The 72,089-nt window shown below is 42.3% G+C and overlaps 3 protein-coding genes across 10 annotated transcripts; 2 read left to right on the top strand and 1 right to left on the bottom strand.

Annotated features, from left to right (window-relative positions):
- The first annotated feature begins 29,458 nt into the window (after window positions 1-29,458).
- crygmxl2 (crystallin, gamma MX, like 2) lies at window positions 29,459-32,577 on the top strand. Its single transcript, XM_064321221.1, has 3 exons — window positions 29,459-29,568; window positions 31,403-31,645; window positions 32,261-32,577. Exons 1-3 carry the CDS (start codon window positions 29,560-29,562, stop codon window positions 32,534-32,536), a joined length of 528 nt encoding a protein of 175 aa, XP_064177291.1. The 5' UTR covers window positions 29,459-29,559; the 3' UTR covers window positions 32,537-32,577.
- Window positions 32,578-33,838: 1,261 nt separating this feature from the next.
- crygmx (crystallin, gamma MX) lies at window positions 33,839-36,897 on the top strand. The gene is made up of 3 exons (XM_064321220.1): window positions 33,839-33,968; window positions 35,771-36,013; window positions 36,596-36,897. Exons 1-3 carry the CDS (start codon window positions 33,903-33,905, stop codon window positions 36,869-36,871), a joined length of 585 nt encoding a protein of 194 aa, XP_064177290.1. The 5' UTR covers window positions 33,839-33,902; the 3' UTR covers window positions 36,872-36,897.
- A 2,363-nt stretch (window positions 36,898-39,260) lies between these two features.
- aldh18a1 (aldehyde dehydrogenase 18 family, member A1) lies at window positions 39,261-58,484 on the bottom strand. 8 transcript variants are annotated; one of them, XM_064321214.1, is made up of 18 exons: window positions 58,466-58,484; window positions 56,476-56,606; window positions 53,811-54,031; window positions 53,465-53,614; window positions 52,558-52,662; window positions 51,884-52,042; window positions 50,760-50,850; window positions 49,384-49,508; window positions 48,998-49,142; window positions 48,678-48,751; window positions 47,703-47,802; window positions 46,958-47,178; window positions 45,874-46,011; window positions 45,172-45,367; window positions 44,170-44,291; window positions 43,540-43,726; window positions 42,586-42,681; window positions 39,261-40,619 (listed from the first exon to the last, which is right to left on the bottom strand). In XM_064321214.1, the coding sequence occupies exons 2-18, from the start codon at window positions 56,579-56,581 to the stop codon at window positions 40,423-40,425; spliced, it is 2,433 nt and encodes an 810-aa protein (XP_064177284.1). In that variant the 5' UTR covers window positions 56,582-56,606; window positions 58,466-58,484; the 3' UTR covers window positions 39,261-40,422. The 8 variants fall into 8 exon arrangements, with proteins under 8 accessions (XP_064177284.1, XP_064177285.1, XP_064177287.1 ...); XM_064321215.1 differs by lacking the exon at window positions 58,466-58,484 and adding an exon at window positions 58,020-58,265 and having other exon boundaries at window positions 51,890-52,042; XM_064321217.1 differs by lacking the exon at window positions 58,466-58,484 and adding an exon at window positions 58,055-58,260 and having other exon boundaries at window positions 53,811-53,962.
- Between the last annotated feature and the right edge of the window lie 13,605 nt (window positions 58,485-72,089).

A 72,089-nucleotide genomic window follows, 5' to 3' on the forward strand; every position in this document is an offset into this window, starting at 1 on the left:
TCAAGTCGATGCGCCCCTGCGCCTACCCTAGATTTTAATTAGGCTTTCCCCGAACGCACCGCAACAAATGCAGTACATTTGTCCTTGCCTAATCCAAGGTACTAATTTTGAGGTTATTATGCAAATCAATACTGTTTACAAACATGAAAGGCGGCTGTGTGCATTTGATCTGCGGCGAAGATGGCATTGGTTATCAATAGCTAAAGCCTAGCCTGGCAGGTGGTGCATCAATAGCAATCCGATCAATATGCACAAGCTGAGGATGACTGTCACTTTAAGGGGGATAGTTTCTGTGACGTTCTTTTACCTGAAGTCGCCATTTGGAGAGAAATCATGTAAATTCAAAGTAAGATTGTAACATGAGATTCTGTGTGGCAGAATACTGTGGAGAACCCCAACACCCATGTAGGGTAAAGCTGCAGGGGACTCGACCAAGTCAGCTCTGGAACAAGGTGCTAGCCTTGCTGAAATGCAACATTTGTAAATGCAACATATACTGTATATAGTATGTGTGTATGTGTGTGTGTGTGTGTGTGTGCATGCGTGTGTGTGTGTGTGTGTGTGTGTGTGTGTGTGTGTGTGTGTGTGTGTGTGTGCATGCGTGTGTGTGTGTGTGTGTGTGTGTGTGTGTGGTGTGTGTGTGTGTGTGTGCATGCGTGCGTGTGTATGTCTGTGTGTCTATGTGTTTTTTTCCCCCCAATAACACACTTGCACTCTAGCTGTCTCTATCTACTGAAAACCCTCCTCCATCATGTGGTTGACCTTTGACCTACTGATATTCGCTCCCAGCCAAACGTTAGCATGTGCGGTCCCTTGTGAAGCAGTACTGCAGGTTAAAGTTAAAGTTTACCCAGAGGGTAACATTAAGATGCTGGGGTGCAATTTTTTGAATGTAACACCATTTATTGGCCAATAAAAATGTGGTAACTGTATTCCAATAGGTCATGTGTGTTTCTCAATGTTTATAAATGGAATTATGCGGGGGCTTGTAAAATATGTTATGTAGATGATATTGAGAAACCCAATATGCAGATGAAACTTTTCATGGCATGAACTTGAACCTGAAACTTAGAAATATGTTTTGTTGTCATTTAAAGGCAAAATTACTATTTTCACACATTCTCCTGATGCTTGATCAATGTCATGTATGTCAGAAACATTTGCATAGTTATCTGCTTGTCTATCAATTATTAATTAGCAGAATTTATCAGCTCATGATTTTATAATAAATTGTATAGTATAGTAAATCAGTTTATTATAAATTTGAGACAGAGTCAATTGAACAGAGAGAATTCTACTCTCAAATAACATTCAGCTGTATGCACATTCATTCTGTATATACGGTACATACATTACATATATAGAAATTTTAAGTAGAGCTTATGTTACTACATAGTAATGAAATGTTTTATGCTTTGTGATAATTAATGTTTATTAAACAAGCATCAATATACAGTATATATAGATATGGGCACAGGCAGCATTGTGAAAAATGTTGCTTTGTTTCTGATGTTGTAACCAGGAGGGTGTAGGGTTGTCTCCCTGCAAGCATCTTCAGCTGTATAAATAGATAAAATTAAAAATATCAGCTGTGAAGCCTATACCTTAGATGAGGCTGTATGACAAGCAGACAGATTGTGTGGCGATAAATGGGGATGATTTAAGGGTAAATGGGCCCACCAGGTGTGTGACGGATGCATTTGTCACGCAAGACGAGATGCGCTCTGCTGATGTCTTCCAAATGTAGATCGTGGGGCGTCTTGAGGACCTTTGTTTCTCCACACTAACTGCTGACATCAGGACCATTTCTCAATCCCTTTTCCATTTAACCAGGAGGCACAGCTGGGAGCTCTTCACTCTTGTACAGTAACAGCCCGGAGATGCACGGGAGGTCACCGTGCAAAGGATTATGTAGCCAGTCACCTGTAAGAGGGATGATAAGGAAGCTAGTTAGAGGCTGAGACCTGGATACCGGAGCCAGTCTTGGATGACAGAGCACGGTACGTATGTCAATAAGTACAGATATCATAGTTCCACACTACGCCACCTACCGCACAGTGTCCCCATCATGACATTGGGTCATTGGTTTAGACTCAGTCCAGCAGGTAGACTACACCATACTGGTCTTCGATCAGAGAACTCGCTTGGCCCATCTTTAGGGATTAGGCTATATCTTGGCAAGAACCACTTGCAAATAGTGAACCACAGTCCTCTTAACATACTCTTAACAGGGAATAAAACTGAAATTACAGTAACAATTGGCTCCACAGTGGCTTGGTACAGTGCCTCTGTAATATCCAGTGAATTAAAATAGTAAAAACCGCAGAGAAAACCCAAAACACTCCAAATGTATTTACAGATGTAATTACACCGGTAAAAGGCCACACTAATGTAAATTTTCAGCGCTTAATAAATTGTCTCATGAGCACACAAGAATTAATGCCTCAGGACTGATTATAATGCACTCAATTAAAAACAACAACATAAAAAGCTATTTCTCAGGCACCTTATGCCGTCCCCAACAAATCCCGGAATCCCTGTGTGGGAACTGTTCCCCGTTTAAGAGTGAAAACTTTTAAGAAACACGACAACACCGGAACACCGTTCCTGGAATAAATGCCTCCTGGAATCCAGGCGGGCTGCAGTGCGCTCACAGAGCGGAGTGACACTAATTTTTTTCTCTTCTCCTTAGTTTCCCAATGTACCTCATGCCTTTCAGGCAACCTTGGACCAACTGCAGCAAAGACAACACACTTGCTCTGGAGATGCACTCGAGAACAAAACACAGAGATGAAGGACGTCTCAGGAAGGGTGTAAGCATAAATATATATTCTTTTAATTCGGTTGGAAGCGCACTTTGTGATTATGAAGTTGGACGACACAAGGATGTACCGCAGGACACCGTCGTTTTAGGATCGCGTTCAAAGCGATTAAGCAGATATGGATGTTTGCTAAGTTATTGCCACTAATTGGTACAAACTTAATGAATGCGTCTTGTAACGTTTTTTCTCTGGATGTTCCGGAGACAGATGCTTTGCGGAGTGCGGCAGATTTCGGTGGCGGCGCGCTTCCTTCATTCCGGAGCACATCAAGGAGGCTGGAACAGTTGGCAGGTCACAAAATTATGCATAGGGGAAACCCAACTGCAAAACAAAAACGCGAAAACTGCATAAACACGCGGGTCCATAATGCGAGCGTCCCTCTGTGTGTGCGCCCGTGTGTGCGCCCGTGTGCGCGCCCGTGTGTGCGTCCGCTCTGCTGTTTGCGAGTTTCCCTTTTGTTTTGACTTTCTTGCCTCGCCAGCTTCGCAGTTTGCAATTAGCGAGCAAGCCTCAGGGACCTAATTAACCAGTTCAATTAATTAATAAATTTTAAAATCCCATACAAGTCACCCTGACATTTGTCAGCCGTCAGGAGGTGTGTGGGGGCCGGTACGTTAAGTGATGATTAGCTCGTTTGCGGTCCCCCCCCCCTCCCACCCCACTCTCCCCGAGGTGTCTGTCTCTGTGGTAGGGACAGGAGAAGTGCCTTATTTATAGAGCTATAAGTCTCAAACCTGCGTGTGTGGGTGCACGCGTGTGTGTAAGTGTGTGTGTGTGCTTTTGTGCATGAGCGTGCTCATGTTCATGTGCTTGTATATACTTGTAACTGTGTGTTGGAGTGTGTGTTTTACTGCATATATGTGGGTGTATGTGTGCATGCTTGTGCATGTATGTAAGCACATGTGAGTGTATGTTTGTGTGTGTGTGTGTGTGTGTGTGAGAGAGAGAGAGAGAGAGAGAGAGAGCATGTGTGTGTGTCGTGTGTGGAGGTGAGTGACCTTTCATGGAATGGGGGATCAATACATGGAAGCTGCTGTCCCTTCAACACTTCCATCTTCTGAAGGGTTAAGGAAAGGGGCTGGGGGTGAGTGCTTGGGTAGAGGGTGTAGGTGGGTGTAGGTGGGTGGGGAAGACAGAGGCACTAACAGCCTCAGGTCATTCACTCAGAGTTAAGACTTCTTTTTTGAGAGGGTGGGGGAGCTTACAGCGGGGGGTCTTCTGGCTATTTTGGAAGTGGGGCATTCTCTGTGCTCTATATATGCCCTTAGGAAAGTCTTTGGTCGCTCTTCAGATTAAGTGAAGAACCAATAACTTTGTGTTTTTTTTTTCCTTTTCTAAGCCGTATGCCGGCTTAGAAAAAAATGCATCTATCAGGTCATTAATTATAAAGTTATTCATCTTCTCATTTTGTGAGATATGCATTCCCCTGAGGACCATCTGACACACGTCGACTTCAGTGTCACGCTTTTTCTTCTTTTGTTTTTTGAAGGGCTCTGCGCATGTGAGAGGGAACAGGATCTCTTCCTGATGGGGGACAGAACTCCCCGTCCTCCTTTCAGAAACTCCTTACACGTTGCTGTAAATATTTGGACCCACAGGTGGAGGACAATTGCTGTCAAATGTCAATAAGCACTTGAGCTGAGACCCAGGGAAAGGCATTAATCCTGAAGGTAGAACATCTCACAAGGTATGCGATGTTAGAATGAGTATCTACATTTGGAACCGTAAGAATCTTTAAGACAAAATCTGCATTGATATCTATAACATTGAGTTAATGAGCGTTATAAATGATGCTGGTCTCATTAATGGCCTTCATAAAACACAGAAAGGGTGTTGAGAGAATATTCTGCAGTGTTATTAGAACTGCCAATGAAACACCAAGGAGTATTCATTCAGCACAGGTGAACACAGAAGGGAACAGTGTTTTTGCGTAGGCTTACTGCGGCCTTAAGTGGAAGATTTTGGATTATTTCGATTTACTCATTCCTTACTCACTCGTTATGAAACTATGAGCGCTCAAAGATACCTGAAGCACAACAATCCTGTCAAGGGAAAAACACAATGGGATCTGTGAGAGGAAAGTGTGTATGAGAGGTGGAAAGGGTCTGCAAGAGCATCAAAGGAATTTGCAGAAGCAACAAACACATCAAATGAAATCAGAGCCACTCTATGGCAGATTATGCCCACAAATGTTATTGCACAATTGAAGTCCCAGGACAACAGGGTGAAAATATCAAGTGTTCAGCCATAGAGCAAAGCAGGGTTATACATCACCTCGTTTTCACAGGCCCTTACAATGGGAACCGTCTATTGCCTTATTCAATGGGTCAGCTCACAGAAATAGAGGAGGAGGTATTGAAGTGACTTCAGAATAACTGCTGGTGAATTTTTCTCCTGCCCGCAGTGGAAAGTTTATGCACATCTTCTTCATGTGCAGACTGACCTCCTTCAGGCCAGGGAAGCAGTCTATGATTATATCAGTGATAATGCCAAGGTCTGCTGGGCATAGATCCAGTGCACAAAGCATTGTTTCCCATAGTATCTGGCCTAGGAAAATACTATTTTCTGATGAAGATAAAAATGTGTGTATGACTGTGGCCAGCACACATTTTGTTTGCTTTATTGTGAATTTCATAGTCATGATTAAATGACTAAATATGCATCCTTTTTGATTGAAGATATGGTGACTTTTCAGTCTCCTTATGTCTAAGATAATTGTATTTTTGCCTTAACCCCTTTGAAGGCAATACATTCTTTTTTTGCAGGTATTTGCAGTTTGTAAAATTATTACATTTTGCAGTATCGTTTGCTTTCCCAAAAATCATTTAAACTGTATAATCGAATTATTTTAAGCAACTGTAAAGAACTGCAGTCTTATAACTATATATGCTTACTGTACCTTTTCTGTGGTATATTGTATCAGTTGTAACATGATAGAGAAAATTACATTATTTATATAATATGATTTATTTCTATAGTTTGTGAATTCCCATCAAGTGTTTTTTGTTTTAGTTCACACTTTTGCCAGAAAGTTGTCTTTGCCAGACCACTGATCTGGCAAACACTGAAGCCAATGATTTAATTTTAGAGTCCAAAGGTTTAATCTGTGAGCTCATTCATTTTATGCTCAGTTTTTCCTGAACTGAAAATGCTATTTAAAAATGAACATGGTCAAAAGCTATCGGTTTTAACACGCTGGTAGACGAGTATCTACTTCAGGTACTCGTGCAGGTACTTCAGGGCCATCTGAGAAGCTGCAGTGTTTGGCACGTCCTGTGCTAGTCTAGGTGTAGTGAATGCCGGTGGGGCCCGTTATTTTGCCTTAACTTCAAGGGGGTTATAATGGCCTGGTTCTGCAGCTGCTGAGGAAATGACTCCACCCACTGTACAGTTGTCCTATCCCCCCTGTGCGCCCGCTCTCTCCCCACAGTGCAGAGGCCTGCTTTTCTAGAACTTTCTACAGCCAAACACAGTGCTTCTCAGCCTTCCCTGGTCCCCGTGACGACGGGGAGCCCTGCAGCTGTAACTGGTAACTGTCGCCCTGCTATCTCTCCTACTTCACAGCACAGCCGTCCTGTGCATCTTCGCCTTCTTTTCCTTCTAACTTGTATTTGTCTTCAGATATTTTTGTTTTTTTATGTTGTATATTTAACTAAATGGAGCCATTTATATTACATGACCTGAGAGAGAGAGAGAGCGAGAGAGAGAGAATCACAACAACGGAGAAAAGATAACATATTTTAACAATACTTTCCACTGCAAAGGTATTCGCTTTGACAGTATTTATGATACTGCATTTCCTGTCTATAAAGCATTTTAAATAAGAATTTATTTTGTGCTGAAAGAGGGGAAGAGATATATAGAGAGGGGATATGGTATGAATGTTACATAACATGAACATAATTCATAGTTCATATTTCACATGCCTTGGCAAAACAAACCTGGTCTTCCCTGACAGAAAAGAATCACTGAACCGAACTGAGAGAGAAAGAGAGAGAGAGAGAGAGAGAGAGAGAGAGAGAGAGAGAGAGAGAGAGAGAACAAAAGAAAGAAATAAATATAGTTTAGTATCAGGACTGTGAGTGTTTGGTGAGTGCCATCCCTGTCTTCCCCAAGAGAGTGATGCAAAGCATAACTGCCGCATCTTTTCATCTAAAAGGGGTTATTCTGTAACTATTTGTGTGTGTGTGTGTGTGTGCTACACTGTTGAGGAACATTCTGGGTGCTTGCTTTTGTAAAACTCCCATTGGAAAGGCGGTCTCTGTACTTCTTACAGGAGAGCTGGGAGCGAGAGTTCACAGCGGGGGCGTAAATGTGTCAAGATGAACGCTCCCCCGACCACACGCCCCAGGCCTCCGCAACACTCACAAACACAAACAGTCGATACTCACTGTAACTCGCGCACAAAAAAAAAAAAAAAAGACAAAACGCAAAAAAAATAAAAAACTAAAGTAAAGGGGAACGTTCTATTTTCAAGCGTTACACAACTGTAACCGAGATCAGAGGCGAGCCTCGCCGCGGTGCTGCATGAGACTGTTTATCACCCGCACCGCGACGCCTTTTCCCCGTGAATCATTCATCGCGGAAGAAGTGTGAAAAGGATGGATCAAGGAAATCAACACTTGATGGAAAAATAAGGTTGAAGCCAGGCAAAGCCACAAGGAAAAGAGCCCATATGGTCCTATCAATTTAGAGGGAAAAAAAGGCATTTCAGATTATGCTATATATAAATACGATGTGGCACAGTGGAGTGTATGGCCACATATGGCCGTGAGTTTTCTTTTTTACAATACAGATTGAACTGCCTTTCATGATGATAAGACGCGATGCCATTGTAAAACACTCCCTGCGAATTCAGCGCTTATTGTTCCAAATGTGAAGGCTTGCTACTTTTGCTTTCTGTGCTTTGATCTGATTTTTGATTTTATTACAGCTATGAAGGATAAGAAGTGAGACTCCCAAAGAAGCCTTTTAAAATGATTTCAGAACAATACTTGATGCTTGTCTGTCTAAAATTACTGACCTGTACATAATAATAATAATAATAATAATAATAATAATAATAATAATAATAATAATAACAACAATAATAATAGTAATAATAATAATAAAAATAGTAATAATAATAATTGAATTATTATAAAATACTATGATTAGTAATAGTAGTAGTAGTAGTAGTAGTATTAACAACAGTAATAGTAGAATTATTATTCTTTTTTGTAGTATTATTCTATTATTCTATTTATTATTCTATTTTTGCTATTACTATTATTAGCTATGAGAAGAACAAAAACAACAAGAAAAATAATTCTAAATTAATACATTACTGCTAGCAAAAATTATTTAATTTTAAATCTGATAAAAGTTAACACAGTGGCTATGTAAATTTATTTTACCAAATAATTAAAAATGATTATTTTTCATTTTTTGTTTCAGCTTATAAAATATTATGCATTATTAGGCATGTAATTCTTTGCCTTTCAGTCTGTATCTGCATTTATTTACATGACCTCACATGATCATATGATTAAGAGTAATATAAAGAAGGCCCACATAGCAAAGCTGAACACCTTACTGTGGCAAATGACCTGTACTTTAACCTTGCAGAATCATAGACATGCTGTATCATGCAACCTTACATGAGGTGAACACATTTTAAATTACAATTAAGATGACTACCCAGGCTAATAGAATCTTCATTATCTGACTACATTATTTGTTTTGGAATCTGCATTAATGAAAAACCATTTGTACCGCTTGTAAATCCATTGCATACATATTACACACATTAAACTGTATAGTTTCTTGGTTTTTTTAAATAAGATCAGGCATCTTTTGGAAATATTTTCTCAGCTTCCCGGCAGTCCTAATTGCAGAGATATTTGCCAAAGGGCATTCTGTTCTAGATGCAAACCTAAGCAACCAGCTCCTCGTATGATCTGTAAATTTTGACATTTATCAATAACCATTTTGTGAATACAACATTTACTACTGTTTACAGAAATAAATTGCCCATTTTTACACATTATGTAAGGTTTACAAACCGAACCAGTGATTATATTTAATAAATAATAACAAGTATGCCAATCAGCCAATTAAATTATTACTGTCTAATGCTTTGCTGTTATGTTTACATCCATGTACATATGTACAATTCCATGAGTGATTTATTGCAAATTAATCCAGAACCCAGACAATTGTTGGCCTCCAGAAGTCAGAGCTCTCCCAATAGTATTATCATTATTCTCTGTGGGCTGGTGGAGAGTATGCAAATATCTCAATCATACATTTCATCCAAAGCCATAATAATTTTATCCTCTCATACCTATCCTTTCATGTATCCTTGAATATCTTAGCAATAGTATTATTATTATTATTATTATTATTATTATTATTATTATTATTAATATTATATTATAATATTAATGATAACTGAATAGACCATTCTAAATTCAAGATAACATAAAGGACAGAAAATTTAATTTTCACCATGAAATGACAGAACATTTTAAAAATGAGGACTTTTCTGCACATTGAGAAAAATATTATTCTGTGCTGTCATCAGAGATCAATATTCATGACAGGATGAAAAACATTTTTTTTTTTATTCCACAGTTACAGACTAACACCTCATTAACAACAGTTACAATCCAAAAGCAGTTACGCTGCTTGAAGTTACAGATTAACTCGCCATTAGTAAATGTTACAGACAAACAATTCATCACCTTACAGATTAACCACCTCAACAATTACAGACTGGCAACTTATTGCCAAAAGCTACAAATCAAAACTGAATAACTCATAGCACCTCGTTACTCAAAGTTACAGACTAACACCTCACTAAGTTTGTAAGATCCTGGCTATGCAGTAATAGTCAAGCACAGCTAAATAAGTATCATCATTATTAGCATTATTATCACTGAGATTTCCGTTACATGTAGGTCAGAGATGCATTACATTTTATTTGGGAGATGCTTTTCCAAAAGCAACGTTCAATCAGTGCATACCGAAGTTCACTGGAACAACCACAACGTGAGGCATGATTACAGGGGATATTATAAAGAGCTACAACATCAAAATGCCAATACAAGTGCAAGATACATTCTTCTCTATCTTCCAAACCTTCAGGATGCATTTTCTGACAGTTTTTCTCCCCATCTTTGCCAGTGGTGAACTAACGAGTCCCTGTTTCATCGGTGAGTCAAGAGCCAAACTTCCTCAGAGATCAGGTAGTACTACATAGGTTGTGATTCAGCTCATGACTCAAAAGCCACAAGCTTTTGCAAGTCAGATGGGGCGGTAGCTGGACTTAAAGATGACGGAAACAACCAGTAAACAGTGATGCAGCTCCCCAGGGTTTCCGCCAGTGATTCTGGGCACCATGAGAATATCTGACATTGGGGCCCACCATCATTTAAAGACATTAAACACAAATCTACTTTATTTTTGTGCACCTACCCACCATCCCCACCTTTGGACCCCCAGAATTATTACCACTTTACAATGCCGATGCAGCTTCCGCCACACAAGCATAGTGATGTTACGTGTCCACCACTGAGGAACAAAGACAGATCCAGAGCTGAAGTTGGTTTCTATCCCATTCAACAACAATAAGTTAAAAGAACACTGTTTCAATTTTTCAGCTTCTGCAAAGTTCTGACTGAGGAATTCATATAAATGACAACCACATTTCTTGTGGCGATCAAAATATCTACTGCCTGTTGTATTGTGTGTGCGCGCATGCGTGCGTGCATGCGTGCTGGGGCATCACAGTAGGGGGCAACAGTATAACTGACGACCCAGAGCCCAGGCAGGGAGAGGGAGTACAAGGGGGGTGCATGAACTAAAAAGTAAAAAGGGGAAGGGGGCCCACAGAGACCGCATTTTTTGCACAGGGCCTAGAATTTCATGCCACACCCATGCGTCCGTGTGTGTGTGTTGTATGTGTGTGTGTGTATGTGCACGCACGTGCTCGTGAAAAAGACTGTTTAGCATTTGATTCTTTTTATGAAACTCTACAAAACTGTATTTATGCATCATCAATTTAAATTCATGTAAAATAATCCCAGTCCCAGAGGCCTGGTCAGGAAAGGCCCAATCATCCTGAGCTGCATGATATAGCTACAGCTTTAAGCCTCACTCACCACCTACTGCCTGGGAGATGTAGTCCTGCCACTGATGCACCAGTAACCATAGGCCACCACCTTGCATGCACCTCACCACTGATTGGTGCTTGGTGTGTTGTAGTACTGTGTGGTCTTTTAACTTTAAAATAGTTACTGGTTTGTGAGTGCTGTGGAAGACTGCAAAAACTTCAAACGCACAGCTCTAGGCAAACAGGTGCATGAAGACTCAAAGGCACGATATGAGATTGAAAAATGGAGGGAAAAAACGTTTTTAAAAAAGACCCATTTCATTTTCATATTAAAATGTGATTTTGGAGGTAAAATGTAAAACTTTTCCTTTTGGTTTTTTTTTTCTCTCCTTCAACCTCAAACAAAAGTATCAACATGATTTATTTATAATTTGTATATTTTTTCATCAATTCTATCTTTGTTTGCAGTAATATTAGTAGAGTGAAAATTAATTTAATTTTAAATGAATCCCCCCCCCCCCAGTTAATCAGTACCACGTATACACAGCTTAAAATGTCTGACATCACAGGAGCAATAAGTGTCAGTGGTGACTGACGCTGTGTAATGTGTTCATTCATTTCCTTCCATCCAAAGATAAAAGAGATGTGTTTATTCATTTTATGTTCTGCACTGAAATGGGACAGAGATACATGTGAAACGAATAAGTGTAGAAATGAGACATCAGTTCTGACACGCGGGTCCGTCCCTGTACGGCGTGGGCAGCCATGAGGGAACAGGGAACAGCTGAGGCCGTGGGCATCGTCGGGGCGTCAGCCCTGAATTTGGGGATCCCTGACATGCCAAAAGCGGGGCACTCGACGTCGCAAGTGAGCCAGCGCCGCGCCAGCGTCCTCCTGGCACGTTTCGACAGGCCAGTTTAGCGATATAAAAGGGGGAAAGAAAGGAGGAGGGGATCGTCTGCGGTATCAGGCGCTGCCTTTGATGGCCGTCGGCAGCCTGACAGGGCCGCTCGAGAAGCGGGAGCGAGGCAGCAGATTGGTCTGAACAAACTGTCAAATGTCAAAGTGTTATCAAACACGGGCGTGTTCTCTTTAAAAAGCCACTGGCAGTATAAAGGAGAATAACCTTTTCCGAGAAGTGAAGCGGAGCTTCGCTTGCGTCCCCCCGCATTACGCTGACTTCGCCTCCGAGTCCCGGCTTCTAAATCATCTCCGAGTTACCGCAAGACTTCCCCCCGACGAAACCTTCTGTCCGCGGGTTAACGCGGAGCACATGTACGACAGACTCTTACCCAGACGCGCGTCCCACAGCACCTGCTCACTCACTCCACAACGTCTGTGAACTTTGAACGCTTACCTGCAGTGCACTTTTTTTTTACAACGCATGCTGGAAATTTGCTGTGGAGACATGGCACAGAACAACCACAGATCACAGGTGTCAAACTCTAGTCCTGGAGAGCCACAGTGTCTTATGGTTTTCTGGGTGTGCTTGGCACCGGTAGTTTAATGAAATCACTGATTGGCTAATTGAACCACTGGTTTCCACTCATTGAATGGAAACTACCAAAAACCACAGACACTGTAGCCCCCTGGCATAGATGGATGGATATTTCGCCTCATAAAAAATATTCTTATTATATATATATATATAATTCATTTTTCATATTTTCATCTGATATGACTTTCTAACAATTGTCTCAGCCATGTTTATGTTCAATCACCTTACAGAAGGACAAATAAAGTTTTTGCACAACACGCACAAGTCAGCTGAAACTATTTCCTGACATACAACTTTTATGCTGTATGACAGGAAACAGTTAAAAAAGAGAATCTTACAATTGATTTTTTTAGACAGACACTGTTTTTGAGATTGAATCACACACAGCCCTCTTCACTTTTTAAGGACCCCCATTCCCAAACTGGCTCAAGACTTCATTGTCATACTTAAATGGCAATGTACATCTGACGAACTTGATACCATGCATCTGTGAGTCCAAGCAGGTTTATGAGTGATTCTCACATTCTTCTGATTTCTGGTTTAGTAAACATTCTCAGTTTTTGATTTGAGAGAGAGAGAGTGAGAGAGAGATGGGGGGTGAAATCCCACGTTTTTTATCTTCTTCATTGATTAACAGATTGACAGACTTTCTCCAGGACCTCGATGGAAAAACCCATACGGGCTGGGGGAGGGGGGGTTCATTATGACAAGTGACAAGTAGTCAGGTAGTGCCTGATATGACAGATTGTCAGGTAACATCTCCCTCGTCTAGACTATGGGAAAGTAGCCATTTTATTGGGACTCCCTTTTCACAACTTTGAAGTAATTATATATTCACACTTTAACAATAGGGATTGTATACTCCTTTAAAGTCATGAAGACACACGCACACACATACACACACAAGAAAACAGCCTCCATTATGATGACAAGAAAATTGGTTAAATTTCAGTTATAATGAACTCATCTGTCATATAAAAGCGTTTCATGGTTCTGTAATCGCTTTCTGATTCTGTGTGGTTTTGTGCAGCGTGGAGCGGAATGTGTGAAGCGGTTCTCAGTCATTTCCTTCTGCAGGTTCCAGAAGAGCGGCGGTGCTGGGCTTAACCACGCTGTGTCTCCCTCTCTGTCCCGATCGGAGCCTCGTCTCCTGGCGAGCGTTCTGCCGGTTTCCCAAATTCATCTGACTCCCCAGAAAACCACTGAAAAACTGTGTTGGGAGACGGCGGCTCAGGCCTCTGTCATGACATCACCTTTGTGGAAAGACACAGTACACTTGATTGGTTGAATGACATCGCAAGCATGCAAAATATATGAGATTTACGTGATTTGAGGTTCTTCCTGAACTTGGCTTTAGGCTTTAAGTTATTTATTTATTTATTTATTTATTTACCGTCAAAACACGTCAAATCATGTCGCAGACAAATCCAGGGGTCTTGGGAGAGGGGTGCGCGCACCAGCTGTGCACAGGGCTCTGACTGCGCCGCAGCATTATGCCGAGCTGACAGGCTTCCGGAAAAGACGCACCGCTGTGCACCGGTGAAGTCACAAAAATAACGACACTTAGTTCAAATCTGGATGCACCCGGAACAAGCGATAATTATATCAAAGCCAATAACTCCGAACAGTAGGATACTTGGTGCTTTCAGAAATAAACTTAGTGAAAATGTCTGCTACTCATCATTGTCACAGAAAAACCGAGCCAAGGAAGGAGCAGCTTACAGAGGCTGTAACCTCTCTGAATTCGGTGGTGGGCAAGTGCAGATAAGCCAAATATATTTAATATTTGCACATAATCAGTTATGTTTTTGTAATGCATTTATAATGGACGTGGAGCCTGTGGAAAAGTTGGCATAATAAAGGCATTTACTGAAGAAAATGTTGTTTTTCTTCTTGCTTGACAAAGGTATGACTTAATTGTATTTTTATTCAATAATTTTGGGAAACGGTTTTATTTTATTTATGTGGTTTTTTCTGGTTGTTCCTTTGTTGCTTCTTCTTGCTGTCTGCGACAAACGCGAGCTCCCGCCAGCCTCCGTGCTCAGGGACGGCCCTGTCAATCAATCGCGACGGCAAACTGACAACTTGTACGTTAAAAATTAAAATAGGATTCAAAGCTAACGGGTGACAGCCAAAGCTTTGAGTTCGACTGTAACTTTCAGCGACAGTAGGCTAGGCATATTTACCATGGGCAGCAGGGGAGGAAAACACAAAAACACAAATGGGAATAAAACAAAACAAAAACAAAAAAAACTTTAAAAAAATAATAAGAAAAATATTCCTTTATCATAGCCAATGTAGGCTATTTTTTCGCCTTCTTTTTAAAGTTAAGTTTCTTAAATTATTTGGCCTCGTATATAGGCCTACCTGCAGGTTATCTTCCAAGATTTCAGTGCCAGTATAATTTGCACTCTTCTGGCGTCCTGTCCCCAGAACTGCACAACCTTACTAATACGGTGGGGCCAATGGGGACTTAGCACTGTATTTGTCTGGTAAATGTCAATAGACTTCAGCTGACCTACTTAACTGAATCAGGGTTCTTCCGATTTATTCGCTTAAACCCCGATGCTCACACCTCTGAACCCACACTGAGTTGTCTGAAGAGACAACTCCCCTATTAAAACATGAACACGTCTGAATTTACACTGACATCAAATATTTAGTCAGAACAGATTACATTCAGTTATAATATTCATTAAAAGATAACACCTCCACATTGACAGGGGTAACGCAAATTGCTCGTGCGTACATAGGAGTTCAGAATTAGGCTAGGCCTTGTGACATTGATGGGAAAATACATAGGCTAATTTCTATCCGTGTTTTTATATCTTTTATTCCCTCAAAACTCACTATTTTGGCATAGCCTACCATTTAAAACATTATTTAGAATCAAAGAAAACACACGACTGGGCATACCGAAGAAGCGGCGTCGGCCCTCCATTGTTTAGTCGTCCGCCGTTTGTGAATGCGCTTTTCCTGCATCCAGCATGAAAGCGGCGCTGTGCCTGCTGTGGCTGGCGCGATAGGTCTGCTCCCACACAGCAGCGTGCGCGTTGATGGTTTAAAACGGCCTGGCTGGTGCTGCTGCGCCCCGCGTGCTGCCTGCTGAGGTAGATAGGATTTAGGGCAAAAGGGATAACAGATCAAGTAAATACATATCTGTCTTCCCTCGGTTTGGCAGCAGACACCTTCAAGGCCCGATTTACAAACCCTTAAAGAAAGGCGGGAGGGAGGGAGAGGTCGGGGGTGGCGAAAATTCGGAAGCATAGGAAACGCACAGAAGAATGACTAGGGTTCTGCCGCCCTCTAGTGTCCAGAAATTATATGTGCCGCAACCAACAATTGCAGCACGTGGATAAACAAATAATTCATAGTATAAAGGTAAAGTCTAATACCTTATTATAATGTGTCATGCATTCGCGATGTCACAAGATGCTGTATATCATCTTAGGGCCAGTAGAACAGAACAGATGTGTAGGTATCATATTTATGTTTCTAAATGTTGGTGCTAGATATGTTTGTTAGTTTTTTTGGTTCAGTTCGTAAGAATTGGTAGGGCTGCTGTCTTCTCGCTGATGTGGATTTACAATTACAATACATTGCTTTTAAACAATGCTTTTGTTTTCGCTACCAATACAATGCAAGAAAAGGTCTTCAACATATTATTTCATTAATGTGAGTCCCTCAAATAAATTGCACAGATGTCACAATTAAGGTATGCAATAACGGATTCACATTTTAAATTTTGTTTATTTGTTTGGTTAAAAAGCAATTAACTGAACAATCAAGACATCTTATTCATTTAAAGCTGAATGACAACCTGTATGTCAAATTTCTCTGATTAAAAGCTGAACAGAATAGCCAGGGTCTTAACTTCTATTAAAGAACGCCTTAATGTCTATTAGAACGCAAGAACATTTAGCAATTACTTACTCGCAAGGTGACTAAGATTAACTGTCAAGAGCCATTACATTTTCTGAGTGTTCTATTAGCAGCTCATTCAGAACTAAATGAGTATGAAGAACAGAGTACATATAAATATTAAGAGACAGAACTGTGTGCATTTTATTTTACGTTTTTATTCAGCCAGTTAATACTCTTGTAAAAGGTGGCATACATCGACCTTATTTGTATAATACAGTATTCATTTAAACAGCTGAAGTAGCTAAAGGGCATTGAAATTAAGTATAATTTAAAAAGTTTTACTTAAATTGTGTCATCTATAATTATTTTTTTATTATGGCACTGGGGATATCTGTTGCTGCTATTCCACAATGTAATATACAAAATGCAAGAAGTCCTTTTGTAAGTCTTAAATACATATTCAAATTAACTTTGCCCTCTTCCTTCTCACCTCAGAAGCAATCAATACACCCACAGAAATCTTTTCTTAACTTTCTGGGGTTCAGATCCATCTTGTTCACAGGAATGTAAAAGCATAATGAAAAATAGTTTGGCCTTAACTTCCCAAAATACATTAACATCAGTTTGTATTTTATACGTACCCAATATATATGTTATATATGAATAGATCTTTTCATTATTTCATATTTTAGTTTGACATAAAAGTGATGTTTTGAAAGTTAAAAACAGATTTAGATGTGTAGAAATAACATTATAAAACAATTGTATTCAGTACTCATATCTATTGTTTTTGTTTAAAAGGCAACACCTTACATGTTTACATTGATGGAAAAACCCATGGTCTTTACCCAGTAGTCTTATTTAGTAGATATACTCCAATTGCATAATCAGGAAGGAACAAATCAGGTGACACAATCAATATTGATGTTTGCTGTTGACAGAGCAACTGTTAAATACTCTCAGTATTTGACTATAGCGTCAGTCTGAGCTTCATTAATTAAGGGCTAAACCTGCATGGTTAATTTGTTCAGAGGGGCACAGATTAACTCAGATAATCAGACAAGCCCTTTTTCATTTCTCTGTTGAGCAGATTGATATCTGGTGCTGTCTAAAATTCTCTCAATGGCTCAATCAGGAAAAATTCTTCACCCTAAGAGACACACAAAATATAATGTTTATAGTCTCATATTCTCAAAATGAAGGGTTGAAGACGGAGAAGAAGACTTCTTTGATTGTAGACACAGGACCACAGCAAGGCTAAAAATCATAGTGGACAGTCATCATAAAGGATAGTGGACAGTCCAACTGCCATGGCCATGGCCCCGGATCGAACCTCAAAGTAAACTACGGCGGAGGGAGGGTGAGGTGGGGGGGGGAGCATCTTGTGAATGGATCTAGACTCAGCTGTCCAACAGATTGCACCACACGTCTCGTCGAGATAAACTTTATGTTCTTGTGGATAACAGATACTTTACTAGATTTGCACCTTATCGGACCTGTGTTCTGTACTTGAGCCGTTGACATTCGGAATGCACTTATTGTATATCGCTTTAGATAAAAGTGTCTGCCAAATAAAATGTAATATAATGTAAAGTTATTTGGGGACTAAACGTTGCTTGTGCGTTTGGGTGCCATGATGTGAACAATGAGCGAGCATTCAGGCGGACAAAATCAATATTGTACATTGCATCACAGTACCACAGGCCGCCTTCTTGATTGTCGTTTTTAGGAATATATATAGTTCATCAAGTCCATCACATGAATATCACCTTTTGCCTTGCTGAACCACTTGCTGATTTCTGGACTTTATATAAATGTATTCATAACACAATCCCTACTTTCTGCATTTAAAATCATCAGTTTCAATTACAGTACACATAGATTCCTGATCTTTCAAAATATTAGTTATACATATCTATTTCTAGAATTATGTTATATTCGATTTATGGTCAAAATATATTGGTTTGCATAATGCACTTTGTCCTGAGCATAAACCAAATAAATTCAACATGTATGTAATATGAGAGTATGTAATAAATACAAGTAGCTGCTTAATCAAAAATGACATAGTGAATAGAAAACAATGACATGGCATTATTGCTGTAAAATAATATACTCATAAATTATTTTTATGGGATAAAATTTTAAAAACCAGATGTTTTTACTGCCCTCTGAAATGGCTTCGCTGTCTCCATTGGATGAGCTGAGTACATTTAAACAAATCCTGATAAATATGTGTATTGTTAAAGAATTGCTGTGTCCTGTTGTTGAGTGGTGGACAAGACAGTGTAGTGAAACAGACAGGTTTGAGTTGCAGATTCCGTGTGATACTTGACATACTTGTGATACTTGTTTAAAGTTTATTAGCATGCAATGTCCTTTTCCCAATCATATTAAACACTCCATTTTCTGTTACAGTGGGTTTTTTAGTAAAAAATACTGTTGTGCAGTATAAGATTCAGCAAGTTGTTTTAGCACTGAGGATAACAGAAATTATAAGAAACTACAGAGAACTTTCCAGGCAAAGTGCTTGACAGGAACTGCGTGATGCTATTGAGTCAGCATGAACCGAAATCCCTAAGGAATGTTTTCAATACCTTTATGAATCCATGCAGCAATGGAAAAAAAGGGGGGGGGGGTGCGCACATGTATGAAAGGCTGGAATTCCTACACAGATCACCCAGTATGGATGGAAAATACCCTCAAATTAGAGCTGACAGTCTGCACTTTAACCTCATATTCATTATTTTATTTTAAATTGACTGTGCTGTAACACAGAGCCAAAACACAGTGTCACTGTCCAAACACCCACAGATCTCACTGTACATATATAAACAGCTTTAAAAGCCAGTATAAATTAGTATAACTCGTGTCATTGCAAAGAATTAAAAGCTATTCTGAAAGAGCTTCTTTTCAAAAAGGATTTCACATTTGACATGCTAGTCAAATATCTTCTAGAAAAGCACTCCAAAGGGTTTTAACTCTTGTTTTGGTTTGGGTTAAACTGACCCGTTTTAAAGTTTCAATAAAAGAGGAATGACATTTTTGAGGGGTTTATATCATAACTTGATATCACACCTTGACCCCCCCCCCCCCTCACACACACACACACACATTCACAGACTTGCACACTCACACTCTTACACACACACATACACACATATTTGTGCACAAAGATGAACAGGCAGACACACAAGCCCATGGACACAGGAATGGACGGCAGAGTACCCTGCCGCATGCAGAAGCATGGAGCACATGGATTTAATATGCTGCCTGTCTTTTATTATTGATGCAGCGCACAGATGCTATTTTCAAACACATTGTGTAAAACGGCACATCAAGGTGCCATGCAGATGAACAGAGAAAACGCTTTGCTCTCACATAAATGGAGGATGTTTCCCTTTTATTCTCCTCCCTAAGCATTAGCTTCACTCTGAAATCCACACCCACCCTTCCAGCAGAGTTTCTATCCAGATGGACTGCAGGATATATGCCTGTGCAATGGCACAGACCAATAATAATGATAATAATAATAAGAAGAAGAAGAAGAAGAAGAAGAAGAAAAAGAAGAAGAAGAAAAAGAAGAAGAAGAAAAAGAAGAAGAATATTGTAATCCACTATGAAGAACTATGAATTGCCTGATTCTCTGTATGAAAGGTGCTCTACAAATAAAGTATATTAGTAATATTCTTCTTCTTCTTCTTCTTCTTATTATTATTATTATTATTATTATTAGTAGTAGTAGTAGTAGTAGTAATAATAATAATAATAATAATAATAATAATAATAATAATAATAATAATAATAATAAATATGGTGATGCATCATGGCCCTGTGCTTGAACAGTTAGTCATGTCTAACTGCACAAAGGAGAGAGCAGTCTTCTACATTGTCTCTCTAATCAGAAAGAGGGGGGAGCTCAAAGCAGTGATTATCCAGAGTGTCTGGGCCCAGTATTGTTACCTGCTGGGACATCAACATCGCCCTCTAAATAAATTGCAAGTGCCCTTGGGCAAAAAGAAGAGGTTGGCTTTGATCCGCTTACAGGGAACCAAGAGAGTGTTCAGCCAGTCAATCAAACCCATAAGCCTGCACAACAACAGGGCCGAGTGCACTCTATTATTTATCTATAAAATCCTGTATGTATTTCATTATCAGAGGCACCTGCTATCCAGCTCGGGTGATGCAATCAATAATTGATAGCGCCTGGCGCAGCTAACTTTCAGCTCTTTGACGTGCCTGTCACTAGCTGTTGTCAGAACACATTTACTTTGATGGCAAATTTGAGGAAATACAAAATAGCATCAGATGTGATTATATATTTAAAGATAGTAAGAGAGGCTCAATGCCCCCCTGCCCCGCCCAAATGTTTGCCAGATATGTTTGATGTTCTGTCTGGTGCTGGGCCAAGTCCTGTCTGCTGAATTGACAGAAGGTGATTTCTGATTACCCCTTGGTGAAATAAAACTTTTAACTTTAGTTCTTACCTTGAACATATTCAGTAAATATCCAGGTGTCTAAATGGGCAATGTAAATTTAAGCTCAGTGTTTAACTGAAGATATTTAAGAGTCTTCAGAACAAACAATAAAATAATATTAGCAATATTAGCTAAAATTACCTATTACTAGGTGGTATGATCTGATGATTGAGTTATTATGGAAATCTTAGTCAACACAGAAATATTAACTTTATTATCTACTGTCTTGGAAAAACCCAAGACATTGTTTTTCTTTACTTTTCACTTTTTACTACTTTTCTTCTGGGATTTCATCCCACAGATAGCACAGCACCCATGCCCGCGACAAGCAATTTCAAAGCACGTAATTTAAGCGAGCACAATCAAAGGACACACGTACAATTTCATATTATACTTGCATCTTCTCTTTATGAATAAAGGTAATAAATCATATATCCAAAAGGCTGAACAGATGCAGAACTGTTAAATAAATGCTAATGAGCCATTTATTTACGTCTGTTTTTAAGTTGAAATTCCCATAATAACAGTTATAGCGATTTAAATTGTGAGCTGGGAGAAAGTTTTAAATGTCACTACAAGAAGAAAGCAATAAATACATTTTGAATTCAAAATAACGCTATGAATTTATTCGGTGAAAGTAAAGCATATACCGGCACAGTAGCTCTTTTAATTAGCCATAGGCCTGGGAGTGGGTACATCTGACGCGTCTGCAAATCCCTCTCTGGCAGGAAGTCAGTGGCTCGGCGCTTGCTGTCTGGCAGTTCCGATAGAAAGCCGGTGCTGGCAGGGACCCACAAGCCGCCTGTGGGTTTACGGAAAAAGAAGATGATCCCACAGCAAAGAGGTCCCCGCTCTCGACGTGGGAGATTTGGCAGCCTCCTGGAGATCACAGGGTGTTTTCTAAACCAGATTAGGAATTTAACAAACCAATGGTTAATTGCAGGATCTGCGGTTCCATTTCGACACAGACATAGCCTACTCGCACGCTACAGCGATAACATGCTTTAGCTAAATTGCTGTTTTAATAGGTCGCTCTCTTCTGTTTTTAATGGTCATATCTGCATTTGCAATAATTGAACATATTGCTGTTATTTTTCTTTTCACTGTGTGCAGAAGCAATTTAGTGTTTCATGAACGTTTAAAGTTTTTTTTTTTTTTTTGACTTGGTTTAATTTTTTAAAACAAACTGTTTCGGTGAATTTCTGTAAAAACTTACCACTGGAGTCTGTAACAGGAAAGTTAGTGTTGCCCGACATGCAGTTCTCTTGTAACCTCTTAAACACTCGGGGCACAGTATTACCACCAAACTCAGGTTTAAATTTTATTTATGTATTGCATGAGCGGGAAGGGGGTTCCAACACTGTTATTACACACCCAATGATTTTCTGTAGCAGGAGAGCCAGGATAAGGCCTTTGATCTGAATTGAAATGTGAAATCTGATGAAGATTTTGGTAGTCCTCACCCTTCTCATGTTTTTCTCCATCTTTTCAGATATGTGAATGTGGCAGCCCTTTGGTTGAAGGCACCAAATTATATTTCCATGGTGGCCGTTTACACTCTGTAGTGCAGTGAAGATCTACCACCTGCTGCCAAAATTTTAAGAACACCTGTGTTAGAGCATTTACAGATACCTGTGATACCTGCAAAACAGCACCCCTCTTTCTCAGTATTGTCACTGTCTGTTCAAATAGAGTACTGCATCTCCACCATTGTAGTGGAAGCCAGGAGCATTCATCTTCCCTTCATATGAAAAACAACCAGAGCTGCTGGTGGCTCACTCGGTTAAGCCCCTTGGTCGCGGAACGAATCTGGACCGCGCCTGTGCCCATTGTGGCTAGATGACACATACTTGGTGATTACATTGCTTACACAGAGTATGGGAGGGTTCAGTCAGTTAAAGGAAATACAACTAAAATAGTTTTAAGGAAAAGTAAAATAAGGCTAAATTACATAAGTTGTTAGTAAATGTGTAGCAGTCATACAAATTTAATTCCAGGGTTTATTATCTGATATTTGTCATATATTTTACTTTATCACTGTCTCAATTTTTTTACTTGCTGCTATCCTATCAGATCTGTCCCAGTATGTTATTTTCCTTCGTTACCCAGAACTGCATTCCTCACTCGCGTTCATGGGAATGTTAGCCAAAAGTGAAGTCGGAGATTGTGGCCTCGATTTTTGTACAGTTTATGCCATGGCCCCAATGACATCATCCATGCTGTAGCACTCTGGACTAGGCTGCTAGCATGTGTGACGACTGTCTCTAATATTGTTCTTATTTTTATTGTAGTTACAGGAGTCGGCCAGTGTGTGGGGTGCACCCCTTTCTAATTGAGAGCACCTGGGGGTAAACCCTATAATAAGGAAGCCGCAGTGCTTTCTGGCCGCTTTTCTCTCTTTCTTTCTCACTCAATTCCAGGTAATCCTGCACCAGGTCGGGCGGTTGGACGGCCCGCAGGTTTTTCCTTCACTCTCTTTTCTTCACAGGTTTTGCGTTGTACATTCACATCCCATTGTTCCACTCGCGCATCCATACACATTTAATATAAATACCCTACATTTCACTCATACATGCATCATTGTTTTCTTCTTAATAAATAATTCCTTTGTTTAAAAGTATACCTTGTTGTGTTGTCTCCCTTTTTGTCACGACTATAGCTTGAGTCGTAACACATGACTGAAATTGATATTTTGTGATTCTCTCAGTAGGAGTATTGCAGAAAGTATTGTAGAATTGTATGTAAGGCAAACCCCCTGACTCGTTCTCCGTGATGGGCTGAAATGAATATCTGATATGCTATAGCGTGTGGAAGACACTCTCCTTTTAAACTCCATTATGCGTGGTGTGGCAATATCACTGTATGACGTCATGTTGTCTACAGGACTCAAGTTTAAATGTGAAAAACTGAAATACTACACAAAATAGAAAAATAGGACTTGGGTTGCGTTTTACATCACCAATATGTTCATTTTAACAACATCAATGTGTTTTAGGCTGGAGTTTTCCTTTAGGGTTCTGCCTTTCATCACTATCTAGCGACCCCCGCTGGTCAATCAGGCACAAAGGTCTTCCTCCTACTCCACTCTGTGTGAGCATAGCTGTAGTCTTCAATGTGAAAAGCAGCAGCTGGTGACACCATGTGTTTTGGAGGAGAACTACGAATGACTACACTCTTCCCAAATTGACAGAGGGGTTTGTGCATAAATGCACTTGTGGTTGTAGATATATCAAATTAAGGTGGGAATTGGACACATACAGCCCCATGTTGGGTGCCAAATTTATTTTTAAAATATGAATTTTTTATTTTATTATTTCATTTTACAAATTACGATAAATATACCAGAGATAACTAGAACAGTGTGAAGCTCAACTGTGAATGGTTAATGTATCTCAAATAGAAGCAGCCAAGGGGTGTCAATAGGTTTCTGCTTCTGGGATATTGTTTTGCTCACCATAAAAATCTGCTATGTGGTAGGATTTATTTATCTAGTAAAAATCTCACAATGCAATTAGGTAGCTTGCTATGTTGCCAATATTTACCCTGTACTTTATTTTACTTTAAATCACATAATGGTCTTGTCTGCAGTCTTCATTTACCTTTTGTTTTGTTATTTTAGCATACTGCAAGTCATGTTAAGCCTATGTGTGGGGTTTTCTTCACTTCACCTCGTATTTGATTATTTAACAGTATGTGATAATGCTGCAGGCGAATATTATCACAAGTGTGCTTTTATGTGCTGAAGCACATATGATCATGAGCGCCTTTATGTGCTGAAGCACATATGATCATGAGCGTGGTTATGTGCTGAAGCTCATATGATCATGAGCGTGGTTATGTGCTGAAGCTCATATGATCATGAGCGTGGTTATGTGCTGAAGCTCATATGATCATGAGCGTCTTTATGTGCTGAAGCTCATATGATCATGAGCGTGGTTATGTGCTTATGTGCTGAAGCTCATATGATCATGAGTGCCTTTATGTGCTGAAGCACATATGATCATGAGCACGGTTATGTGCTGAAGCTCATATGATCATGAGTGCGGTTATGTGCTGAAGGGCATATGATCATGAGCGCCTTTATGTGCTGAAGCGCATGTGATCATGAGTGTGGTTATGTGCTGAAGCGCATATGATCATGAGCGTCTTTATGTGCTGAAGCTCATATGATCATGAGCGTGGTTATGTGCTGAAGCTCATATGGTCATGAGTGTGGTTATGTGCTGAAGCACATATGATCATGAGCACGGTTATGTGCTGAAGCTCATATGATCATGAGCGTGGTTATGTGCTGAAGCACATATGATCATGAGCGTGGTTATGTGCTGAAGCACATATGATCATGAGCGTGGTTATGTGCTGAAGCGCATATGATCATGAGCGTGGTTATGTGCTGAAGCTCATATGGTCATGAGCGTGGTTATGTGCTGAAGCGCATATGATCATGAGCGTGGTTATGTGCTGAAGCTCATATGATCATGAGCGTGGTTATGTGCTGAAGCTCATATGATCATGAGCGCGGTTATGTGCTGAAGCTCATATGATCATGAGCGTGGTTATGTGCTGAAGCGCATATGATCATGAGCGCGGTTATGTGCTGAAGCTCATATGATCATGAGCGCCTTTATGTGCTGAAGCTCATATGATCATGAGTGCGGTTATGTGCTGAAGCTCATGTGATCATGAGTGTGGTTATGTGCTGAAGCTCATGTGATCATGAGCGTGGTTATGTGCTGAAGCACATATGATCATGAGCGCGGTTATGTGCTGAAGCACATATGATCATGAGCGTGGTTATGTGCTGAAGCACATATGATCATGAGCGCGGTTATGTGCTGAAGCACATATGATCATGAGTGTGGTTATGTGCTGAAGCACATATGATCATGAGCGTGGTTATGTGCTGAAGCACATATGATCATGAGCGCGGTTATGTGCTGAAGCTCATATAATCATGAGCGTGCCATTAAGCATCAAAGCACTCAAACCCGCCACTTTCGTATTTTCCTCTCCTGTACAATTTCCCTACTTAAAACTTTCACGAACTCTCATAATTCTCATAAAGTGCACAATTAATTCACATGGCATGGAACAGCTGAGTGAATTGTGTAAACGCTGTTTAAATGTGAACTGCTTTCCAATGAGAGTTCATGAAAGTTTATTTTTAAGGTGGGAAATTGTCAGGGAGTGAAAAATAAGTGTAAAATGAGCGCTGTAAAATGTGTTATTCATAATTTTTTTCTGGCAACACTAATAGTTTTTTATTAAAACCCAATGCGAAGTTGGCCTAACATTCCAGGTTATGTTATAAAATCAAATTCCTGATTTGTGTCTTTAAATGTATGATATATTTTCATGTATCAAGAATGGACAAAATATACCAGATCCCTATGTTATATTTTGACGTATATAATGTTATTCCCAAATGTATTTTGGGGGGAGTTTATTTAATGGAAAACAGATCCCAGCCATATTTACCATTAGAAACAAAAATTTTATAGTGACTTTTCCTCATTAAAGTATGCTCAGTGTAAAATAAAAACAATTGCCGGGGCAGAGTGAGTGGAGCTGATCACAGCCTACATTAATTGAATTTTTAAAAAATTAGAATGTTTTTCCAACGAAATTGTGTCCATAGTATGTGTAAATGCACCACAGTGATGGTGGACAGACAGCGGCACTGCAAGGCTTTGATTGACAGATCTGTGAAATAGCTAAATATGTCCGCCATGCCATTACAGCAAAGATTTTCTGCAATGTTTTTGCGTTTTCATTATCATTCTCAGAATGACTAAGACTTAGGAATTCTTCAGCAAATAGTCTAGTAATGAGGATACAAAACAAGCAAATGTTTCCCTGTTTATTCTACAGAACTGCTGAAAGACTTTGATTATGATGAATACTCTGAGGGTGTGGGTGTGTTCACATGTACAAATGTGACAGCGATAATTCTCCCTTCTTCAAACTCTGTGGCCTTTGAGAAGATCAAAAATGCAATTCAACACGCAAGAGCTGCAGCAGGCAACTTAACTTCACAAGGTGGCTTTTCTGTTTGGATTGTGGGCTCCTCCTTAACTTCCCATGCGAGTGTTTGGTTGCCTTCCAATTTCTTTGGTGTTACATGCTTCTTTGATCTTTCCACCTGTTTCAGATACTTCACCAGATACTACAGGTGTTAAAGCTCCCCAAATGAGTGGAACAAGGCAGGGAACATGAAAAACTGTTTGAAATGAATCCCCATCACCTGCAATTGAACATTTGTCAAAAATAATCACACCATGCGGGAGGTGTTATTGGGTTGTTTTTGATAATTATGGAGACAATATTTTGGTGTTTGGAAATGGTCACTAGATTATTAGCAAAGATACTGTATACATGTTGAGGGCATTTAAACAATCCTAAGTGTTAATGAAACATTTGATAAATGTGACAATAGCCTGAACATTTCATACATTACAGGTACATAGGCATTTAGTAGATGCCCTTATCCTGAGCAGCTTATGTAAATATATTCATTAAAATGTATTCAATGTGCCCAATATGTGTTAATTGAATATGAATGTACTTTTGTAAGCCTTTGTAAACATTTTGTACATAAAATCAATTTCAATTGTCACATTTGTTTGCTGAGATTACAATAATACAATAAATGAAGCATCGCGTAGTTCTGGCAGGCCACGAGAGTCAAGCGCCCCGGCTGGATCAGCTGATGGCTCAGCTGAGTGATGTTCGCCTATTACAGTACATTCACAGGGCGGTCTACTTAAACAGCCTCCCTCTACTCATTTGGCTGCTCCTCCTGCATGCAAGCTGCTGCACGTTGCTTTGTAATTCCCCTCCACCACCCCAGCTCCATCCCTATGTGTCATGAATTTGCATTTCTTTATTCCTATGTGTTAAGAATTTGTATTGCTCCATCCCTATGTGTTAAGAATTTGCATTGCTCCATCCCTGTGTGTTAAGAACTTGCTTTGCTGCTGGATCTGTTCTGTGTGTACCCCTCTAGAGGGGTTTGGCTGCTGGCCTCCCGGCCTTATCCACACGGGCTGCGTGGTTGGCGGAAGAGCTCCAGAACAGAGCCATACCGCCAAACATAACTGTATTGCCTTAATTGTCAATAAAGATCTACTTTGATGACAGTGGCCCTGACAAAATTGCATTTTTTTTCTCAGATGTTTCTTTCTAATGTGTTTAGAGGGAATCTAAGAAAGAATGTTAAGGAACCAAGGCAACATTTGAAATAATTTGAATATAGTACTCGCATCCCATGCTTAAGGGGCGGGACAAGGATGATTTTGTTTCATTCCCTCTTTATTAAATAACTGAAATTTACCTGTCATCGCTGCCAGTCAGCCAGGTCACTTAAAGACAGGACTTGCATGTTGGAGTCAAGGTGCCTGCATTACTAAGACCTTTAGCAGACACAAAACTAATAATACAACGAATGACTGGTGCAAGATAAGTCATGCTACATGATTTTGCATGTGCTGATATGTTTTTCACGTACTATAGGACTTAGGAAATCAGGCCCTAAGAATCCAAAGACAAACACAGATGTTTTACATGTGAACATGACCAGAGATATGAAGGTCTTGTAAGGCCACATATTCAAATAAAACATACTTGCCTGATGTACATACAGTAGCCTACTTAATATGCCAAATCAGCATTCAAATTCTGAGCACAGCAAGGGAAATATGCAGTAGGGTGTTTTCAGTGCGATGTGAGACAATATGTGACCCTGTGGATGAGACCTAAAATAAACTTTAAATACTTAAAACTAACAATGCCACTCTAATCCTTGAATACATTGATGATGCAAGACACAGCACCTGCTTTATCGCTGAGGATCAGAAAGCTCCTTACTGAGATGGAGCTTCCACTAGTGTCTGCAGTGACCTGGAGCCCAGCCTGGCTTGAGTACTGTCACACTGCACAGCAGCATATTTGTTTGTTTTTTTTAATTGTTCTTTACTCAGGGTAACCTGTAATGTTGGAAGATCTTTTGTCTTTATGAGAGTAGCCTTCATGCAATCATTCTGGCACCCTCTGGATTTTAAAGCAAAAACACGAGGGGAAACATTCCGGCATTTTCCCCACCACACAAAAAAGCGCAGAGGCCACTGACAGGCACACAGAAAGAGCCCTTCTCCAAAAACACACACTCACACACACACACACACACACACACAGACATACACACGGCATTGTCCTGAAGCCCCCCTTTCTGCCCAAGCACACACATATACAATGCCACCCAAACACGTGTGTGCTAAAAGGCCATAAATTAGCTAAGACGTAACTGTTCATCATACATTGGTTTCTATGAAGCAACAATTAAATTAAAACATTTTAGGTGGTTGTTACAACAAAAACATCTGTATCTTTCTCTTTTTTGTTTGTTGTTGTTGTTGCCTTTGTCTAGTTAGGAAGGGGGGTGGTGGGTGGGTGATGGAAACACACACGTTTTCCAAGCTGATGCAAATGCTCTGCTGTTAGCAAACCAAAAGCTATTGTGTGACCTGTGAAAGACTAAACTGCCGCCCCATAGGTGGGCCAGAGTTGGAGTGTACGAGGTATAATGGTTTGGGGGGGGGGGGGGTGGTCATTTCTATAGGTAAACGTCTAGTAGCAGCCTATAATGGGGGTGGGTCTGTGACGTCTGTAAAGGTAAAAGGTAGAATGTGATTGCTGATGTGCCAAAGGTGGACAGAATGGAGGGACAATGCTTTTCGGTAAAAACGTATAAAAGGCCCCGGGTCGGTTGCACGGGGCTACAGAGCTCACACCCAGCCCTCCGAAATGGGAAAGGTAAGAAGGCACGCGGCAGGCGCAACTGCGCACCACATTTCTGCGTGGAAACTGCGCATGTGAAATATGACTCTGGGAGCAAGGGGAGGGTCAGGTATAACTGTGGCTTGTTCCAAAGGATTGGTGGTCCAAGCACACCTGCGGTTTTAGGTGTGTTGATGCATTTGCACCAATGACTCAATTTGGGAGAAGAGCTAGGTCGGAACTGGGACCCAGCTTTGTGCATCACATTCTCACAACATTTATAACACACTGATACTGGACCTGATGTTCTTGATTATTATTTTATTGTTTATTTTTCCTTGAGATAAAGTCCATCAATTATTGTATATGCGTAAATATCAGTGTGTTTCAGTATTTTATTTAATCTTATTTTTTTGGTTGACGGTATGAATTTGAGCATAGACACCAGTTAGTGGCACTTTACCGACCCTGGTCAGGTTGTTATACATTAGCAATTGGACAGTGACACAATTTTTGTTGTTTTGGCTCTATATGCCAGTACATTGGATTTGAAATGAAACAATAACTATAATGTTAAGGTGCAGGCTGACAGCTTTAATTTGCAATAGCAAACAATCTGGTAGACCACAGAAGACCACTGTTGTGGATGACCAAAGAATACTTATGATTGTGAAGAAAAACCCTTTTTCAACTGTCAAACAGATCAAGAACACTCTCTGGGATGTAGGCGTAGATATGTTGAAGGCTAGAATAGTGAGAACACTACACCAGGATAACCTCACTGCTAAACGCCAATCACTGGTAAGCCTCAAAAACAGAACGGCCAGGTTAGAGTCTGCTAGAAAGTACAAAAACTCTGGTCCTGGAACAAACTCGTATGGACAGATGAGTTGGCTATTACCCTGTACCAAAGTGGTGTGAAGAGAAAAGTGTGAAGAAAGAAAGGAACTGCTCATGATCCAAAGCACCCTCCCCCTCATCTTTGAAACATGTTGGAGGTAGTGTTATCGCTTGGACAAGTATGGCTGCCACAGGAACTGGCTTCTTTATTGATGATGTGAGCAACAGCAGGATTCATTCTGAAATGTACAGAAACATCTGGTCAGATCCAATCAAATGCCTCAAAGCTCACTGGACAGAACTTCACCTTGCAGCAGGACAATGCCCCCAAACACACTGCTAAAGCTACCAATTTCCAGAACCAAAGAGAGGAATTTTCTTGACAGTCAAATCAGTCTCCTGACTTTATAACCAACTGAACATGCGTTTCACATGCTGAAGACAAGACTGAAGGCAAAAATACCCCAGAACAGACAGGAACTGAAGATGGCTGCAGTCCAAGCCTGGCAGAACATTACCAGGGAAGGCATCATCATCTGGTGATGTCTACGGGTCACAGACTTCAGACAGTCATCAAATGCAAAGAATTTGCCAAGTACTAAATATGATGACTTTATTTAAGATCATGTTCATCTGGCCAATTACTTTTGGACCCCTAAAAAGGGGGACTCTATGTTTTAAAGGGCTGCATTTCCTACATACATCATTGGATATGGATGCATATGGATGTAACCTCATATTCATTGTTTTTCATTCAACGGGTTGGAGCACAGAGTCAAAATAACATTGGATATGGATGCATATGAATGTAACATCATATTCATTGTTTTTCATTCAATGGGTTGGAGCACAGAGTCAAAATAACAAAACTTGTGTCACTGTCCAGATACTAACAACTGCTCTGTAGACACATTTTCAGCAGCATTTCCTTAGTGCTTTCTTTGGTAAACAATTACTAGTCTTGCTCTTACTGAAAAACTGGCCTTGTGGACTGCGATGAACTGAACTGACCCTGTTTCTCCCCATCTAGATCATCTTCTACGAAGGCCGTAACTTCCAGGGCCGGTCCTACGAGTGCAATGGCGACTGCATGGACACTTTCAGGCACTTCAGCTGCTGCAACTCCATCCGGGTGACCGGGGGTCACTGGGTGGCCTACGAGAAGCCTAATTACCTGGGGTACCAGTACATCATGGGCCGCGGGGAATATCCAGACTTCCGCACCTGGATGGGATTCAACAACTGCATTCGCTCTTGCCAGATGTTCCCTCCTGTGAGTTACTGGAAATAATAATGAATGAAACATCTTTCAGTAATCACTGGGGATGTTAATACTTAAAGCTGTGTGAATTGGGAACACGTCACTGATCTAAAAAAATTTTTTTGATCTCTAAGGATATTTGTAGGATTTGAATGGGCCCCCTTTTGATCTGTTTGCTAGAGGTTTGACACATTTGTGTAATCTCTCAACATTTCAGACAACGGTCATTTTTGTTATTAGTTTCATATGTACTTATCCATTCTTTTTTTTCATCGTGATCATATTCGTTTTGATTGAGTTTAGTTTGAAGGCCTTGGCTGTGGCTAACCTTCTAAAAGTTGGGAATGAACATAGACCTGCAGTAAGGAATATATTTAGTTAAAAGTGACCAAACATCTCCAAATATGCCTTGCACATGTTTAAAGCATATACTGTTCTGTATTTGTGCTTTCTGGGCTGTGGTAAGCAATAGCATTTACATTTTAGAGGGATAACTGGTAGGCAGTCACCCCAAAACATCCTTTCAGTGTGACCCCAAAAAACTTACAGGGAAGTTTAATGGGTGGCACCCAGGGGAAGGAGGGTGCCCTGAATTTTGGCATAACCTCTGCATTTCCCCCTCCCCAGTATCGAGGCTCATATAGGATGAGGATCTACAACCGGCCCGACTTCTCCGGTCACATGATGGAGCTGATGGACGACTGCCCCAATGTCTACGACCGCTTCCGCCACCGTGACATCTACTCCTGCAACGTAATGGAAGGGTACTGGATCTTCTACGAGCACCCCAACTACAGGGGGCGCCAGTACTTTTTGCGGCCGGGCGAGTACCGGACCTGTGGAGAGTGGGGGTGCTTTAACCCCATGGTGGGGTCCTTCAGGAGGATGAGGAGTCATCTGTGAGCCAGTAACCAGGAGTGCTAATAAAGAGATCTAATTTATAACTTGGCATCCAATGGCCTCTTCTATTCTCTGTCTTTTAAAAAACCAGAAAAGCTGCTGTAGTCTTTGCTGTCATCTACAAAACCGTGTTCTCATTTTTTTTTTATCATAAAATTGAGATATAATAGGTTTCTCAATATAATATCTTATTTACAGATACTTAAATGCCATGGCTCTCAAATAGTAATGATTCATTCATCAGTTCACATTATTCACAAACTCAACAACAAGAGAAAACCCGAAGCGACTTCCATTTTGCGTTTTCACTGTGAACGGGAGATTGCAAGCTTTGCCATTCTATTGTTGGGGGCCAGAGCACAGAACCGGGCTCAGCGAAATATCCCATTACAAAGATCCTTTAAAGCAGGCCAGCATTCCACCGGATTAGATTGTTCTACAATAGGATTGTCAATAGCTCTATGGGTTATTTGCATAGGGAGCCACGCTTATCTATTTCTAATTACTTTGATGATTCCATTTACGGAGCACATGATGGCAAAAATGGCTGGCCCAGTTTAGGGCAGAAATAACAGCTTTACCTAGTTTCTGTGTTATTGCCTCCTGAAAACATGATTCTCTGAATAACTTTGCAATTGCCCTTATGAAATGGAAATATGTTTTACGTACTTACACAGTTCCAACTGTCTGGACAAAGATTTAAATTTTCATCATTTGTAAAGTTGTGCAAGCCACTATTAGGATTCGCCTATCATAATTATGTAATGAAAAAACACACTTCTGGAATGTTCAGAAAAGTTACACAGCACAATTCCATGGCAATTACAACAAAGCTACTTCTACAGTACTTGACCCAAAAGATTTAGTTATAACTAAAAAATAAAGACATACCTTTACAGTATGCACTAAATTATTACCTCTCTTTGACTTAAGTTGGACTCCGAAGTTGAAATTCTGTGTTTTTCTTCAAGTTTGGGGTTAAAATCAACTTCAAAAGTAATTTGCCCTTACAAAGTATTTTTTGAGATGAAACACATCATCTCAAGTTTAGCTGGCCTCGACTAATGCTGTCTTCAAAAAAATAAATGTTGGGCAAAGGAAATCCTTACTAAACTTAAAATTGACGAATGGAGTAGCATAGAAGTTAGCATGCTGCTCCCTCCTCTCTTGACAATATTGCTATTGTCCACATGTATTAATAGAAGAGTAAGCACTTCTGTTGTCCATGCATTTTAAAAGTTAGCTGCACAGCATTTACACAAACACAGGTGCACACATATCAAAACCAACAAAAAAAAAACAGTAATTCTAGTTTGTGCTGATGCAGAGAGCCTTTGTGTTTTTATAACAATGTGCTGACCGCTGTGGGATGTATAAAAGAGTCCTGTCAGCAGACGGTCCTGTCCGGTCGCACCAAACAATCACAATGGGCAAGGTAAGCAAGCGGTTAAAGGTTAAAGAGAGCTCGTCTGTGTTATCGTCTCTCCACAGGTATGGAATGTGTAGAATGTCTGGGCTTCCTGCAAGGTTGGGTTGTCGCTTGAGAGTGTTCTATTTATGGACTACTGTAAAGATGGGTAAAAACTAGGGTAAAGTCTGAAAAGGTATAATACAGTTCAGTACAGGAACTGCTCGGTTCACGCTGAATAGCCTGTGGACAAACTTGGGGGACGAGCAACTTACTTTCGGCTGAATGTCTGTTTCTCTAATGGCCGTGATTGTACGGAGCGAAGCGGACACTTTGTCACTCTCAGGGGAGTTTGCGTTCATCTCTACTCAAACACGTGATTGAGAAGGAGGGAAAAATGTTTATAGCCTTGACTTGACTGATTCTGATAAAAGCGTCTTGCTAAATAAATGTTATTGAATGCAATTCAGTGTAATATCATGTAAAGTAACTCACTTCCAGAAGATCTATCATAATTGTAATGTTTAATGCAGTCTCTCCAGTCAATCAATATAACACAGTTCATCATATCATCAAGTTTTATTTTTTTGTTTTTTTATTAATTTATTTCTAATAGTCTGTACATACATCAGTGACATGGAAACAGGGCATGTTCAGATTAAACTTTTCATATTCTCTTCATAGACACGTGAAAAGGACACAAAAAGAAAGGAATAGCTTTAATGAGGGCAATGGCATCCTCATCCTCTTGTGAAATTCTCTTATGGTACCATTTGGGTCTGACTCTGACAGGCTTGTATAAAAATTAAGTCAAGTGTCACATATAGAAATATGCCAGGAGAGTTGCTTAGCAGCATAGGCAGAAAAGAAGCATAGCAGTCGAATCTGTATGAATTATACATGGTACAGATCTGCATGGATCGTGTAATTTCCTGTCATACCAAGGACGGATATCCGATATACCAATCTGATCCACTTAGCCAACGCTACAGTTCCCAAACAGCAATTTTAGACATGAAAAGATAGATAAATCATTCATTACAACAGCAGTCACCATCCAAGACAACAAGCAGCATGCATAACAATATCAACTAGACCTCATACACAGATGTTTAATACACACAGAATTCACAGCCTAATCTGGTGGTTGGCTCCGAAATTGTCGTCTCTCTTCTGTTGATGCCAAAACATTCCAATTTCATGAAACTGTTGGAAGTTCATTCAGGGGTTTGACCAGGTACAGCACAGTTTCACTGGACATTCAGAAGCATCAGATACCCGTTCCTAGCCACAGCCTCCTAAAGTGAAGAAAAAGGGAGGAAGGAAGGAATGCGGGAGTTCACCAGTCTGTAGTCGTTAGTCTATAATAATGTCTGCACTGACACATCCCTGACAGATCACTGCAATTATTAATGCAGATTAAGTCATTATTAAGACAGAAACAGTGTAGCATAATCATTATTAGCATATACTATGTTATGAGGCAATTATCATGATAGATACAGCATGATGAAGCCTTTATAAGGAAAGATGAAGAATTATTATGACAGTGCGGTTCGTTAATTACGAGGACAGATGTTATCATTATGACAAATACACAGATTCATACAGTACTAATATATATATAGCGTGAAGAATGCCTTGCTGCAAATTTTCTCCACTCAGAAAGCAGTTCTAAAACCTTAAGGGCAAAAGTGTAAGCCGTGACCACTGAAATTCTGTAAAATGCGCGTAATGCAGTGTCACACAAGATACTCCTCCCAGCCATTGACTGCTTTAAAGGGCAGTATGTGAATCAGCCTGCTGATGAAGAGCTCTGTCTATTGCAGATAGTCTTCTACGAGGACCGGGACTTCCAAGGACGGCACCACGAGTGCAGCAGCGACTGCGCGGACCTGCAGTCGCATTTCTCCCGCTGCAACTCCATTCGCGTCGCGAGCGGCTGCTGGGTGGCCTACGAGAAGCCCGGCTACGGCGGGTACCAGTACATGCTGCAGCAGGGGGAGTACCCCAACTACCAGCACTGGTTCGGCTTCAACGACTGCATCCGCTCCTGCAGGGTCATACCCCCCGTGAGTGTCCGTGGGCCAGCCCGTTTCTTGTCTGCGAGCTGTGCGCCTGCATGTACTGCGTGTGTCGTTAACAACAGGCCCAAGACGCAACCAAAGCCTGCGCATTCTGTGCTTGAGATATCCTAGGAAACAGGCAAACTGTGCTGCGCTTCTGGAAAAAAGCTGTAGATATATCTTGTTTTCATTTTCCAAACTGGTTCAGTGCTCCTGATCTGTATTCGCATTGCAGTTTGTCAAAAGATTCAAATGTATCAGCCTCCTCCAGATTCAGAGGCAAGGATTTTTCAGTAAAGATTGATCTGGCAGTTCACCTAAATGGCTGTCCACAGCGATGCAGGAGGTTCCACCCAAACATTGCTTGAACTGTCAGCAGTGACCTTTAGAGCAATGTGTCACCATATGGAACGACAGCCGGTTCCACCATTTTGAATTTAAAGTAAATTAAACTTCATGAATTGTAAAATGAAACAAATGAGCACACATTTACATCTCCGGACTGACTCCCATCTAATGAACAAACCCTACACGTTCAACTTTTCCAAGCATTTCCGTTTGCCTGACGTCCATCTGTTGTCTGTGCAGTACAGCGGTAACTACAGGGTGAAGATCTTCGAGCGGTCGGACTTTGGCGGCCAGATGATGGAGCTGATGGATGACTGCCCCAACCTGCAGGACCGCTTCCACACGCACGACATCTCGTCCTGCAACGTGGTGGAGGGCTACTGGACCCTGCACGAGCAGCCCAACTACAGGGGGCGCCAGTACTTCCTGCGGCCGGGCGAGTACCGGAGGTACAGCGAGTGGGGCAGCGTGAGCCCCAGTATGGGCTCGCTGCGCCGCGTCACCCACCTCAAGTGAGCCAAATAAACCTCCTCTTGAAACCAGACTCGCTCCTGTCCGTCTCTCTGCCAAAAATCACAAACAAGCCAAACGCTTCCTTCAAAAATCCCCCCTCTCACGTCCTGCTTGGGATTTCAAGGTCAGCCGTAGTACTTGGGCAGCTGCTGGGTTTCCATGTGCGAATGAGCAACACCTTGTAAAATGACCACTCCCACAATACGAAAACACTATTTTCTTGCGTAGTAGAAACACTGAGCACAAAATCTAAATAATCCACACTTAACACAGTTGCCAATAAGCACTTACATGTGTGACCAAAATATGAACCACTTAGACCTTGTTGGTTTCAAAATGCACCATGTTAAGGTGTAGTCCTATTTAGTGTGTAGAGAACACAGCCTTGGTGGCATGGTGGAGCAGTGGATAGCACTGTTGCCTCACAGTAAGAAGGTGACCAGTTTCAACACTGGCATGTGATGAGACAGACATGCAGGTTAGGCGAACTGGAGACTCTAAATTTCCTGCAAGTACTGAATGAGCGTGTGAGTGAATGATTGATTGGTGACCTGTCTAAGGTAAATTCCCTTCACCCAATCCTAGTGGGGATAGGCAAACCTGACCAGGAATAAGCAGGTTAGATAATGGATGGAGAACACAGCCCCAGATCCAACACAGGCCAAGTGTGTTATCCATTACCCACAGTCTTAAGCCACAGGGGATGGTCCCTTACCTGTTAAAGGTCGTCAAACACTGCCCAACAAACACACTTCCCAGTCAGAGGGCTTCAGGATGAGGTAATAAACATGAGACGCATCAGTTAATATTCAGTAGCGTAAATGGATGTTTAAAACCAAGAGCTGTAAAGCAAATGACAAACCAAGAGGAACAAAATGTGCTGCGGGTTCGTGCAGCTCAGAAACTTTTTTTTTTTTTGTTTCACCGAGCCAGCAGCTAACGGGAGAGAGAGCGGGCCGCGCGATCATCGCCAATACCCAAGGCAAATTAAGGGAACACAAGCCGGCTCTTTGAGCTCCGTCCTTAGAAGTGTCCGCAGCGCCCGAGCGAGTTGTCGGAGGATCACATGGTTTGGCGCCGGGTCCGCTGGGTCCGGCGTTGCCTGCGCGGGTTTTACCGACATCACAGGGAAAAAGCGCGGCTCGGCGCGGCGGAGTCAAAGAGGGCTGATCGTAGCCTGGAGCGCGTAACTTTCACATAACAAATAATCAAATGAGATCCGCACTCCCAGCCGCTGCATGTTTAATCAGACCTCAGAAAACCAGTATCAATTATTGAAACTGTTAATTAGACGCCCCCAATTGGCGAAGATGTCCATGAATAAATGATTTTTGTTAATTAATTATTGATTCAAGATAAAAAATAAATAAATCGGGTCTGCGGGGAAGAGACGCACCGCAGTCCTTCCTTAAGATCAGCCGAAAGGAGGAACGCGCATTTTAACCCCCGAGTAATTTAAATTTACGATTAATTTACGATTAAAGGGCAGACGGCTTCGCTCCAAAGAGAACAATTCACTGCGCTCCCGGCACGGCTCCCTCAGATGTATCCGCCGTTCCGACCCCGCTGTCGCCTGTAACGGACGCCGTCGATCTCTCTGGCTCGCTCGCCGACAGACATCCATCCACAAACTCCGCGGAGCGAAGTCCAGACGCTCCGGTGATGACAGTGCCATGTATGCGATTAGCTAGGACACGCCCCGCAGGATGGGGTTCAAAGCAGCGCAACGACGGCGAACAACAACGGGAGTGAAAACGTTCATAGAGAGCCAATCCTCCGAATATGATCACATGCCATTAGGCCCGAGGCAAAAATGTCTTTGGAGGCCCCGTTTGGAATTATATCCTACCCAGGCAGGCCTCTAGCCACACTGCTGCCCTAGCTGGCCCGGGGGTGGGGGGAGGGGGGAGGGGGGGCGGTTTGTGGCCAGTGACTCTCATGGATGCCCCTCTACACGTTTGACCTCCCTCTGGACAGATGGGGCCTTAAGGCGGTCGACCACGCCTAGACCAAGATCTGCACGCCATAACCAAGCTTGGCTAATAGGTTTCCCTTCTTACAATCTCTAAACAACTCGTCACATGGAACATCATGGTTGAGAGAGACTGTGACATACATATATTGGCGTCCAAAATGATACAAAGACAAACTGAGAGTCAGGGTTAGGGTCAATACCAGTTCAACTCAGTCAATTTAAAAAAAAAAAAGAATTTAATTCATAAACTGAAAATCCCCATTGAAGATTGCAGTTCACAAAACCAAACTGGAATTAATTTCCCAAATGAAAGAAATTTTAATGGGAAACCTGTTGACCTTTTAAAAAACATTTATTTAAAAAAAAAAAACTTTTCTGCAATCTATTAAATTGGCGGGAAAATAAACCACGACAGAATCATTGACCAAAAACTTTATTCTGTGACACCTGCCATAATTTACATGACCCAAAAGAATGTCCTACTGCACAGGAAATGAGGTCATTCTGTAACCTTCCTGTGCTCTGTGCTGACAGGATGCCCATTCAATGGGCAAGGGAGAAGCGGAGAGAAGGCGCCAGGTCCCCAAGGCTGCGGCTCGGGACCCTGAGAGGACAGAGGAGGAAGCTCCAAATCACAGGCCCCACAAAAGGAACCCACACAGAGAGGACTACGACAAAATACAAAAAAAATAAAAATAAATTTTAAGCAATAGTGGGAGTGTGGGGGGGCAGAATAGTCCCAATATTCAGGTGGCCCTCCACCTTTCCTATACCGCTGTCAAATTCAATGATAAATGGCGTCTGACACATGGCAAAATCAGGAGAGAAAATGGCCCCAAAACCAGAACGCTGTGGTTACAATCCTGGGCAGGCACACTGCTTTTGTTACCCTGAGCCAGGTGCGTGCGTGAATTCCTTGGGACAAAAATAAAACTGCATGAATGTGAAATTCAGCATATGCACTTCACTCGGGATGAGAACTAAGTCCATCAGCTGTGGTGGGTTATCCTCTTATAGTGCTTCTTCAGTTCCAGCCCCAAAACAGTCACGTCCATAGCGGTCTTCCTGTATTGCCTTACAACGGCTTTTTAACAGTTACTCTAAGGGTGTGTCTAACACCCCCTAACCGAGTTGCTCTTTTACACCTGGGAAAAGTTTACCCAGTTCGAGACTAAACTGTCTCTCACACCAACTAACTCACACCTGGAACCTCAGGTGACTTGAATTCCCAAATGAAATGAAGACATTGAATTGTACAATGAAAAATATCAGGGTCAGGAGAAAATCTGTCATCCATCTCAGATTCTTTAGTTCAGTTCATATAAAAAAAGGGGAACTTAAGTTTAAAAAAAAAAACCTTGTTTCCCCCCAGGATTGGAAATGAAGCTACACATGAAGAAGCCAGGGCAGTCCACTGAACAGTTCATAGGGGAAGTCAGAGGTTATAGCTGGGGCAGAAGTGCGTCTGGATTCCTTGAATGACCTCAGTATTGAAGGTTGACCTTTGTGTCATAGAAGCAGGTCCTGAAGGGATGTTTTGGCTTGGGAGAGGAAGGGAGAGGAGGGGAGGGAGGAGTGTTTAGTTGGAGGTCCTCTGTCCAGGCAGGCCTGGGGCGATGGGGATGTTCTCGTGCAGGAACTTCATGCTGCCCTGCTCGGAGAAGTCAGCGGCCGTGTGCCCGTCGCCACGCAGGACCCACTTGGTGGTCAGGAGCCCCTCCAGGCCCACAGGGCCCCGGGCGTGGATGCGCGCTGTGCTGATGCCCACCTCCGCCCCTAGAGGGAGACAGAGGACAGGCAGTTAGTGATAGTGTTTGTTTAACAGCATTAGCAGACAGAGAGGTTTATAAAACTCTTATTACATGGCTTTGTTGATTGTTTGATTCTGATTGGCCACTTCAGGTATTCTATGGTCAAATATTTCTGTTAAAGACCACTGCTGTGGGTATGAGGCCACTTTTGACTCTTTTCATGCGAATATGCAGAAAGAAGTGCTGCAGCAGCCAATTCGACCGTTGTCACTTTAAGAGAATCAATAAATCTACCGTCATGAATTCCATGTGGCTCCCCGTTCCTGACTTTTACTGCATGACTTATGTTAGCTATACAGAACATTCAGTAAGTTAACATTAGATACAACCCAAGTACAACATATAAAGTTGTACAAAGTCATTGAAAGATTTACAACGACAAAAGCAAAAACTGACGGCAAACGAAGGGTTAGCGATGTTACAAGAGGTGAGTGAGGCTGAATCAGGTGTCGGGGAGGAAATGCATGTCGATGACGCTGACAGTGTGAGAAGAGTGACCGTGAGACAGAAATGCAGAGAGAGAGCAAAAGAATAATAAGAACATCAGCCAGCACTCCCAAATAGAGTGAACAGAATGGAAAATGTGTTTCGTATTAATTTCAATATATTTGAATCACTTGAAAATCACTTGAAATCAATATTGTGTGTCAAAATACTGATCAATTTCTTTCGTAAGTAATCATCCATGCGATAAGCGAGACAATCTAGCGAGGTGCTTAGCTGTCGAGACATAATGACCTTCGAAGAGGCAACCTGTGACAGTTATTACTTTTGAATAGCAGACCACCTCGCTGTGCATTATTCCTACATTATGGAGAGTGATTTTGCACATGGTGTCTCACTGATTCAACCAAGTTCAAAATCAAGTGCTTTTTCTTTTTTTTGTTTTTGAATGAAAAACACTCAAAGAGTTGGTTCACAGAAGTCAGTGATTACAGAAGGCAGCTCACTGTAGCTCCACTCATCATAGGGTTCATAAACCCCTCACTCTCAGAAGAAGTAGGAAATAGAAGCTTAGGACAGTAATCCTGCAAGAGGAGGAGCTACTGAGCACTGTCAATCAATGACCAACCTGTCTGAACCAATCCACAAACCTTGCACTCGACAGACAGAAACAGTTGGATGATTGGACCGAGTGAACTCCTCTTAGCTCCGCCCACTTAGCGGTTTCATTCTGCCATCACTACAGCAACAGAGAAGCAGGGAGCGAGACTCCAGACACCCAAGGACCAAGAGATTAAACCAGAGTTCATATTACTGGAGGGCTAGTGAACGCTGTACCTTCATTCCACAAAACTCCTCTTTGAACTTCGGTTCAAGGGCATAATTAACTCTCCGCAGCAACGGCTACACACTCCCCACAAATAAAATTCAAGAGCTATTCATCAAGCACAGAGTTTCAATATATAAAATATATTTAAAAATCTGGTATTTAGGTGTGATGCGGTAAAAGTCACTGAGGTATGATTGCATAGTTACCCTGATTGCGAGTTTGACACCACTGAATAAAACACTAGTACCTGTGGCTCTAGTCCAAGTTGAGAAGAAATCCCTGATATGAGGAACTGGGAAGGAATGGGCACAAGCACTCACACACAATAGCGGCAGCTAAGACATTTTACCCACTCGTGCGCTGAGAATGTGAAGCTCAGGGGCGTGTTGTTACGCATGCGGCTAGCAGAGCCGCCACGCCCCGAGGCGTTAACCTTTGGAGCCAAACAAACAGTGGCCCCCGGGAGCGCGACCCGTATCTGCGACCGGTGTCCACTCGCTGCGCAGATGCTCCCGTCCGCGCGGGCCAACGCGTTAGCCCTTCAATTAGCGCAGCCGGGCAGCTTTGCCCCCGGGGGGGGGGCAACAGCCGGGCCGGCCGGCTCCAGGGGGACGCGAGCCTGGGGAACCTGCAGAGGGGAAATCGGAGGGAAACCCACCCAGTCCGAAGCGGTATCCGTCGGCGAATCGCGAGCTGGCGTTCCAGAACACGCACGCGCTGTCCAGCTGCTGGAGGAACTGCTCGGCCGTCTCTTCTGCAGGAGGGAGAGACGAGACTCGATCGTACGCGTCGAAAAAAAAAAAAACCTTCAGGAATCGTCGTTAAAAGGCCCCGTGTCAAGCTGGTTTTCGCCACACCGCACAATCAATGCCAAAACCAGGCAACTCCGATTACTAAGACATGGGAGCTTTAACTGTGGGCAAGTTAATAAAGCAGCAGTGCCGCTGTGTGACTGCTGCCAGGTAAGGAAATGACGTGAGTGCAACATTTAATGTATGCTTTCGAAAGTCAGTTAGCGACACAGCATTTCAGGCTATACATTTAGAAGCTGGTCATAAAGCAACATAGCCTTCATTCCCATGAGGCTGAAATAAAAGTCCCATATTTCACTGCGCTGTCATGAGGCTAAATCACTTAGCATCAGATGCAGGATAGGGGGTTTGTGCTCAAGAAATTTTCATTCTGAAAAAATAATTATGTTTCGCTGTACAGCACTACAAATACATGTTTAAAAACAAGCAAGTTTTTAAAAAAATTGGCCGCAGGATGGGTGCCATTATTAAATAAATAAATAAATAAATAAATGCATTAATAAAAGGCTAAGCACTGTTTTGTGAAAAAAATTATTCCATGCATCTAAAAATGGTTTAAAAAAAACTGATATACAAATACTTTCATCATGACCGGATCATGTCAGTATTTCACCATGTCTGGTTGTACTTATGTTTGTTGTTGTTGTCTGGACTACAAATGGAAGGCAGCCATTGCTACCTGCTTCACGTACAACATTTCAGGTTGCAGACTGGGCGTCGCTCCTGTGGAAATACACCAACGCAGACGCACGTGCGTCACGTCTGCGCGGCTCCGCGCGGCGTCGCAGGGCGTCGCTCACCGTTCTCCGTGACGATGACGTCGGTGTGGGAGCTGCCGTACTTGTGGATGTGGTCGATGGCGTCCTGCATGCTGTCCACCACCTCGATGCAGCACTCCAGGTCTCCGTACTCCGTGCGCAGGGATTTGACCTCCGAGGGGCTGAAGGTCAGGTAGGACGCGAACCTGGGCCCCGCGTGGATCTTCACCTGAGAGGGAGAAGGACGGCGCCGCGCTAATCATCTACGGTGAGCTTCCGCATTTACATCGCGCTCTTCAAAAGATCAGAAAGGGCGACAAATCAATCTCTCATACGCTGCAACACTCACATACGTGTTTTATGTCAGGGGTAAATTATAAGATGCACTCCACATAAGAGGGCATGTGCCATTTATCTTAAAAAAAAATAAATAAATAACACGTGTTCTTTTCAGCGAGAGCTATCGCATCCTCTTTCTTCGCCTCTTTGGCAGAGATTCAAAGGCTCTTCCACAGTCCCCTTTGACCGCAATCGCTCAAACGCACGGTCAACCCTCAAACAGTGGGATCAGTCAGACGCAGGGATCGAATTCAAACCAGAACACCCATCGCAAACGCACCGATGATTATGTGGAGAAAGATGACTGAGCGTGTGCGCGTGTGAGAGGCTCACCCGTTCCACTCTCAGCATGTCTATTATCTGATCGAACACAGGGGACCTCAGCAGATCTCTGTGCACCAACAGCGTCTCCATGGCATTGCAGGCCGCAGGGTAGTCACATTTAGAGTCTCTGACTGGAGAGAAAACATTATTATTATTATTATTATTATTATTATTATTATTATTATTATTATTATGCTTGTTGGGACAGTTTTTATTGCCATGTCATTAATATATTTTCTTCTGCCTGTAACGTGGCTTTCGATCAAAAGTCTAATAATTTGGTCCCTCCATTGCCCTTCTTTGCTTCAAGAACCCACAGACAGCCACAGTAAAGTCAACCATATTGGATTTCCCACAATTGTTAATTGTTAGAAAAACCTCAAATGCTACTCCTACAGAACTTCACACAAGATTTGGTGTACAGCATCTGTGGACCAATCTCTATTCAGGAATTAATAGCAGTGTTGTGATATCGACTTTTCCTAAATAAATTTTCAAAATATTAAAATAAAAAATAAAAATAGTTATGAATGAACTTGCAGTGGGATCTTCACAAGAATGCTTATAAATGGTTTGAAATTGGGTAATTAAACTACTAGCTACATCAAGATTTCAGTCTTATAGCTTTTTCCTAATCAAAATGGTGGCACTAAAGTTCCAAATATTAACTGCTCCTTTGCAGAGATTCCAATCTTGATATGGTGAAACATCCTCATATTAGGAACACATATACCATATACTGTATATGTTCCCTATGGGCTGGCGCCATCTTGAATTGGTCACCATTTTGGATAACTATAGCATCAGTTACTTTTCTCAGTTCTTGTGAGAATCAACCACCTTGTTGATTTTTATTAAACTCAGTTCACTGACAGAAAGAAAATTTGGTATAGTTTGGCCACACTGTAGCACAATACCAGTCGACTTCAATCATACTTCCAAAACGACTATAACTCCTGCCCTGCTTGACCTAGAGGCCTGAAGCCGGAATGATTCGGCCGAGGGACCCACCGATCTTGATGACCTTGTCGATGCTGGCGTCTGAGTCCACGTACACGTGGCAGACGCCCTCGCTGTGGCCGAGGACCGGGATGCCCTTGGCCGCCCTCTGGATGTCCCTCACCAGCTGGGAGGAGCCGCGCGGGATGATCAAATCGATGAGCTTATCCAGCCGGCAGAGGTCCTCAACCTCCTCCCTGGTGCTCACCTGCAACGCGCCATACACGCAACATGCATCATGTACACGTATTGTAGGTTACATGCATGCATTGCGTAGGAATACATTAAATGTAAAACATGCACATACAGACATATGGCCTACACCTGCTCACACAAGTTCCCACACAAAGCAACAGTCTGTCATATGTTCCCACTCTAATTGGTGTTGCCTCCTGCTTTTACTGAATGTCCAATTAGTGATGGAACATATGAACTGTGTATACAGATTTACACACAACTAGCCCCACAGGTCCAAATGGATTTAGTAAGAAGGATTAATAAGGAAAAAAATAAAAAACATAAATAAATTATAATTGAAAAACGGCAGAAGTCAGAGCTGTGGCTTTCTTTTGATCCCGTCAGTATTTTACTATTTTTCAACAGGTGATTGCATTACTGTGCCAAATCATTCAATAAAGCAAGATTCACTGCGTCTGAAAAACACAGCATTGCTTAGCGTGTGCGCGTCCTCGATAAGGTCAGGGCCCTCCTCACCAGCTGCACAGCATCCTTGACCCCGTGGATGGAGAGCGCTTCCTGGGTCAGCTGGTGCAGGATGCGGTTGGTGTTGGCCGCCTCCTTCCCTCCTTTCAGCAGAAGTGCGTTGCCGCTGGCGATGGCCAGAGCAGAAACCTGTAGACACGGCAGCACACAGTCTAAGGGGCTGTCGGGGAGGTGGAGCCACTGCCCTCTGGTGGCCAAGTGGCACAGCGATTAAAAAACTGGCTGTCATACAGTTTGATTCACTAAACTGTACACTGCCTGGTGTACCATTGAAAAGAAAACCAAAGGTATTAATTTGTTTTTACCAATATATTTATCAGGGACAGTGTAAAATTAAAAATATTCTGTACAATCATGGAATGCACTGTGCCTAATTAAGTCAAAATGCTACTTTGCATTGGTAGAACTGAAAAAAATCATCACAACATCATCATCACAAAACTGCTAAAAGCAATGTTAATAAAATAAGAACAACAATAACCCCCAGAATCCTTGTCCATCAGCCAATTACTGGAAGCTCACACATGTCTGGACATGCCCAGCTCGAGTCGCCCTCAACATAAAATTGTCAGTGAAGCACAACAAAGTGCACGTGTCCAACCGGAAACTTTACTTTTCTACCATCATTCAGATAGCAGAAATTTCCATCCCTATCTGGCTGATAGCTTGTGCTAGCTTGTGCTTGATTAAGAGTCATGTACATCAATAGATCTGTACTGGGAGTACCCTTTATCCTGTTTATGCTCCCAGCATAGGTCTCTGCTGTGGCATTACACATGCTAAATACATAGAGTATTTACTCTTTACTGCCTCCACACCCACAGGGTAAATCACATGTTCAGTTGCGCAGCTAATGTAATCAAAAGAACATAGATGCATGTACACAACATGGTGCGTCAAACTGATGGTGTGGTTGTGCAAACAAACACGATCTGAAACCCTCTAGTCTCTGACTGCAGTCTGCTGTGTCTTACCACACCCTCATTAGCCCCCTGCCCCGGTCACCCTCTTTCACAGATAACGACGGCGAAGAGCGGCCGAATCCCACTGGTTAACGTAAAGGCGGCGCGCCCACCTGGGGGAGGCAGTCTGGGCGGGACTCGAAGATGACGAGCAGCACGCCGATGGGCACGGTGATCTGCTCCAGCTCCAGGTTGTTGGCCACGCGGGTGCGGCGGATGACGCGGCCCACGCTGTCCTGGGACGACACGGCGATCTGGCGCAGGCCGATGGCCAGGCTGTTCAGCTTGGCCGAGGACAGGCTCAGCCTCTTCAACAGGGGCGGAGTTAGCCTGCCTGTGGGCGGGGCCAGGAGGGCACGTGGATCAAGGTGAAGTGACAGGTGTGTGTGTGTACATTCCTACAGGCACTAACAGTGAGTTTGTGATCTATTAACTGCACTGACAGGTGAGTTTGTAGTTCATTCACTGTACCGACAGGTGAGTTTGTAGTTCATTCACTGTACTGATAGGTGAGTTTGTAGTTCATTGACTGTACCAACAGGTGAGGTTGTGGCTTATTATCAGGACCGACAGGTAAGCTTGTGGTTATTTAACTCTACCACAATTGCACTGACAGATACATTTTCAGATTATTATTAGAGACGTTTGCAGTACAACACCTTCACTGACAGGTGACTGTGGTTTATTACCTGTACCAATGCCATATACAAAGTATATAGCTTATTTCCAGATGAATGAGTGATTTATTATCTGGTAGGTGGGCATAAGGTTTATTAGCTGCAATGACAGGAGTGGGATTTTTCTGCTAGGTGAGCGTGAGGTTTTTTTTAGCTGTAATGATAGGTGTGTGTGATTTACCTGTACTGGCAGCCAGATCCATGTCTTTCTTGTTCGCATCCAGGATCTCATCCTTCTTCTCAGTCAGGAGGTCCGCCAGGTAGCAGATGACCTCGCTTCTCTGTGACGAGGCAGACGGACAGGTTCAGCCACGCCCTCCTCTCCCTGTACAGTCGTACCTCATGCCTAATGGATCAGTGCTACAGATTCACTGATCTCAGCTGCAACGTTCCTTTGTCAGCAAAATCTAATTAATTTTTGGCAACTGACCGATTCAATTTAGCTGTAAACACCTTGCTCAAATTTACTAATACTCAAAAATGGAACGGTTGGCTGCGTTTTAATTATAATAAATATATTTGACAGGGAAACAGAGAAAGGTAGCGGCCCCTTCTCAAGCACACTCTTTTTTGAACACAAACCCAAAAATAAAATGACTACTGCTCTTGAACCTCTTTGACTACAAACATAATCCTGAGCTCTTCTGAAAGGAAACCCTTGTGAGTTTGTTTTCCTAGAATCAGAATTAATCTAAACACCGCTATAAGTAACAGAAGTTCAAATACAGTGGAGGTGGAATTTTTTTTTACCTTGCCTAAAAGATTTATTTATGTTTTACCACAATATGGATACCGACTTTACTGTGATTCGTGTTGTCTGTGGATTTCCAGAATGCATGGAAGGTAAGGAGTCATTTTGATCTAGCCCACTGTTGCTACAGCATTGGGGTCGTAAAGTAGTTTATAGAGATAGAATCGTGAGTTTTAACACTGGTAAACGGTATATCATGTGACCAGATTGATTGAAAATTTCCCCATAAAAAAACAAACAATGAATGCAAATAAACCAAACCACTTCTGGCCTGGATTCAGGCAGGTGCCAGTATAGCAGGTTCAGTATGCACAGTGCACTGCGTTCAGCTAAATCAGACGCGCGTGATGAAGTAGGAGAAAATGAGACCGCGGGAGGTGCTCGGAGGTGCTCGCCGCTCCTCACCTGTTCAGGCAGGAGCGCCGCCAGCGTCCGGCCGCCGTGCCGCGCCATCTCCGCCTGCTGCTCCACAGTGGGGCCTGCCCAGCGCCGGGGCAGAACAACAGAGCCGTTACCACAGCAACCACCAAATAAACCCCGCAGGGCTCACAAACCTAACCCCCGCCTTCAACCATGCAAGACGCCTCCTTTTCACATTTTCTAATATGAATCATTAGCAGCATTATTGTTTGTGCACGGAACAGTGTTATTGATTACTTGATTAATTCTGACATTCGTTAGTGTTTACTTTAAATTACTGTAAATTAGAAAACTTAGACGCTCACCAGCTGGTTTGACCTCGGAGAAGAACGTCCCCACTTTCTTTCCCTCGACGATGTCTGTGATGACGTGGCCCGTGACTTTGGGGTGCGTGCCGTTGGCAATGACGACGGACGTGCCCCCCTGTAGGGCCCACAGCGCTGCTTTGACCTAAAATGAGCAAATAAATACAGTTTAAAAATTCAACTGGACTCTTCAGAATGAGTGTCTGGGTTCCCTGCATGCACATCATATATTTTAAGTGTGAGTGTGCATGCGTGCGTGTGTGTGTTTTTGTGTGCGTGCCTGCGTGCATGTGTGTGAGAAAAGCCTGTTTCTTCATGTGTGTGCGCTCGTGTGTTTTAGAAATACTTCTGCTAGCACATACAAGTGTACCTCGCTGTACACTGACCTTCGCCTCCATGCCTCCAATTCCAACTCTGGACTTTGTCCCGTAGGTGATGGATTGCTGGTCGCCAGGATAGAAAATATCAATGAGCTTGGCGTCGTCCAACCCTGGGGGGCTGTCGTACAGCCCTGAGGAAAAAAGACAGGGAGGGGAGGGGGAATTGCTTAAATCATAGTCGTGCTCATGGCTCCTGAAGAGGACAGAGCAAGTGTGCCACTTTCCTTGGGTTCCGTACAGCAGACAGGAAATAACCCGCAGAGCTCACAGAGTCCACAGACTGATAACGTCCTCCTATTCAATTATTGGGATGTGGTCACTCCGAACCCTTTTGTCGCTGACATTTCTACTTAAGGACTGAACAGCTGGACAGGCAGCTAGAGTCTCATCTCACGGATTAAGGCCTCATTAACTCCTACAACAGTGCGGCAACGTAGCACAATGGTGGGGTAACCGCCCTCGTAACTCAAATGGTTCTGGGTTCAAATCCCAGAATCTCATTTTAGGACGTTTTTTCCAGGACTTTTCAAGGACAATTTCCATGACTTAAGACTTACAGACATGAAACATGGACAATGGTAGCCCAAACGTGGGGGTGGGGGAGAGGGGGGACAACGCGCAAGTACCATAACCATTCAAAACTTTGTGCTGCCGTGTAATCTCAGCAGCTAATAAAAAGGAGAAAAATACACAAAAATATGCAATCTCAGCTCTAAATATACAGTTTAATAGCTTGACTTATAGCCTAGCCTACAATTTTCCAGGACCTCACAAATATTTTCAGGACAGTTTGTAAATTTTCTCATTTTCCAGGTGTTTTCCATGACTGGAAAACGATAAATTTAGTCAATAAATTTCCAGGTTTTCAAGGTTTTCCAGGACGAGTGGCAACCCTGTCACTGCTGTTGCGTACCCTTGAGCAAGGTACCTAACCTGAACTACTTCTCTAAAACCGGGGTTTTCAACAGGGGGTTCACGGACCCCTGGGGGTCACTGAAGGTACTGTAGGGGGTCCCTGGCCAGACTTGATATGCAATGACTATAGATTTGGGAAAATATTTTTTAAAATGAAACCTTTTTTTTATTTTTTATTTATTTTAATATAACCCTTTTTAACTTATGATGGAGGTCTCCCAGAATGCCTCTGAGCCTGGCTGAGGGTCGCTGGATCAGACAATCAGAAACCCCCTGCTGTAAATCACATAGCTGTAATGTAACAGCAAGGCTCAGGCTAGTGTATAGACCATTTTCCAGGGCAATGAAAGGGAGAACGTGCCAAGCCTGAAGGGCGTTGGGTGGCAACTTCTCTGTCAGGGGGACTCATTAATGCCTGAGGAAATGGGAAAAATAAACACGTAGACAAACAAACAGCCCACACGCACCTTCCACATCAGAGAGAGCGATGAGCAGGTCTGCCTTCATCTCCACGGCGAGGCGGGCCGCCAGGCTGTCGTTGTCCTTGATGCTGATCACCTGCAGATGTGAAGGAGCTTTGAGAGGAGTGTGTGTGTGTGTGTGTGTGTGTGTGTGTGCGCGCGCGTGTGAGCTTATGTGGGAATGAGAAACAGATGCAGCACAACACAGTGCAGCAGAGAACAGTGAATTGCCTACACTCTGCAGGAGAGTCTACTAGAGGAGTGAATGCAGGCAGGGCGGGACCAGAGTTAGGGACGGGGCCAAAGTAAATGGCAGCAGGGTTGGGCCAGAGTGAGCGGCGGCAGGGCCAGAGTGAGGGGCGACGTGGCCAGAGTGAGGGGCGGGGCCAGAGTGAGTGGCGACGGGGCCAGAGTGAGGGGCGGGGCCAGAGTGAAGGGTGGCAGCGCCAGAGTGAACGGCAGCGGGGCTGGACCAGAGTGAGGGGCGGGGCCAGAGCGAGGGGTGGCAGGCCAAGCCGGAATTAGTTACAGAAGTTTTTTTTCCCCAGTCTGTATCAGCACCTGAAGAGTGGGATATTCCCTTCTGGTTGAGAGGAGGACACGTGGAGGCACGTGGCCCGTTTCAGGACAGCTGGGAGGAGCCGTGTATGAACTTATGCTGGTAGGCATGAACACAACTCGCAAGCTACTGCCGGTTACCGGCAGGCATCATGGTCTATGTGCGAGAAAGTCAGGTATCAAGGGGTTCAAAACATTTTTCCCCCTTCAGGTTGCCAGTCTGCTGTGACCCAGCTATTCTGCCATCGCACTTGAGGCCATTTCCTGCACAGGAAGACAGTGAAATAGAGCAGCAAGCAGGACAGCGCTAGGCACAGAGACACCAGCAAGCTGCTACTGCAAGGGAGCGGCCACACCATGCAATCCTCCAACTCCCAGCATGCACTTCTCAGCTGCCGCCACGCGAGCGAGACACAGAGCCCTTTCCCAGCATGCACTGCTTCGCAAGGCCTCCCAGCATGCAGCTCCGCTGCGGCGGTATGGATTGGGGATTGGAGGGTGGGGGGGTCCGGGGTTTTTGCGGGGATGCTAACCGTCCCCAACCCCTCCCTCCCCCTCTGTACTGTACCCACGTTTACCCCCTGCAGGTCGCTGTTGGGTTCGGGCGGGGGGACCACGGCGTCGTTGGTGTTGATGATGGGCACGATGTTCATGCGCAGGAGCTCGTGCAGCGTGCTGTTCAGGTTCCGCCTCTTCTGCTCGTCATGGAAGTCCAGGTTCGTAACCAGGATCTGCCAGGGGAGAGGTTGAACTTCCATGAAGAAATGTTTTCATTCGAAACAGAAGTATCAACTTTACACAAAACTAATTACACAACCAGTGACTGGCGCAAAACAAATGGAATGACCAATCATAGGTCAAGTTATTGGATTTGCTGGTTTGAAGATTTTGCACATGCTATAGGACTTAGTGAATCAGGCCCTTTGTGTCCCTCTGTGAAACCCGGTTGAAAATCACCATGACTCTGCGTATCTGCAGAACTGCATGCGTAAACGGAAAGTTACAGGTTCTGTTCCTGAAAGTAGCTTGAGGAAAGTGCATCACCTATTCTGCCCCCTCTCTATGAATAGAACACACAAATAATGTACCGCACACTATGTAAATCTGCTGCAAAAAAGCTTATGTAACGTTAGCAGTAGCAACAGACGTTTATGTTAACAATAAGAAATTAGTTTCTCTACGCAGGACATGAACGTGCTACATGGACAGAATGCGCTACTGAGCGACACGCAGTGAGCTGCAGTACCTGGGCAGTGCAGGTGCTGTACTGGGTGAACATGGCTTCATACAGGGCCATCAGGCCACTCTGGCCCGCAGCCGCACACGCCCGGGCCTCCAGAACCGGAACCGTCTGGGAGAGACCAGAACCACACACAGTCAATCAGTCACTCAATCAATCAATCAGTTACTTAATTCATCAATAATCAGTCAGCCAGAATCTATTCATATCAGGAATGGGACACTGCACGCATCGATCAGATAATGAGATAACAACAACATATACAACAACATATGTGTAGTGTCTTGTCATTTTACCTTGAGTGCTCAGAAAAGCACCCGATAAATTAAATGCATTATTATTATTATTATTATTATTATTATTACCAACAATAATAGTAATACATTTTACTGAAAAAGTTTTCTAAACTCAAGGTTTTAAAAAGGAAAAAGTTTAAAATCAGAACAAGTTTTCCTGCCACACAGTATAATGTCAAAATGACTTTTACATTCTGCCTACCATAGACTCAGAGACCCAAATCAAGTCCTTGAGCTGGTTCTGTATGATAAGACTCATCATGTCTATAAGCTCTTCTTTTATACAGACTCACAATGTCTTTGAGCTGTTCTGTTTGATACAGACTAACCATGTCTTTGAGCTAGTTTGGTCTGATATGGACTCACTATGTCTTTGAGCTGTTCTGTTTGATACAGACTCACTATATGTCTTTAAGCTGGTCTGGTCTGATATGGACTCAAAATGTCTTTGAGCTGTTCTGTTTGATACAGACACACCATGTCTTTAAGCTGGTTTGGTCTGATATGGATGCACTACGTCTGAGCTGTTCTGTTTGATAGACTCACCATGTGTTTAAGCTGGTGCTGTTTGGTATGGACTCACCATGTTTCTGAGCTGTTCTGTTTGATAGACTCACCATGTGTTTCAGCTGGTTCTGGCCAGAGTGCAGAGCCTGTCGGACGCTCTGAGAGAGCAGGATCTCGTGTCTCAGCCGCTGTTTTCCAAACGCCACTGCACCGCTGGTCACTATCATCATCTCCCTGCCCTGGTTCTGCAGAACCGCCACCTTAAAAGCAGAAAAACCACCTCTACCATTCCACCTTAAAGCCAGAGACAGAATCTCTGTTATTCCACCTTAAATGAACAGAATTCTAAAATGACTAGGCGCTGATTGATACGCATGTTCAAGCATGCACCGGAAGGCAAAAAATTCAGCCCTGTGCCCCTTAGCATGTTCCCACGGGGTCGCCCCGCGACCTCACCTGCTCCACTATGGAGGCCAGGCGTCCCAGGGCCAGGCCGCACTCGTCGCCGCGGGTGACCACGGCGCTGCCCAGCTTCACCACGATGCGCTTGGCCTGCTTCAGCTCGCTGCGGTGGGCGAAGGACTTACCGTGGGCGCGCGTGAGCGGCACTGTAATGAAAGGGACGTTACTCCAGTGCCGCACAGCGGCGTGTCTGAGTGACGCACAGACAGGCAGATCTGAAGGAAAGAGATGCAGAAAGCCATGAGCAGGCGGGGGCCATGCAGAGCGGGTGCCATGATGCAAAGGCCAGAGGTCAGAGGTCAGAGGTCAGGGGTGAGGGGTGAGATGTGACTGTGAGGCGTGAGCAGTGTTCGGCATTCTGACTGATTTCATTTCAATTTTCAATTACCAAGTTAAACCAGCGCAGGCACTGTTTAGGATCTGCGACCACTGCAGTGGATCACAACATGAGCAACTTTTCACCAGCTAGTGGTGAAGCAAAGGGACTGCTGTTACTTTGGTAAAGCCTCTAATTCAGAATGAGGGTTTGTCTCTGAAGCTTCTCGGTAGTCACAGAAAGTAGTTCTCTATGGTTATGAAGTTAAACATTTGACTCTATACTCTATAATCACTACACATGGTAAAAACATTGAATTTAAATTTTTAAATCAGGAAGTCCTGACTCCTTAGCATTTACAAATAAAAAGCTGTGATTTATCTGTAGAATTGTTTTTAAAACAATGATCCATAACTGACGATGCAGAACACTACACACAAGCTTAGGTCATATGCTCAGCATCATGCAGCAAAGCGTGCAAACTACACCATGATATTGTTATGTCATCACTGTCATTATATTATGTATAAATGGCTTTACTTTCTAAAACATAATTATTTCCTTTGTTCCATGAAAGCAATCGAATTGGTCCATATAACTGTCATTCAAATAAAAAAAGTGTTTGCTAAAATAATAAGAGATGGAGGGAGGACCAACAACATTGTAGCCATAGCACCAATTTAAATGCTACAGTTCCTGCAATTTGGTGGTATTTACACAGAATTACACTGAATTAACAAGAAAATGATGCTTCTGTGTCAATACAGTCTTGCTTACTGACAATACATCTTTCAAACTCCCTGATCCATCTCTAGGTTTATCCATTTATACATGTACATGTTAGTATGGGTACAATATGTGCTGTTATTAAAATGATTTTGTCATATCAAGCGTTAAGGAAGTAAAAAGGACCTTGCAGTGATGGTGCAATGAAACCACAATTACATCACAGTGACCTCATGCTATATCTCGTTGGCAAGACAGATGGTCATGCAGGTACTGTATGAACATGTGACAGCAGAACAGCCCTTATCTTCCAGCCTAAATGCCCCCGCCACCCACCACCCCGCCAGCAGCCATAGCCAGTGAGGAAACAGCACACATGGAGAGAGAGGGTGAGAGATAAGGACAGCCTCTTTAACCCGGAACGTGAAATAATCCCGCAAGAGACCCTTCTTTACCTTCCAACACTGAAGCTGGTCTGAAGCAAGCTCGTGCAAAAGAGACAGGGAGCAGGCTACCAGGCTCATACGAGCACATATATTGATAGTTTAAGGAGGAAGAGACGTATGTTTGCTTTACTCCAACTACATATTTAAGCGACAGTAGAATCTTTGCAAAACATCTGAAACAGCGAAAACTAACACAGAAATCAAATGTCCCTATGCCCCCCCCCCCACACACACACACAAAAAATAACAATGGCCATAAGTCAGCAGCTGAAAGTTACAGCTGACAAAAGAGAGCTTGCAGCCGCTGAGTTAGACGGGCTGAAAACAAAGCGCTCCAGTGTGAAAAGATAAAGTTGCGCGGCCATTATCTCTACTGCATCGATCAGAACTGTAAAAAAAAAAGGGGTCACCAGGTCATCAGGGAATGTTTCGCAGCCTATCACCCAAACCCCTCCTCCTCAATTGTCTCCATCCATCCAACGTCATGAGACGTTGTGAGCAAAACAACATTGTGCAATGTGATAATCGTGGATGCCCCCACCTCCCAAAAAAAATAAAAAATAAAAATTAGGTTTTAAGGGAGGGAGTTTACCGTATAACACGTATAAAAAGATTCACAGAATTCTCAGACCATATACATTCAAAAAACTAATTATTTTAAGCAAATGGTCAAACAAAAATTTAGCAGAGGTTGGTGTGAGAATGTCTGGTATATAAAATAATAGAAATTTCCACCCTACAGGCTAATCGGCTTACCTCACTGTCATCATTATCAAATTACTTGGCAGATGCGCTCATCCACGTTAACTTGCTTAAAATTTACTTACATGTTTCTCTTTTATACAGCAATTAAGAACCTTTTTCTGAAGTACAACAGCGTCCTGATACAAATTTTTAAAGTAATATTTGAGTTTCAAGTCCAGTTTCTTAACTACTATACCACACCACCACCCACCAACTACAACTAAAATGTTGTACTTTCTCCTAAGTTAACCCCATAGAAAATTAAAAGCCTCACAGACTTCCTGTTGGGGGAAGGTTGCACAGTGTGTAGAAGAAACACAGAGGCCTATTACAAGCGTGACAGTTGTACAGTGGTAAAGCCACACACACACACGCACACAGTTCTCTGTTACAGGGGACGGTTGCATGGTGCACAAGTGACACTCACGTTTGGCCTGGGAGGCAGCTCTGGATAACCGGGGACAAGCGTTTACTGAAGCGTTCCATTTCCCCACCTTCAGCCTTGAGCACAAGGCAAGCCTCTGCAACAGCATGTTGACCTCACTAAAGCCAGGAGACCTGTATCAACCCAAGAGACCCGCCATCAAGTTACACACTAACAATTCAAAACTTAATCACTCAGATTCTGACAAATATTTATACAGAGCTCCATAAAAAAAGAAAACGTTCACTGATAATGCATTGCTTGAACATATAAATGAAGGACAAAAATTTCTGAAGAGTAGAGCTATCTGTTAAAAACAGGACAGACAATTGGGGTAGCAAGTCTGGTAAAAATAATTTATGAAAATATACAGCAACATTCGTACCTATTGTCCTGAAATCCTTAATTAAGCTTGATGAGCAGTATTCCGTCAGTATCTCTGCTTTTGTGACAGCTTTGGTACATCACAGTTCTATCCCAGACATGCTCCACTGAATGCCGAAATTACACCGCGGGGAAAGACCAATAAAACAGTAGCAGGGGCGAGGCCTGCAAAGGCACAAACTCAGCCCCCATTTGAGATGAGCTGCTGATGCAACTCTGTACGCCCTGTACAGAACTTTGATCAAATAGTGTTACAGATTAATAAAATAATGGCAAAATAAAACCTATACTCCAGAAAATAGTGCACATACACGTGGTCATGTAGTTTTGCTAGTTTTAATGCGAATCATCGGGATAACGATGCTGGAATACTGTGCTACATAGTGAAATTATAAGCTCGTCTGGAAAAGCATGATCATAAACGTGCATCATATCAACAAATCAGGAGCAACGCTAACGTTAATTGGGAGTCCCATTCACGGACACAAATCATGGTTCGTAGAAATTGTAAAGGGGCAAAATCTTCCGAGACATATGGTTTACGTTCTGACCCATCATAATCGTTGTCGATGTCCAACATCAGTTCATACTGACAAGCACTGATATGAACCGACCCAATTCTGAGAGTCTGATCTACCCAGATAGCTAACGAGCCGATGCCAATCTACACATCACAACATTACAGTTGGCACTTTGCTAGCTAACATGTGGTCGTTAGCTATAGTTCATTAGTACTGCCGGTAAAGATTTTTAACCGTGGCCACGAAATTTGTCAAGCTACCGATGAAGAGTAACAGCAATGACAATTACAATTAGTGTAACAAATGTTCATGTTTGTTTGTAAACAAGGTATGGACTAAAGCTCTTATAGCTACGGCCACTCATTCTGACAGCAGTTCACGTTACATTGTCGAAGCAGCACATGTTTCAAGTTAGCTGGTCGTGGCGAGCTACGTATAAAATCCTAATTTATCATTGTCGCATACAGTTAGTGACTCTACAAACGACTGGCTATATTGCCACATCAGCTGTGTCTGGTGGTAGATCCAAGCATGAAAAATACAGACAAGCTAGCTATGCTACTTGACAGTGCACAAAAAAACTGAATTAGCCAGCTAAGAGTGCAATACTATGAGCGAATTCAGCTGTATTTGTTTACTTACCACACAATCAAACGTTAAAAGAAACGTATGCTCACTTTATTCAGGATTTAATATCAAATGACGCGGCGGCGGGCAGTATGTAGTCACAGTCTAATATCTTCTCGCACCAGCCATATTCTTTCTTTACACGTCCTTCCTGAACAGTTCATTCTACGCCTGTACTTACGTAAAGAACGTAGAATTTCCCTAGCTGTCAGTAACGCCACGTACGTCGAGTTCTGGAGTCTCCAACGTAACAGTTGACTGTGCTCACCACAGTTGTGTAGTGCTCGCCGTAGTAACAGTTGATACGCGGATACCGATTTACGTACTGATTTTTGCGTACGAACCACAATGCCGGCTTCCCACGTGGCATATCGCATTTAGAACATACAGTGAAGGCATGTAATGTGTGGTGCTTACTACGATTCACAGAACCTAATTCTAACCCTAACACCAACACTTACCTTTTGTATTTGTATACCTGTCAGTATTTCTTTTGACTTTAATGCCTACACATGTATCTGTTATCTCATTGTCAATTACCGTTCCATCGCTGCAAATTACCCTTTTTTATAAAAAGACACAGCCTAGTTTACCAAGTGGTCAGTATAAAAAACAATGGTTAACTTGATAGTTCGCCTCTTCCAACTCGTGAACCAGAGGGCGTGGCCAAAGTGTGCGTCAATTTATTTATTGACAATAAAATGTGCTTAACATGTGTTAATCATGTTCTCTTTAATCTGTGTGTAATAGTCCCACTATTTATTTTCCATTGGCAGCAGGCCCTAGGTAGTTTGCAATGAGGAGGACAGCACATGACAGGACAGGAGAGACAGAATATGCAAAATCACACAAATGCAATTGCCCCACATGATACTGACAGGGAACAGTTTGTTTGTTACAGCCATCCTTTGGTCAATTAAAATAGTTTAAAGCAACCTCCATATTTTCCCCTTAAACCTATTTGAACAGAATGCAGGTTTGGTTCGTTTTTAATTACATCTGTACTTGAAATGTTTATATTAAGCCACAAAAAATGGGTACTTTCTTATTCCTATATAAAAGGATTCTCCCTTTTAATGTAAATTTTGTCATTTCTAAACAAAAGAGCTGGAGCACTGCATGTTTGTTCTATAATGGATATATTCGCTTCATGTTCACTAATGATTGGCAGCCCACTAAACAGATGCTCCACTAATTGTTTAAATGTTAACTTGCTATGTTAAGTGCTTTAGTAACTTGATCTCTGAAAGAATGCCCAATTGTCCTGTGATGGTCATTATACAATTTTATTTATTTATTTATCCATCCATCCATCCATCTATTATCTATTCCTGCTTATCCTGGGCAGGGTCACGGGGGTGCTGGAGCCTATCCCAGCATGCATAGGGCGAGAGGCAGGAATACACCCTGGAGAGGCCGCCAATTTATTACAGGGCACATACACCATTCACTCATTTTAGAGTCTCCAATTAGCCTACCTGCTTGTCTTTGGACTGTGGGAGGAAACTGGATTATAATAATAAAGGCATATGCACATCCAAAATATAGCGCAGGTGCCTGGGTAGAGAGAAGAATAATGCAAAATAAGAAAATACTACCAGCACACTGCTATTATGCTCCCAAGTGATTTTTATTTAATTAAAATCCATGAGCAGTGACAACATTTTGACCATTTTGGTCTTCGTCAGGTAAAGGTGGACACATGAGTACACCTGTATAAATAGACAATAGTGACGCGTCAGCAACTCCTTCTTAATTGATTCTGGAATACGTAACATTACACGTCGGTCACCGGATGATCATCATGCAAGTAGTCCTGGGAAATACACACAGGTGATTATATATCTGGAATATAAAAAACACATACAAAAGTTAAAAGACTGTCAAATTATAGTGACACTACGTTTTTTTCTGTAGTAAGCTCCACATTCGTCAAATGCTCTTTCAAATATACCTGTTACATAATAGGTAAAGATATATTATCTGGTGTACAAACACTTGTAATAGCTCATGGAGTTTCATAGATACAGTAAAAAGAATAACATATGCTCAGAGTAAGACCATATAAGACGGCAAGGGCATCAGGCAAGCGGTACAAAGGCTCCAAGAAATGGTCTTATATCAAACTCTTCGTTAAGACCTTTTGGGGATAGTGTGTTTAATCTATAAATCCAATAACATTCCCTCTGCAAAAGCAATCTATTAATGTCTCCTCCCCTACGTGGCACTCACTTTTTCCATACCTATGTATTGGAGAGATGAGACATTTTGATTCACCTGCATAAAATGAGCAGCTACTGGACTCCTCACATCTCTAGTCCTAATGTTGCTCCTATGTTCACTTATGCTTGTTTTTAGACTTCTGGTGGTCTTGCCTATGTAAGCTAAACCACAAGGGCATCTCAGAAGGTAGATGACATCAGCTGTGGAGCAAGAGATAATACTTTGTATTTTGATCATAGTACCTGAATGGGGGTGATTGAATGAATTACATTTGTATGTAAAATTGCATTGGGCACATTTACCGCACTTGTAATGACCCCCTTTAACATCACTGAGGAAAGTTTTTTGTTTAGGGGGTGGCAGATCAGATTTCACCAACATATCCCTGAGGTTGGGTGCTCTCTTAAAAACAATATGTGGTGGGTTGTTGAATATATTCAGTAAAAGTGGGTCAGAATTTACAATGTGCCAATGTTTCTTTAAAATGTTTTGGAACTCCACTCCTAGTAGGGAGTATTGTGTGAAACATTGGACCGATGTAGTAGTTTTTTTTCCAACTCTCTTTGTTTGTAAACTGTCATGGTCCTGTGTTCCTGTCTGTGTTTTCCCTGTTGGGCCGCCAGATGGCGGCACTTCGGTTTTGTGTCCTGCTCCCCCTGTGTTAATTGTATGATTGTTTCCAATTGTTCCATTAGTGTTTGCTGCTTGTCTCGTTTTCCCTTCCCTCTCTGTGGCCTGATTGTTCATGGTGCCCTCCTGTGTCTTGTCAGTGTCTGTTCTATTTAAGTTTCCCTCTTCCTTGACTCAGGTGCTGGATCCTTGCGGTTATGTCTGGTTGTTCTGTGCTCCCCTCCTCAAGTCTGCTCCATGCCTTCCTGCCCATGTTCTGGTTTCCCCATGTTTTGTATTTTCTGGATTTTCTTTGTTCCTATGTTTGAAATTTTCCTTCGTTTGTTGGTCGCCCTGCGAGGCTTTTTGTTCCCTTTTGTTCCTGTGTGTAAGTAAAGTATTTTATTCTTATCATTTGGGAGTTTTTGTATTTTTTCCACCCTCTGTGTTTGGGTCCCAACCCCCCACGCATCCTGCCATAAACATTCTGATTTTGAGGTGTGTTCAAATTTCTGAGACACCTTTTCCATCCAGTTGTCTGGATAGCCCCAGTCTCTGAATCTCCTGCTCAGTTCTTGTTTGGCTCATATAGCGGCTGTCTGAACTGCTTACCCTACTGAACTGATTAACCGGAGGACTCTTTTTAAGGGGTGTAGGGTGAAAGCCATCTCTCAAAAAAGAGTCCCTGTCTGTTGGCTTCCAATACAAATCAGTACTAATTGTGTTCTCTTTAAAGATGAAAATGTCCAGGAAACTGAGTTTCAGTAAATTCTATTGTAAAATGTAAATTTTCATCCTGATTATTTATGTAATGGCTGAAATCAAGGAGTTCTGATTTTGTCCCTGTCCAGATCAAGAATACATCAATATATATATATATATATATATATACATCTTATTCTCAATCTCCCATGTATAAATTGGCAAAATTAGGTGAGAACTTGGATCCCATGGAGACACCAGAAACTTGTAAATAGAAATCATCCTTGAACATAAAGTAGTCCCTAATACAGCTGGTACTGGGTAAAGTATTTGGAGGACGTTGATTTAAAAATGTGTCCACAGCACCTAACCCACTCATGTGGGATGTTGGTATACAGACTTTCCACGTCCAAAGATACCAACAGAGCCTGGTCCTCAACAAAATCAACATTTTTCTGTTGTAGTCTGGATTCCCGGTCACTTGTCTCCCCAGTACTGTCTGTGTTCCCTGAGCTGCTTCACTCCCGTGTACTTGTGTGATTTCACTATTCGGGTGGTTCCGGGTTTTCGTGGTTTCCCCCCTTCTTTCCAGTCTCGCTTTACTTCCTGCTTATTTCTAGTTTTACTAATTTCTACTAACCCCTACTAACTTATAGATTGTAAAGTACTAACCTCGCTAATATACTAACATGTGAATATTACTACTGGACTAACACACACTAATTTTGGGTTTTTGATAGTTTAGATCACTATACTAATACATTAACCAGTCTCCCCTTTTCCATGCTGCGCTGTAGCTCCGCCCCTTTTCTTTCTAGCCTGCTCTAACGCTGAGTTCTGCAATTGCCTGCACCGGTCTCTTGCTCTGACTGCACCTCTCTCTCTGCACGTGTTTTACCTGCTTCACCCAGGCCGTCTTATCATTGTCTGTGATTCCAGTCCGCGTTTTGTCAGTCCCCTGTCATTGAATTAGTTTTCCTAATGTTCTTCACCTGGATGTTGTTTGTTACTCCTCCCTCACTCACTTAACCCCTCCTTGATTGTTACCTTCCCCAGTGTATAAATGTCAGTCTTTTCCACCAGCTCAGTCAGAACGTTGATCGTATTCATTGTGCCAATTGTTAGTAAGCCTTTGTCTATCGAGATTCCTGCGACACCCCTTTGCCCGACTTCGAGTTTGCCTGCCCCTTTTGGTTTTGTTTGCTTCTGGTTTGACCTTCGCTTTGCCTTGACTTCTCTTTTGCCTGTCCCTTTGTACCTTCGCCATTCTGATCTCCTGGTTTTTGATTTTTTGCCTGTCTTTTCACTATTCTTTTGGAAACTCGATTCGGCACCGTCCTCTGATTACCTGGCTTCGAACCTTGGACTGATTAAAGACAACGTTTTTTGGATTTTCCTGGTCTGCGTGTGGGTCCTTATGTCGGGAGTCAGGAGCAGCCCCGCGCTGCCTCCGGCCACCTAACAATGCTTTTTTTTTTTCAGGAACCCACCCACCACCAGGAGATCAGGACAAGGCAGGTAAAAGGGAAATTTTATTTAACATTTAATTCATAAAACAGAGCACGCCACAATCTCGCACCAACCCTGCCCTTCCTTCTTCCCCCCGGCTTCCTCTAACACTTCCACTCTGGCCCTCCCCTTCCCTTCCACGGAGCCCCCGACACAGGTAAGAGCAACACCCCTCACACACCACACACTTATGCCGCTGGGGTTCCCCTCACACGTGCCCACACTCAGCAAAAAAAACAGTGTACCCACTCTGGCCCCCCTGCGCCTCAGCCCCGCTGCCGGAGGGGGGAGACCTCACCCTGCCGTCTCACGGGGGGAGCCACTAACACAGGCGGGGTCTCACACACACTCACACCTCTCACTCCCACACGCACACCACAAACAATCATCCAAATCAAAGAAAGGATGTAGTTGGCCCACACCTCACTGCTGGGCCACTCTACATCCAAAAAAAAAAGAAAAAAAGAAAAATAAATCAAACCCCCAAAGGTCTGCTGTCTCCCACTGTCCACGTCAGTCTCTAGGCTGCTGGGTGGCGCCCCGGCCCACTCTGCCGTCCGCTGTAGGTTCTTGAAGTTCCACTGGTTACCACGCAGTCCCTGCTGCGCCCTGTAGCTGGAGAGTGAGTCGGCGCCGGCTCCGGTCCTGGTCCGCGCTTTACAGTCTCGGAGTGGGAGACTCACTGTTCCTCCGCCCTCGTCAGGGCTTGTCCAGAGTCTCCCCTCGCGGCGTTGGTCCTGGCTGACGTAGCGCAGTGTCCTTGCCACAGGACCAGTCCGGCTCTGCACAGCGCCGCTCCTCCCCGGATCCCACCACGTTTTCCGCTTGGTCTGGGCGCAGCTCGCTCCTCGTGGCACCAGTGCAGCGTCCGGGACCGCCAGCCCACCACCAAGGACGGGAGACAGCTCAAAGAGAAATAGAAATAATAACCAAAGAAACGGAAACCCAACCCAACAAAACTAAACTAACTTAAAGAAAAGAAAAAAAGGAAAAATCCTCTTCCGAGGAACCAAACACCCTCCCCGGCGTCTCGTGTTCTCCCTCTCACCTGCCTTCTTATCCCTGCAAGGCTGTTAGGACCAAACACAAAACGGCTGCGCCACGCCCCCAACTCCCGCGACCGGCGAATCGGCTTAGGCCCCGATCTGAATGTGCACCCAGACTCCAATAATCAATCCCCCAGTGAATCCGGCACAGCCGTCAGGCTACCTCCTGACACTTACACAGAACATCACATTTTTCAATGCATTGATCAGGTCAATGGTGTCCCTTGTAAAAGAGGGAAGCGCTGCTGATTTCAGGATATGATCAATAAAATTAGATTTTTCTGTTAATGATCCAATGCCCGCAACAATCGGTCTACCCTTAGGCTGATCCACATTGGGTTTGTGGATTTTAGGTGGGGTATAAAATACAGGAATTGAAGGACAGTCCACTTTCATAAAATCAAATTCATTTTTTGTTATTTGCCCTTCAGCTAGGAATTGTTTCAGTTTGTCGTATATTAGTCTTAAACTGTTGGGTGGGATCCCTGGGAAGTTTTCTATAAATTTGCTGTCTCCCAATTGTCTGCATACATAAGTTTCATAATCAGTGATATTCTGGATTACAATAACATTGCCTTTGTCAGCAGGTTTCAAAATTACTGAAGAATCTGCCTTTAGTTCCCTGAAACTGGATTACCCAGAGGAAACCCACGCGAACATGGGGAGAACATGGAACATGCAAACTCCACACTGAAAGGCCCAGGCCGGATTCAAACCCAGAACCTTCTTCACTGCACCACCGTGCCAATCTTTATTTATTTTAGGGAAAAACTAAGTTAAAATCTCAACTGAATGATTTGGGTTGAATAACATTGTTTTCTTGGGTTATTTTTCTATAGTTAAAAAATTATTTTGATTGTACATGGTCTTTAATGTCAGTGATTAGTGTCCACACATTCAACAGTTAGGACCCCATGAATGTGAGTCAGTGTAATTAAACTGATTTTTTAAAAATGTAACCTCTTTCTAAAGAAACCACTTGCCGTACACTACAGAACATGGAAGGCTTGATCTGATAGCTCTGACTGCTTAAAAATCCTGAGATGTAAATTGTGCCATTCTTAGGTATTTCTGACATAATGCAGCCATAAAAGGGTAAATAAACCATTTTTCTTCCCCTTTGTCACCCATCCAGATAGGCAGTCACCTATTGTGCCATCCGTCAGGATGTGCCTATGTCTCATATAGCCTATGCCTAGGACTGGTGCTCTGCGGAGGAAACTCTGGGAGGGAATGCAAAGTTTGTCCACGTGTGTAGCTTATAATTTTAGAGACATCGGGAAATGGTAGGCTTCATTTAATTGAAATGTTTTTTTTTTTTTTTATTGAATCCTTGAAAATCCTTGATTCCTAAATGAGACCCCTGATTCACAGCAGGAAATTGCTGCTGTCTTTAGAAGCTGAAGTGGGTGGGAGGGGAAAGCCGTGTGACACACTTGCTTGTTGTACAGGTCTTTCAACACCAGTGGACAGAAAAACATACATTATGCGCTCACAGATAGAAAATCTGGGAACTGCTAGTTCGCCGCCCTCCGCTTTGCTTACAGGATGCGTCAACTGATGTTCATTCAAGAGTAATTCCAACTCGAGTCAATCACACCATTCAAGATTAATGTTGAAGGAGCCGTTTTTTCGTGCCATCCAACAGCACATATTGTGGAATGAATCGGTTTCCAGAGCTGAGCCGCAGCGAACAGCAGGGAAACTCATTTTGAGGCTTTGTTCAAATCAAAACGTCAAGCAACGGTTTCCCCCAGATCAATAACCAGCGTCAATCACGTGAAAGCTTTGAACCATCGGTTCAAAGGCCGGACTACTTTGACGTCCAAAGATGATATAAAAGCTGACGTGTCTGTCAATGTCTTGGGCCGGATATCTGAGTACTTCACTGACAATCATTTCAAGAGAGGCAATTCATTATTTATGTTGTTATTTATTTTAGACAGCGAGCGTGGTGTGCCGATCGTGTGAAATACAAACAGGCTGACGCAGAAAGCGGTAACAGCATTTTTATAAGGTTTAGTCTTCCCGTGTTTTATTTTTAATGAGCAATGCACAGCATAGGTAAGTACATACATCATATCATACCTTTAAAATTCGAGGATTACATATAATAAGCACTGATATTTGCTATTAAATAATCATTTTTTCTGTAAACTTGTAGGCCATTCATAGAACTTATAGCCTGTATATTATATTAGTGGGAAACATTATTGTATTAGGCCTATTATAAATCCATATTTTCAGAGTCCTCTTCTTCAGTCAATGAAGAAACCAATAAACTCAATCATATATGATCATTCTGTGAATGCCCGGGTTTGCTGCCATTGATAAAGTAATTCTCCAGACCTGTTGGCCTGTTTATTGATCCCCAGATGATCAAGAAAACTGACCTGCCGGTCTCTATTACCCATTTATAACAATTGGCTTTCCTGGGCTGCCTTATTTCAAACATGGCCATGTGTACCACTGATATATTAAATTGACAAGGGAATGTGTTTATTTTTCATAACATACTATTGGGAAATTAATAGTGACAGACAATTCAGATTCGTATGGCTGAAAACCTGCACGTCTTGCCTGGTTGTAGAAAATACACATTGTCAGTGGATGACAAATAGGCCTATCCCTAACCCTGGCATGCATTTAAAATCAGCTGACAGACAAGAAAAAAATGGCATATATTAAATCCTGTGATCTAAACGGATGAAGTAGTTAGCTGGACCAAGCCTGTGCTGTAATACAAGGACTAAAAGGTTCTTAATCAGCTCGCCGCTTTGTATTAGTCTGGCATGGTAGTAGGCTACACTCATATGCATTTGCGTATCTGTCCAACATAAGTAAAGTACCCATCTGCCCACCAGCACTAGGTAGTTGGCTTTTGACAACCTTGAAAGCCCCACTTCTTAATTGGCTTTTAATTTACTGTGTACTTTATTGATTATATTCATAGTTGTGGTTTGATTCCTTGTTTTATTCTCCTGTCTACTCTACTTTTACTTATCTGTTTCTATTTTTAATGTCACTTTGAGGAACGACTCTCTTCTTGTACTTATTTATTGATTGATTTGTTCATTTGTTTATTTAACAAAGTGATTTGATTAGAGAGTCCAGCAGAGGGCGAGCTGTTCCCACAGAGTGATGTGAAGCAGACACTGCCTTTTAAGTAGCCCAGGAGTTTTGGGGCTGGTGAGGTTTTTTTTTTTTTTTTCTACTCCAGGGCCAACAGGGGATGTACCAGAAAATACTTCCAGGGACCCCTGTAGGTTCCCAGATGGTCCACTGATAGTACTGTGTTTTTGTTTGATAAAGAATAAGAGTTTTTATGGGACTGCCAGGAATTTTTTTGTTTTCTGGATGTTGAATGGGCAGAGATCACAAATGGGTGTACTGATCCTGGGTTACACTGGGATGGGCGGATATACAAGAGCACACTCCATATCCATAAATATTCAATTTATAGGACTTACAGTAATAGGCCCATCTCCATTACTCATTGTATCATTCCCTTTTACCCCAACATGAGGAACTCATTCTGTGTTTGCGGAAACTACTCTAAAAGTGTAACTGTACAAACTACCAATTAAAGTACTTCACATTGAAAGTAGTAGGGAAGGTGATTTTCTGTTATTTCACAGATCGAGTGATCACATAATGTGCTAGTTTCCAAATGGATTCCTAAAATGGGAAAGTATCTATTTTTATAATGAATCTTGGGGGCATTGCCTGCAGGAATAACAATGCATATCAGTAGGCCTACCTAAGTTTTCCAATCGTAATAAAGTCTAAATGCTTAGCCTATTATGTCAATGCTTAGCTTAGCCTATTGTGGCAATAAGCACAGTCAATTTAAGATATGATACAACAAATTGTTGCCCACCCACAAAACCAACATACAACTGTTTACATGTCTAGCTAACTAACTACTGAATTATAATCAAAATTATAATCAAAACAGAGGGTAAACTATAAACATAGTCGAGACTTCGCTGACTACTTGATTTGGTTTGGCGGGGAATATATATTTTCCATATATGCCCAGCTATGAAGTAGCGCCTGCAAAAGTTCAATCACCATTCTAAATTAATGTGCATTGGTCTGACTTGATAAATAAAGTGTAAATTTGTAAGATCAAGCAAGCCAAAAGTTATAATATCATTCTTGCAATCGTGTCAGCTTGATGTCCATGAATAACTGTACAGAGTAGGTACTCTAGTTACTGCTTGACCATGTTTATAGTTTACCCTCTGTTTTGATTATAATTCAGTAGTTAGTTAGCTAAGTAACAGTGGAAACAAACATTCTTTGAAAGCATTTTGACTTAAGACCAAACAGAATTTTTAAATTAGGTTACTCAGTTGAGATACTAGAAAGATGCATTAGTTGCTCAGTGGTATAGGGTATGGGATATTTGCTGTAATACTTAAGCAACATTTCCATGGCAATGGAATCGTAAATTTCAAAACATATTTTCATTACAATTGACGGAGGTAGTAAATTTGTATTAATGTTTCTTCTTTTGTGCATACTGTATGATAAATGAATAAATTGAGCGAAGGTTCAGCACATAGTTGTACATGCATGGCCTTTATGAGAAAAAAAAAGTAGGTACCTATCCAACTAGTAATCGATCAATCCATTACTCATACCCTGTCATGGTCCTGTGTTTCTGTCTGCGTTTTCCCTGTTGGGCCGCCAGATGGCGGCACTTCTGTTTTGTGTCCTGCTCCCCCTGTGTTAATTGTTTGATTGTTTTCAATAGTCCTATTATTGGTTGCTGCTTGTCTCGTTTTCCCTTCCCTCTCTGTGGCCTGATTGTTCATGGTGCCCTCCTGTGTCTCGTCAGTGTCTGTTCTATTTAAGTTTCCCCCTCCCTTGACTCAGGTGCTGGATCCTTGTGGTTCGTTCTGATTGTTTGTTTGTAATCCATGTGTTCGTGCCTATGCCCTGGTGTTCTGGTGTTTTTGGACTTTTTCATTTTATTGTTCCTGTGTTTGTTCCCGAATTCTGTTTGCAAACCGTATGTACCTACCTGTATTTTGTTCCTGACTTGTGTTTTGTTTGACCTTCCCTTGTGCTCTGCCTTCCCGTGTTCTGCCCTGCTTGTGTTTGTGAGTTCCTCTTTACATTACATTACATTACAGGCATTTAGCAGACGCTCTTATCCAGAGCGACTTACACAACTTTTTACATAGCACTTTACATTGTATCCATTTATACAGCTGGATATATACTGAAGCAATGCAGGTTAAGTACCTTGCTCAAGGGTACAACGGCAGTGTCCTTACCCGGGAATTGAACCTGCGACCTTTCGGTTATAAGCGCAGTTCCTTACCCACTGTGCCACACTCCGTCCTCCGTCCTTCTGTTTTATTTAGATTTTTTTTGAGTTTGTGTTTTGGCCTTCGTGCCCTTGTCTGTTCCCTGTTTGTTTGCCCTTTTTGTTAGTAAAATCTTTTAATTTTGCCTTTTTGAGTTTGTCTCTTGTTACTCTGCGCCTGGGTCCCACCCCCCGTACTGTTACATACCCACCCTAGAAAGTAACTGAACTACAACAATGCTACCCTAAAGAGAAATTTAGCTACAAAACTGCAGTTACTCAAAATATGTAGTTCAAACTACTATATAAAATATTATCAAAAAATATCATTGTGTTCCCTAGACATGACATGCATGTGAGCAATGCCTTCTTTTTGGAAATGGGTGAACCACTCTACAGCTCTGTGGGGAGAACCAGTGATGTGTGGTAACTAGCAGTGGACTGTCGGCAACTATAATGGAGCCGAGTGCTTCTCACCAATCAGGATTACAGGGAAAAGAGAGCGATGCCAGTATTTGGCCAAAGGGGTTTGGGAAATCTATATATATATATTAGGGCCAAAATTAGTTGGTAGTTACTGTAGTTAACTACAAATCAAAGAGACAAAAATGTAATAAATTACTACAACCACTACACAAATTTGAATGTAACTGAACTACCAGCAAACTTCTGTAAAATGTATTTAAACTACTATATTAATGACGTGTACTTAAACTGCTCCCTGACACTAAGCTCATTTACCCAATAAAGGTAGACAGAGTCTAAATGACTAAATGTTTTGCCTTCCCCTTAATGGGATTACATACTTTCTAGAATTTTGATAGTATTTCTGGTACAGTGTGTGTTTTTCATTGGTCCTGAAAGTTTTGTGTGTGATGATGAAGGATACTGTACATATTCCCAGAAGTTTTTGATGGCCTGCTGGCATTTACAATGGCTTGTATAGGGGCATTAATAATGAAAACTCAGTTCAGATAACTCCAAAGCAGCTTTTACAGTGACATTATGCCTCAAGAGACATTTCAGCACATTCATTGTATAGTGTTTATTCTCAATTAATTTTTATTTTTTGCTGGTACCTCTTTCTTCTCAGTTCAAAAGCAGTGCAAGCGCTTGCCTGTGTCCTTACATGCCTTACATGTTGCTACCTACAAATTTAAACTGAACTGAAACGCATGTCAAACTATGGAACACAAGAAAGTGTGAGCTACATTACTGAACATTATTAAATTGAGCATACATTTACAGATTACAAATTTACTGATTACAGATTGAGATGCAACAGATAGAGTCAAAAAGGTTAAAGAGGGAACGTGAACTGATAGGCTTACATCCAGTTTGAGGACAACTTCAAATAAATGTAGGTAGTTTTTTTTTTCACCTACAAGTTGGGATAGTGCAAATAGGAACCATTTTTTTGCTGCTTTGAGGTGCTTCTCTCATGTTGACACAGGAAGCCGCGTCACGTCTTTACTTGAATACAGCGGACTCTAGCTTCATGCGTCACATGAAATTGCTCCAACCATAGATGAGAGTAAATATAATTTTTAAAATAACTTTCGGAGACATAACATCGCTGTGCAAGCTGCTTGGTTACAAGCAAACTTGGATAGCAAACTTTTGGATTGCAAACTTTTGACATGAGTGGACATTTGCTTACATGATGGAACCTACAGACAAATGAGAGGAGGAAAAGGTATGACATCATTTCAAAAATGCATTTCAAACAAGAAACAAAGTCAACAACCTAGTGTGACTCACAGACATACATGCATGTGCACACACTCACATGCACATACACAAACACAGGCCTCTGTGCACATTCCCACAGGGTGTTAAGAGCACTGATGTTTTTGCAGCTGGTCCAGCCAAACATTTATCTATGACTTTTAAGGACCAGACTTGCCTGTTTTTTGGTGTACGTAATGACCTACATTGTGTACACAGGAGACTCTTCACCAGTAAGCCCTATTGCAAGCTAAATACAATGGAAGGCCTGACAACATCCATTACTGAAAATAAGCCACTTTTGAGTCTGTTAATGCTCATAATGAAAGTCAAAAACATTTGGCGATAAAACAATTCTTTGGGATAAACACTTTGAGGTTATGCTTCATCTGCACAATGGCACCGAGCTGAGGAAAGGCTCTGAACTGAGACCACAGTCAGTCTTTGGTTTTTATGTTGGAGCTAGAGGCGGAGTGAGTCTGAAGAAACAGAACAACAGTTGATAGCTAATGAGCACTGTGTGTTTGTTCTGCTCTGCATAATGATCCAGGATGGTTTTACAAGATGGTTCCACATGTGTGACAGTACACTTATTCCTCACAGTCTTTAGAACTGATCAGCTCCAGACTGCTCTAATCTACTGCGTACTGATCACATAACCCCCTTAATCTTTTCCCCCTTACTTTCCCCAGGCTTTTCATCCTAAACAAGGAAGGAATTAGCAGGCTGAACCCCTCTATGTCATACTTAAGCTAATTGCACCTGTATGACCAAAATTACCTCACAACAAGCTACACAGGGTTTTGTGGTCTGGTTTCCTAGAATGTGCAAGGAATTCCAAAGAGGCCAATCCAGCTGCGGAACAGAAAACATGTTCGTTTCCAAGCCTGGAGTAAAGTGGAGGTTTCCTAGGAATCTCCCCCTGACTCCTTGCTCTTTGATTCATGT

The sequence above is a fragment of the Anguilla rostrata genome, chromosome 2 (assembly GCF_018555375.3).
Source record: "Anguilla rostrata isolate EN2019 chromosome 2, ASM1855537v3, whole genome shotgun sequence".
NCBI lineage: Eukaryota > Metazoa > Chordata > Actinopteri > Anguilliformes > Anguillidae > Anguilla > Anguilla rostrata.

Excerpts from the sequence above, each read along its gene's own strand:
- crygmxl2 (XM_064321221.1), top strand. Across the intron at positions 31,646-32,260 it reads CTTGCCAGATGTTCCCTCCT|TATCGAGGCTCATATAGGAT; the intron begins GTGAGTTACTGG and ends CCCCCTCCCCAG.
- crygmx (XM_064321220.1), top strand. The coding sequence starts at position 33,903 with ATGTATAAAAGAGTCCTGTCAGCAGACGGTCCTGTCCGGTCGCACCAA. Across the intron at positions 33,969-35,770 it reads AAACAATCACAATGGGCAAG|ATAGTCTTCTACGAGGACCG; the intron begins GTAAGCAAGCGG and ends TGTCTATTGCAG. Across the intron at positions 36,014-36,595 it reads CCTGCAGGGTCATACCCCCC|TACAGCGGTAACTACAGGGT; the intron begins GTGAGTGTCCGT and ends TTGTCTGTGCAG.
- aldh18a1 (XM_064321214.1), bottom strand. The coding sequence starts at position 56,581 with ATGCTGTTGCAGAGGCTTGCCTTGTGCTCAAGGCTGAAGGTGGGGAAA. Across the intron at positions 47,803-48,677 it reads CGGCGCTCCTGCCTGAACAG|AGAAGCGAGGTCATCTGCTA; the intron begins GTGAGGAGCGGC and ends GCCTCGTCACAG. Across the intron at positions 40,620-42,585 it reads CGGATACCGCTTCGGACTGG|GGGCGGAGGTGGGCATCAGC; the intron begins GTGGGTTTCCCT and ends GTCTCCCTCTAG.